Source organism: Microtus oregoni, unplaced genomic scaffold (genome assembly GCF_018167655.1).
Source record: "Microtus oregoni isolate MIOR12 unplaced genomic scaffold, Mior012 000018F_ref0000195, whole genome shotgun sequence".
Classification (NCBI taxonomy): Eukaryota; Metazoa; Chordata; class Mammalia; order Rodentia; family Cricetidae; genus Microtus; species Microtus oregoni.
Genome location: NW_024543077.1, coordinates 32,759,482 through 32,831,570, shown reverse-complemented (window position 1 = coordinate 32,831,570; position 72,089 = coordinate 32,759,482).

Genomic DNA, 72,089 nt, shown 5'->3' with positions numbered 1-72,089 from the left:
GTAAACAGAACAGAACGCTGGGAGGAAGAGGAAGTGAGCTCAGACTCCACAGCTCTCCTCTCTGGAGCAGACTCCTCAAAGAGAGAGACGCCATGCTCCCAGCTCCCAGGCAGACGCATGCGATGAAGCTCCGACCCAGGATGGACATAGGCTAGAATCTTCCCGGTAAGACCGGTGCTCACAGATTATTAGAGATGGGATGATCGGGATATCAGAATTAGCCAGTAAGGGCTAGAACTAAAGGGCCAAGCAGTGTTTAAATGAATACAGTTTGTGTGTTGTTATTTCGTAGCATAAGCTAGCCATGTGGGCAGCCAGAGTGCTGGGGACGCAGCCCCGCCACTCTTATTACTACACAGTGGGAGCAGGAGTGCTGGGGCTCGCTGGCTGCCACCTAGCTCCAGGTTCAATGGCAGACCTTGTCTTGAGAGAATAGGGTGGAGAGTGATAAAGCAGGATGCCCAGTGTGGTCTCCCCAACTCCTGAAAGCGTATAGCCTTGGTGTGTATGCGTGCGTGCGTGAGTGCGTGCGAGCGAGCGAGCGAGAATGTGTGTGTGCGCGTGTGCATATGGATGCCAGAGTTTGATCTTGTGTCTTCCTCTATCACTCTTCCATCTTTTTGAGATAGGATCTGTCACTGAATCGAGAACCCACCGGCTAGCAGAGTTGGCCAGTGAGAGCTTCCCGTCTGTTTCTCCGGCACCGGGATTTGCAGGTGTACAATGACAAGCCTGGCTTTTTTTTTTTTTAATGTGGGGGCTGGGGAGCCATCTCTGCTTCTTGTGCTTTCTTGGCAAGTATTTGGCTGGCTGAACAATCGCTGTAGCCCCTAAGAGCTGTTAAGAGCCATGTCTAAGGTCTAGTTCTCCTGTTCAATGGCTGATCAGTGGAAGGGCCCATATGACAAGGGAATCTATGGTATAGCGTGTTTTGGTCCATGCCTAGTTATGAAATTAGAAGCAGAATTTTAGCACCTGATCAACTGCCCTAAAATTCTTTCACTGTGAAGACGAGAACGAGGAACACCTTCACAGGCGCCTGAGTTCCAATAGCCCTGAGATTGGAGGAATGGCCATCTCAGGTCAGTTTGCCTCTGAGGCAGTTTCCAGACCATTCTGCACTCTGTGGTGTTTTATTTGCTGTAACATAATTGTTTGCAGGAAAGCAGCAAAGGGAAAAGAATTATTCTCCATTTAGGATTCAGGAAACAGATTCACGGCACGCGGTAGGAAGTCATTCGATAACAAATAACTGAACAAGTTTTGCTAACCCGAAGGTGGAGCTACCTTCTACCCTACACCCCCGCCACAGAGCAACAGTAACTGCTCTGTGAAGTCAGAAATGTGTTTGACCCTGAGTCGTGAGGACAGTCTAGGAGTCTGGCAAGAGAGAGAGAGTCGTATTGCCAAGGCCTGGGAGAGCCGTGCTGGCTCTGCTTCCTCGGGATGGATTTAAGTAAATTCACAGAAGAGTGCGGAGCAGATCCGTGAGACTGAGCCTTCTTATCCCGCCAACCATTTCTTTCCCCCACAAGAGAGAGAAGGGAGTAGATGAGCTGAGAAACAATGTCTAAGGAAGCCCCTGTGGCTGTGGCTTAGATGCCAAATTGGATTGAGGCAACAAATACATAGGACAGAGGAAAGGAGGTGTCTAGATTCCTCGAGGAGTAGGCCCAAGATGAATACGAAAACGTCTGTTTCAGTGAGAGGACTAGAGATAGTTGGAACAGGTTAGTTCCAAGTAAAGTGTTAGTGAAAACACAGCAAGCTAAAACTTGCTTGATCGGTGTGTTAATGTCTAAAATTACTGTATTCTTTGATGGCAAAATGATGCTTTTAAACAAGAAGCTAACCTCTCTTCATTTGGAAAAATTCTGTAAGTCCAATATACATAAAGCCTTCCTTGCGATTATAGCTCACATCATAGCCTTGTTTACCCAAGGAATCCATAAACTCAAAGGGCACACAGGTCAGGCAGGTGAACTGCAGAAGGCAGGGCATAGAGACACAGGCATATTTTACACAAATGATGGGACGCCAAAGAGTTCCTGGCTAATCAAATGAGGCCGAGAACCGGCTATCAACTGACGACTCTTTCTGATCATGTGACACATTGCCCCCTGGTGGAGATTTCCTCCATCCTGGCTTTGGTTTTTAAGGGACAAGGTGACAGCAAATTTCTCTGTGGTGACTTTCCGCCAGGAAGACTGTCCCGCTGGGTGGGAGAATTGCCCACTTCCAATATCCGTGCCAAGGCTGTCTTGGTTTGGCAACGAAGACCAAAGCGAAATTCAACACTGACATATTCTCTTCAGAGTATTCAAACACAGAAAGTAAACATTCAGTGCGTACATATTTTAATACTAATTGGTACAACGCAGACTTATTATAAAGAATTAATTATCGAATAATCAGGGTGTATGTTGGGCACAGTTAAAGCAAAGATTTCCAAAAGAGTCTTGGAACATTGTGCTTGCAGGATTGAGGGTCTGGACCAGGATTTAGGCAGGCAGCTGTCCAAATTCCTAACTGGTACTAAAAAAGACCTCCAATTCCATTTTCTCATCTGTAAAATATAGAGATAATAATACTACCTGTCCTGCAGGGCTAGAAGGGCACCTTGCCTCCCATATCTCTAGGGCTTGGGAGGTTTCTTGGTTTTGGTTTTGTTTTTTTGAGACAGGGTTTCTCTGTGTAGTCCTGGCCGCCCTGGAATTCACTTTTGTAGACCATGCTGGCCTTGAACTTGGAGACCTGCCTTCCTCTTCCTGGGATTAAAGGCAGGCGCCACCACCTCCTGGAAGGAAAGGGTTTCCGACCTCTGAATTCAGGAAGGTCTGAGTTTGTCTGACGTCAGGACAGGCAGGTAGGACCGGCTTATCTGGGGAGCACACCCATGGCCCCGAATGGGTGTGGTTCCTCTGTGACTTCCTCATTCTCTACTCCAGGGTTGATTTCTGTTTGACTTTGCCTTCCCAGGTCTGGAGCCAAGCACGTGAGAGTACACGACTTTGGGGGGCGGGGGGGGGGTTTCCCCATATTTAGAGCGTACGAAAGCTGTGTCCGGTTTACCCATATTTAGAGCGTATGAAAGCCGTGTCTGCTTAAAGAAGCCTGGATACTGAACGTTGCTAGAAAATCGCTAGAGTCCGGCAGAAAGAACTGCTGTCAAGGGGAACCTTCTAGAGGGTGGAGTGCGGTTTTTTTTTTTTTTTTTTTAAATCCTTCCCTCAGTCATTACTTTCCTACCAGACTTTCCCCGCCCTACTCTCCTCCAAGTCCCTCCCCTTGCCCCTCCCCTCCCCTCTAGGTCCACGGGAAAGTGTCTTTCTAGGCTCACATTGCTCCTTTTCTTTTTCCAATTTGGAAAGAGAAGTAGCAGAAGTTTCCAGAGTTCCAAACAGAATTTAAACACTAATTAGAGAGTTATTGGGCCTATGAGTTTGTGTACATAAATATATAACCGATACATCACCCAATTAAAGGTATCGGTGCCTGGAGAGAGGGAAGCTCTTCCAGGGGACCTGGGTTCAAGTCTCAGCACCCACATAACAACTCATAACCATCTGTAACTCCAGTTCCAGAGAATCTGACACCCTCACACAGACAGACATGCAGGCAAAACACCGATGTACATAAGTAAATTATAAAAATACATAAAGACATCTACTTTTTTGTCTTCCATGTTTAGACTTGAGAACGGAATGAAGAAGAATGGGGCACTGATAAAGAGTAAGAGCTATTCAGTAAACATTAGAGAGAAGAAGCGTTTTGTTTCAAAGAGAAGATGCAGGTTGCAGATTAGTATCAGATATGAAGTGAGATGATAAGCAGCTCTGAATACTCTGCCAATAAATATAATAGCTCGTATATCTTCAAATCATTTAGCCAAAAGGCCTGTGTAGTCGTTATTCTAATACTTTGGACAGAAGTAATGGATTCTTTGTTCCTGAACCATCTCAAGTCCTACTCAGGGTGAAAATTGCTCACACTGCCTTTTCTGGTTGCTGGTTTGTTTTGGGGGCAGAGTCTAGCTTGGAACTGCTATAGCTGAGGATGACCTTGAACTCTTGGCCCTTCTGCCTCTGCCTCTACAGTCTAGAATGCTAGGATTAAAGCCCTGTACCCCGGTGTGTGGTGTTAGGGGGTTGGAATCCAGAGCGTCACCCATGCTAGTCAAGCATTGTCAGCCCTTCACATTCCTTTAGAGTTGGGCTTCTTGGGGCGGGGGGGGGGGGGGGGGGGGGCTAGGCTACGCGCAGCGTCTCCAGGGAGCAGCATTAAGTAGAAGCTTGTCAAGGAGGTAGAGGCTGTAGATGGAACTTGACTATGTGGTCAATCAATCATGACATTTAAAGGGATATGTAAATATTTAGTGCCATAGCAATGTCCTAAAATCGTTGTAATAAAACATTCCCTCCACCCTCAAACAGTACCGCAAGCAACACAGCCTGGCACGTATCTGTAGGGCCCTGGTCTCCCTTATTCCTGTGGTGCATTTATGGGGCAACTAACTAAGCTTCCTGTGTGTTTCTGTGCTATGCCTGCCCCACCTGGTGGTTAGCTGCAGGGCATTTACTCCATTGTTAATATGGTAATTTCCCACCTGCCTGGGTGGAGATCCTTGTGCTGCAGTCAGGTAGATAAGGACTCCCCCCAACACTGAATAAAGTGGCATTCGGCTGATCTCCTTTCGAATGACCCTGGTCTCTCTGTGTCTTCTTTTCAATCTCCAGGCCCTTGTCCGACTCGCGTTCCGTACAGTGGCGCGCGAACTGTACCGAGGGTGTAACACCAAATCGGGTGTTACACGTATCCATCACATAAATGTGCCATTTTGATAAAATGGGGAAACGAGAAAAATGCATGATCTTACAGAGAAACTCCGAGGTTTTCTGGCTACTATGTATGCTCCAAAGTAAATGGCGTTAAACCACTGTTGAGAACAGAGAGGTTCGGCCTCCTGATTTAGTTTAGTCACGAGCAGACGCTTCAGTATCTTTGGGGAATTTTTTGAGACTCTCCATCTTCTCAAATTTTTTGAAGGGGGAGATAGTTCAGAAATGAGTTTGTACAAGGCTGGCTGCCGTTCAGCTCCTGCAGAAACAGGCTGTGTACCTGACTCACACCTGAAGGGCATTTCTGCCTGTCAGAGGAATGCCTACCAGCCATCCGAACCCACTAACCGCTGCTTGACGATGGGAAAATAACACACGGAGATCCTCAACCGACGACTTTAGATCTCAAATCACGGCATATTTGCACTGCCAATGGTGTGTTCACGTGCGTGGTGGAGAGAAATACATGGGAAAAGACAAGTGCACGTTTTTATAGAACAAATAGAAAATGTTAGTACACTTCCAAGACCCTTCTAAGTCCTTCTATGTGAAGAAAAATACATATAAAACTTTTCTCTGTAGCTTTGGTGCCTGTCCCGGACCTAGCTCTTGTAGACCAGGCTGGCCTCGAACTCCCAGAGATCCGCCTGCCTCTGCCTCCCGAGTGCTGGGATTAAAGGTGTGTGCCACCACCGCCCGGCACATATAAAACTTAAAACCTTAACTCAGTGGTGAATCTGCACGGAACTATTGGCTGCAGGTTTATTTCTGCTATTTCTGCCGTGAAATGCAACCCTAAAGTTGGATTTCCAAAGTCCTTCACTGACAGGAAGAACGGCCCAATTGAGATACAGTACCTTAGCTCAGTTGTACAAAAACTTCCAATCACACAGTACTGTAAAAAGCCTTAGTTGCTGTGCAAGCGTGGACCTTCCAAGGCCCTTCTGACACCATTCCCCTGACTCAGGATTGTTTGTCCTAAGAGCATCTGCTGTCTCGTCCTTGAACATCCCTTCACCCACCGCTGTTCTGCCCACTCACCCAGCTGGTGCCACCTTCCTGAAGTCTCTCCTTATTGACTTGGCATTCCACTAACCGGGGTGTGTCGCGTTCCCTGTCACTTTGGAGAGCCCAAGCGTCTGCTCTGAATCATTTACCAGTGTGTTTCATAAGATTGCCTCGCCTCCGCAGCCAATCCTGGGGTCCCCTGCTGGGTAAGTCTCTTTATCCACTCGCAATGGAATGTTACAGTCAATGTTCTGGCCCACAGCCCAGGATGGAAAGGTTTCAGCTACCTGAAGAGACCGAATCTGCAAACTTCTGAGGCGATACCACCAGATACTAGAATCCTTACTCTTAGTGCCCTGACTAACATCAAGGACATAAAGGAGCAGGTGTGCGTTTATTATATGATTAAAAAACAACCACAGTCAATAATATCTCCTCCCCTTTTAAGTCAAGAGAGGCCCTTTAAGTGAACTTTCATTGTGAAGAGTAGAAAGAAAACTCAGGTTTTCATGGAGAAGCCAAGGGAGGATCAGATGCCTCCAGTACCTTTCAATTGGCCATGGAAGAAGAAAACAGGTTGTTTTCCTGATCCCAAGCCACATGTTGGTTCTTGTTCGATGCATTAGTAACCCACACGGGTGCCCATTTATCTTGATCTCTGGCGTTTTTACAGCTGTTCTTTATCCATGAAATACAGTCCGTGGTGAGTTTTGTTTAACCCCTTCCAGAGTATTTCCAGTGCGGGCTGGAGAGATGGTTCAGCAATGAGGAGCACTTGGTGCTCTTGCAGAGGACCTGGGCTACATTCCCAGCACCAACATGGTTGCTTACACTCATTTCTAACTCCAGCTCCAGGGGATACCCTCTTCTGACCTCCCCAGGCCCTGCACACGTAGGGTGCTGTTACATACATGCAGATAAAATATTCATCACATAAAATAAATAAACCTTTCCCCCAAACATTAGGTGTTACAATTTCATTAGAATACCATTTTTTTTCTTAATGAAATAGGATTTAGCTATCAATGTTTTCTACCACTATGCTGAGTGTGCACACGATTTCAATAGCGTTATGCTCTATGGTAGATCCCCACAGAGCTTAGAAGTGAGCCCGGGCACCTCCTCCCTCCTCTTTTTAAAAATAAAAACAAAGAGCAGGGCGGTGGTGGCACACGCCTTAATCCCAGCACTCGGGAGGCAGAGGCAGGTGGATCTCTGTGAGTTCGAGACCAGCCTGGTCTACAAGAGCTAGTTCCAGGACAGGCTCCAAAACCACAGAGAAACCCTGTCTCGAAAAACCAAAAAAATAAATAAATAAAAAATAAAAATAAAAAAATAAAAACAAATAAGAACCAGGACAGTCAGCTCAGAAGGAGGAGCCAGAGAGGCAGACATCTCTGAGAAGCCCATGGAGAGGCAAGCTCAAGGAAGGATGATCGAGTCCGAGTTCCATGGGCAGCCACAGAAAGGCCACAGTGACCCTGATGACATCTTTGGATGGAATAGTAATAAGAAGCACAGCTGTGCAGAGGGCCGGGGTGCTAAGGACAGCAGCAGAAACACGGGTGCACAACATTTTCCCAAGAAGTTTGGCTGTAGACTCTAGAGGATATACTGAAAGCGTTTGTTTCTCAATCAAGGCAACTTGAATATACCTGGAGGCTAAGGATGAAAGTTGCTGGCTGCATTTATAGTATAAGAGACCATGCCCACGCAGGCTGGTATCTTAAAGGCTATTGACTGAAGGAGAGAGAGGAGCCCCCACAGCACACTGAGTTTCTTTACATAGTTCAGGATCACCCGTATAGAGAGTGGTATCACCCACAGTGGGGTGAGATCTCTTATATCAATTAAAAATCAAGACAATCCCTTGTAGACATCCCCACTGATCAGTGTGACATAGGAATTTCCTCAACTGTGATGTTCTTTCAAGACAGTTCAAGGGTATATCAAGTGAAAGCTCACCAGGACAGTTGGTGAGCAGTTTAGGCTCTGGTTAGCCATAATGGAGTTTGGCAAAGTCCTGAAGTCTTTCCCTTCAGAGGAGTCCCATGCTTTACAGAGTGTTGGGGACCCTTCCCCAACCTCCTCGGTTATGGATGACCCTGGGTAGTGCCTCAGAAATCAGGAACAGGGGATGCAGAGTAGGAGATACAACTGCATACTTTATTTGCAAAGCCAGTGTTCTTTTTTATAATACTCAAATCACGATTCAAACTAGGTTCCCATAATACATGAAAATAGTTTCGTAGACTAGTCACTTGGTTGTGACTAATTTTGAGGGCTTCGTGCCCTAGCTAATCTAAACAAAAAGCTCAGTGTTATGGAGATAACTCTTGCTGTAATATAATATGTAAAAACACCTCATCAGAAGACAAACCACAACCTAATCAGAGCCTTTGAACTACAGTGCACATCTGTGTTCTCAAGGACTGACCATTGGCAAGGCACTCTACTGATGGGAGAGGTTTGCCTCCTCCCGACTTGGTTTGCCAAGCAAGACTATACCTCAAGTCTCCCTTGCACAGAGTTTCTATGCAGTTCAAAACCAGCCCTCTCCAACAGAGCATCTGCCTTAATCCACCTGCGTTGCTCAATAGACGTCAAGAAGAAGCTCAGACAGTGAGTGTTCGGATCAAATGCACTGATAGACTTCACAGCGGTGCCCAGAGTCAGAGACCTGAGAGCTACAGACAGAAAATAGCGGAGATAGCGAGGAAGAGCGACAATTTCCTGTGAATGGAAAGGATCAGATTATATATACAGCAGGAGAGACAGCAATCTTTTTTTGAAACGAATTGCACCCTCTTTCCCTGTCATTGACCTGGCAGCAGTTCACTGACAGGGTACTGCTGATTGAAGGTGAAACAGCATGGGGCCTCCCACGTGATGTGGGCATGCACCAGGCTGCACACGCTGCAGAGTCCTCCCACGTGATATGGACATGCACCAGGATGCACAGACTGCAGGGTCCCCCCACGTGATGTGGACATGCACCAGGCTGCACACGCTGCAGAGTCCTCCCATGTGATGCGGGCATGCACCAGGCTGCACACGCTGCAGAGTCCTCCCACGTGATGCGGGCATGCACCAGGCTGCACACGCTGCAGAGTCCTCCCACGTGATGTGGGCATGCACCAGGCTGCACACGCTGCAGAGTCCTCCCACGTGATGTGGGCATGCACCAGGCTGCACACGCTGCAGAGTCCTCCCACGTGATGTGGGCATGCACCAGGCTGCACAGACTGCAGGGTCCTCCCACGTGATGTGGGCATGCACCAGGCTGCACACGCTGCAGAGTCCTCCCACGTGATGTGGACATGCACCAACCTGCAATGCTGCAGAGTCCTCCCATGTGGTGTGGGCTTGCACCAGGCTTCAGAGTCCTCCCATGTGATATGGACATGCACCAGGCTGCAGGGTCCTCCCATGTGATATGGACATGCACCAGGCTGCAGGGTCCTCCCACGTGATATGGACATGCACCAGGCTGCACACGCTGCAGGGTCCTCCCACGTGGTGTGGACATGCACCAGGCTGCAATGCTGCAAAGTCCTTCCATGTGGTGTGGGCATGCACCAGGCTGCAGAATCCTCCCATGTGATGTGGACATGCACCAGGCTGCACAGGCTGCAGAGTCCCCTAGGGACAGGGGGAGCTGAGTCCAATCAGAGAGGATTTTCCACACACCCAGGTCTGCTTTATCTTCCAGTGTCCCAGGGTCGGCGCTCTCCTGGACACACTGATGCCTGTGAAGAAGGAAAACGGCCATCTGAAGTGAGAAGATGCTGTTTGCCCAAATAGGGAGTTTAGGGCTTTTTTTTCCGGAGGAAGTCACATCTATTTTGAGAAATCATCACTACATTATTATCTTATGGAAAACTACCCTGAGCCAAATTTGGAATTAAGGTTTTGAGGGGTGAATGATAAAGCAGTGAAAAATCTGCTTTCATGGAGGATGGAAACCCATGTCTATAGATTGTACCTTCCGGGAGGCTGGCTCTTCTCCAAAGGCGGGGTTAAACTTCAGCCTGTCTGAAAATTAGCATTACATGGTGATTTGGTGTTGGGTCCCATGAGTCCTCATAAAGGGGCAGCTCGGATGGCTGCAACTTTTGCAGGAAAAATTTGGAAGGAAGAGAGACTGTAAAACAACGATTCTCAACCTGTGGGTCAAGACCCCCTTGGCAAACCTCTATCTCCAAAAAAGATTTACATTGTAATTCGTAACAGTAGCAAAATCACAGTTACGAAGTAGCAACGAAATAATGTTATGGCTGGGGGTGACCACAACACAAAGAGCTGTATTAAACTGTTGGAGTATTAGGAGTATTGGAGTATTAGATTGAGAACCACTGCTCTAAAGGCTAGCAGACTGGGTTTTTTTCTTGGACTAGATATTCCTGCTATTGTCCTAAAGTAAATAATTGAGCTCTGGAAATAAATTTATCAAACCTCAGTTGATGTGGGTGTCAGTCTGCCATCTGTCTGTCTGTGTGCCCATCCATGTGTGTGTACGCATAGAGGTTAGAGGTCAAGTTTGGGTACCTTCCTTCATTTCTCTGCCTTAATTCTTGAGATGGGTCTGTCAGGGATCCTTGTGCACTGACTTGGATACAATGGCTAGCCAGGAATCTGCAGGTCTCCCTACCCCACCATGCTGGGGGTTATAGACCTTAAGTGCCATGCTCAGCTTTTATGTGGATGTCGGTTATCCAAACTCAAGTCCAGCAGAAGAATGCCAATGTAAATGCACAGCAAGCATTTTACTAACTGGGCCATTGGGTTATTACTGTCATTCTTAATATTTTAAAGAGCAAACCATTCCATTCACTGCCTCAGTAGTTATCAAAGTCCCACAGTACCAAGCGCTGGTTCCTTAATTCAGAATGTGTTAGTGGCAAACAGAAAGGTCCCCGATCTTCTAAGCTCATATCTTATTTCACGATGTTATAGTACTGAGAAAATTCTTCCTTGGGTAGGAAATAGGACAAGGACAGAGGTTCTTCTATTTTATTTATTTATTAAGTATACAGTGGTCTGCCTGGCCTGTAGGCCAGAAGAGGGCACCAGATCTCATTACAGGTGGCTGTGAGCCACCATGTGGTTGCTGGGAATTGAACTCAGGACCTTTGGAAGAGCAGGCAGTGCTCTTAAACACTGAGCCATCTCTCCAGAGCCCGAGGTTCTTCTATCTTGACTACGATACGGCATAGCATGGATAGTAAAAACCCAGAGACAGATATTGGGACTCAACCTGAAGATCAGAAAAGCGAAGCAGCCAAGTCACTAGAGAGCTCTTACCTCGATGAAATCTCCAGACTGAAAGAGTGAGTTCCTGTCTCGTCACACCTTATATTCCTCTTGAGGTCTGGGATTAAAGCCGAGCACCGCCAGCACCTGGGACTTTATGGCTAACTAGTGTGGCTGCTGGTACGTCTGGTATAAGTTCATGAAACATCAGACAAGATCCCTTTGTTACTCGCTAAACAACCAGAGAGACCTGCTAAAGACTGGAGCATGAAGTCAGGAGCCAGGGGTGGAATCTAAGGAAGGGTCCGGGACCTCTATAATGAAGTGTTTCAAGATGAAGTTTTAGAGGTGACAGTGGTAACATTCTACCCTAAGAAGCGCATAGCAGCCCTCAGCAGTGCGTGGTCGTCACATGGGAGATGGGGCAGGCAGAGAGGCAGTTCAGGAGGAAAGAATTCCTATCTGGGAATCATCAAGGGTTCTTAGGAAACAGCTTGGTAAAAGCTAGGACCAAAGAGAGGCTTGGGACAACTATTGCAAAACAAAAAGGACCAAGCGTGACCAGGCTGGAAAAAGCTGGAACTTCCAGGTTGTTCTGCCTGAGTGATTCAAAGAACACCTCACACAATGTTTGTGCGTCAGTTCTGAGGAAGGGCAGTGAGTCTCCCAAGATAGAGACAAAGTTTCTAACACGGCCTACGGCTCAAGAGCTCAGTGTCTGGGCTAGTACTAAAGAGAACGCTGAACAAGCTGAGACTCTCACTTTGATCCACAGTACAGGTGAGGGAAAAGAGAGCAGAGGCAATGTACCTGTACTTCATGACACTTGGGATGCAGAGGCAAGGCGATCCCTGGGGTCTTATTTGCTAACGGAGCTGAATTGGTGAAGTCCGGGTTCAACGGGATCCAGGCTCAAACAATCAATGTAGAAAAGAGATTGGGAAAGACAATAGTGTTGAACTCTGGCTTACATATGAACACATATGAATACACACATGAACACACACGCGTGCTCTCTCTCTCACACACACACACACACACACACACAGAGAGAGAGAGAGAGAGAGAGAGATATCTGTGTCTAGGCTGGGTATGGAACTCAGTGGTGCAAATGGTTTTCTTAAAATACACAAATTCCTGGATTCTGTCTCCAAATTCACACACACACACACACACACACACACACTTCAGTGTCTAATTGCACTTAGACATTCTTATTACTAATAGATATGCATCAACTACTGTTTCTATTAATTATCTCTATTTTGAAAAGTTACAGTGAAATTTCCCAACACCTCTGATCACTTCGAGTGTGAGAAGGGGACAGACTATCTCACAGAAATAGTTGGTGAACTCAATTTCCCTGAGCAAATCATGAGCTTCAAATAAATGTCCAGGTACGACAAGGTGAGTCCACAGTCTCCACCCCTCACCTGTTACCCCTCATCTGTTCCTTCCCCCTTCCCACATAAAGCTTTCAAGAAAACGAATGTGTCATTGCGGAAACAATTGGGAGAGGACAAAGCCAGGATCGTAGGGATGTTAGCTATGAATAAGAATTTTCTGTTTATCTCTTTGGAAGACCCCCCCCTGGAGGCTGTGTGGGTCAGCAAGCCTTGCCAATCTGCTCTTGGGCATACAACCGTAGAAAGGCTTAGCAGGTGATCTGTAACGCTCTAGCTTCGCGTACAGTGACGTCCAGATTCTGGTGGCAGAACTGGACCTCTGTTCCCACCGCTGTTTCTCTCAGCTAAACGCTTGCGTCCGGGTGTCAGTCTCTCATCAGGTTCGCATGCGATTCCAAAATTAGATCAGCTGAGCAGTAAGCACCCCAGTGCACACTAGAATGTGTTAGGGAAACCAGACCAAAGTCTGCAAACAAGCGTCTACCCCTCAAGCTAATTCCCCACTGTTGATCGAGGTCTGAAAAGAAGGAAGCAATGAAGAGGAACCACAATCCTCCTTCCTCTCTGCGGCTGATTGCACAGAACAAGTGGGATACCACAAAGACGTGGGGTCTCTTTTCTCACCCCAAAGATACGTAGGCTGCTTTTGTAATTTGCTTCGTTTGGGAAGGGGAAAGATGTGACAGCTTGTGAGCCTTGCGGGGACCACACAGCGGCTTCTCAGCACGGCCCGATCGCCGAGAGAGACCACGTGGAGCAGAAAGTTATACTGGTTATAACCTACCAGCCCCGGCTGCTCTGCCAGCTGCCCACAGAGGCGTGAATAAGCGCAAGCGCAAAGCTGTGGAGCCCAGTCTCTGCCGGCCGGAACCGCCAAGCTGAGCCCAGGCTGAATTACTGAACTATGGTTTGCTTTAGGTCACCAGGTTTTGGAGTAGTTTATTAAACAGCAGAAGCTAAGTCACAGTTGCGCGCATCTCCGTGAGTCACACAGCCCAGAAAGTGGCCTAAAGGAAGTACTTTCCTCAAAGAAAGTTAAAGTTTTATAGACTCGCTGAAGTCGGTGCTGCCGAAAGCGCCGATCCACAAGGGGCGAGGGCTGATGGTGGAGTGCAAAGTTACACATCCAGTCTTTCTCCAGAGGGTCTTCCTGCGGAGAAGAGCGTCGGCTGAAGTAGACAGAGTGCGCGCTGACACGGCTGGCTTATTATATTCTGGTGCAGGGTCCTAATGTTGATGCTAGTCGGCAGGAAGTAGTTCATAGGCCAGCTGCAGTTTATGGATAATGATGGAAAATGTATTTTCTGTGAAGGGCTCAATAGTAATAATTTTTATGCCTCTAGGGCCACATAGGCTATGTTAATTTTATTATATGTGGAAGCACCCATACCCTGGACGACGTACACTGAACAAGCACGGCTGTGTTCCAATAAAGTTATTTTATTTTATTTTTATTTTTGGTTTTTTCGAGACAGGGTTTCTCTGTGGCTTTGGAGCCTATCCTGGAACTAGCTCTGTAGACCAGGCTGGTCTTGAACTCACAGAGATCCGCCTGCCTCTGCCTCTCGAGTGCTGGGATTAAAGGCGTGCGCCACCATCGCCCGGCCAATAAAGTTATTTTAAAGACAATAAAACTATTTTAAAGACAAGCTGTATTCGGAGTGTGAACTTTATTATACTTACTTCATCTGCATCAGAGATCATGATCAGTGTTCTCTCTCTCTCTCTCTCTCTCTGATTCTCTATCCTGCTCCCTCTCTCTCTCTTTGTGGGTGTGGTTACAAAGTCATAAGAATAGGCAAGAACAAAAAGAAAACTAAAGTCAGCCCTCCTCACAAAGAGAGAAAACAAAGACTTAAAATTTAAGGCATTCTGACACGCAGTCAGAGGGGTTAGGTGGGAGATGCAACTGCTTGGAGCTTGGACAGTTAGCTTTAAATAAGGGAAACCCAGCAAGCACTCAGTCAGATCCCTTGGCCAAATCCTGGGAAAACACACTCAAAAGAGGCTTCCATCGCCTGTGCTGACATTTCAAGGACACAGACTTCTTGGTGGTAAGGAGCCTGAGGTAGCTTGTACCTCATTTTTTTCTCTCCCATCCCTTCTTTCCTCTATTTCATTTTTCTCCCCACTTCCCTTGGTTTTCTTTCTCTTATCACAGAGGCAAGCGGCTCCAGGAACCACGGGAAGCCACCAGCATTGCATTGTCGCAGAGGTTCAGAAGAGCGTCGGTTAATAATTTATCACAGCCTCCCTTCTTCCCTCCCCGCGTGCTGTGAACACAATGGATGACTGTGTCATTAGAACACGACACGGTGATCTGTCTTAGACTCACCCTGGGTTGGGCGGGGTGTGCCCTGGTGAGGAAATGCCAAGAAAGGGCACATAAAAGATACACCAGCCACCATCATTCAGCTCTCCAAAAACGTACCAGGCAGACTTACTGGGCACATTTCCAAATTCTCATTATTATTATTTTTTCAGGTCTTAAAAGAAAAGCAAGATGATTAGATTCTTTGACAAATGACTCCCGCTTAGATTGCAAATGCTGGTATTACAATCATTAAAGTAAAAACAAAATCTCAAGTGTTGTGCGCTCTGCATATTCCACTGATATGTATGTATGTCCACACATCTATATACATATACCGTGCAATCTGTTTAGAATCTCGATCTTTTTAAAGATGAAAGCATCCATTTTAAATGGAAATCTTAGTAGGAATAAGGTTTTCAAGTGGTTTCTTTTATTATTTAATATTCGCTCTGCGTTCTGATTAAGCCATTGAAACTCTCTGGCAGAAATTCCATGTGGGAAGGGATGACGCACCGGGAACCAGCTCTATTGTCAGCTCAAACTGGTCAGACACATTTCCTAGAGACAAAACATGGTGCCATGGTCACCAGGGGAGGACTAGGAGGGAATAAGTACCAGGAAACGGCATGTCAGGGTGCCCTGCTGCGCAACCGCAGATAGGGGTAAGAGCCGAATAAACAAGTGGGAGGTAGGGGAGATTGGGAATGAGAAAAAGACAGAAGATGCTGTCTGGAGCTGTAAGAGAAGGGAGGCTATAAAAGAGCTGGTGGTAAAGTCTGTCTGCTTTTCAAGTTTTCCTGGGGATGATCTCAGCTAAGAGCTAAACATCGCCTCTGCTGGCGCTGGCGTAGGCGCCCCGGCAGCATCCTGCTTAAACCAGGAGGCGGAGGAGGCATCACGCAGGCTGGCGAATACCCCTTAGAACAAATTTCTAGGCTATTCTTTGTCTGCCTAGAGCAGCACCCCGCCTTGTCCCCTCTTCCCTTCTTCTTGCTCACGGACTGAGAACTTGGAGCATCTTGTAAGAGTGACTCCAATTCCTCTCTCAAAAGGGCGCTGAAACACACAAGGGTTTCAACATCAGGGCTAGCCATGTTGTTCACTGCTTCTCTGGTGGTCTCAAAGGATGTCCTTAGCCGGGCGGTAGTGGCGCACGCCTTTAATCCCAGCACTGGGGAGGCAGAGGCAGGCGGATCTCTGTGAGTTCGAGACCAGCCTGGTCTACAAGAGCTAGTCCCAGGACAGGCTCCAAAACCACAGAGAAACCCTGTCTCGAAAAACCAAAAAAAAAAAAAAAAAAAAAAAAAAAATATGAAATTCTCAGTTTAGGTCAGAGTCCAGAACTCATTTCAGTGATATCTCCTGTACTGACTGTCATAAACATTTCCTTTAAATCACCCGGATGAAATTCATTCCCTTGGACAGAAAGATGGGGAATACAAAGCTTAGGCATAAATACGAAATACAATATTTCATATAAAGAAGGATGGGTTTTTATCGCTACACCATTTTTTATTAATTTTTTTTTCATGTATATTACACACCAACCAGTTTCCCCCCTCTTTCATTCCCTCCCCCTACCTCCCACATCACCCTCCACCCATCCAATCCTCCTCTAATCAGAAAAGGGCAGGCCTCCCGCGGGAGTAAAGCATGGCTCCTCCTCCTGCATCAAGTCTGGACCAGGCATCCCATCATGGGAAATAGGCTCCAAAAAGCCAGCTCGTTTGCCAGGGACAGGTTCTGATCCCGCTGCTAGGGACCCCACAAACAGACAAAGCTACACAACTGTCATCTACATGTAGAGGGCCTAGATCGGTCCCGTGCAGACTCCCTGTCTGTCCAGAGTCCATGAGCTCCCATTAGGTCAGGTCAGCTGTCTCTGTGGGTTTCCCATCAGGATCTTGACACTCCTGGCTTCTTGACACCCTCCTCCTTCTCAGCAACTGGACTCCCAGAGCTGGCCTGGTGCTTGGCTGTGGATCTCTGCATCTGATTCCATCAGTTACTGGAAGAGGGCTCTCGGTGGACAATTAGGGGCTCATCCTTGTGGATTCCTGGGAGCTTCCCTGGTACCCAAAATGGCTCCCTCTATCTAGGTATCTCTCTCATTTCTCTCCCTTTCCGTCCTTCCCCCACCCTGACCAACCCAATCCTTCATGTTTCCACCCTCCCAACACGCCACCCCCACTTTACCCAGAAGATCTCATCGATTTCTCCTTTCCAGGGAAAACAATTTTTTTTTTTGTTTGTCTTTCTCATGATTTCCTTAAGGAAAAATTTCATTTACTCTTTAGGGTCTCTATCATCTTCATAAAGATGTTTTTAAGGTTCTTTTCTTGTGTTTTGGCTGTCTTGGAATGCTCAGGTCTTGCAGTTGTAGGATCACCAAGTTCTGGGAGTGCCATATTGCTCTTTCGGTTGTTAAATGTATTCTTACACTGGCGTCTATTCATCTGTTCTTCCAACTGGTATGGTTTGCACCTGTGTCTAGGTAGTCTGCTTGTGGGCTGATGGGGACCGCACCAGAGCAGTGGCATTCCACCAGAGTTGGGGGCAGGGCCCAGTTGTCTCATTGATGCCGAAATGGGGGGGAGGGGCATGGGATGTGCCCTTCAATTTAGGGGCTGATCTTCCAGGCAATCCAGCTCGGAGGCCAGTCATTCACCTGGTTTTCCACTGATGTGGTTTATGTCCGTGCCCCGGGTAGTCTGCTGGGGTTGTAGGGGAGGACTGGTCATGGGGAGGATGTTCAGGTGTCTGGGTTGGGAGACAGAGTGGGTCTTGGAGGGATAGAGTTCAGTGGGTGTCGGGAGGGGGGTGCAGCCTGGAGACAGGGCTCTCACCTGTCTGTCCGCTGGTGGGGACTGCCTCCCACTAGGCCAGCTTTATCCTGGATGGTGTCCTATGACTATAAGCACTCAATAGAAATGCGTAGTCCCAGTCATCCATTCATGAATTCACTTTCTCAACAAATATCTGTTAAGCAACTGCGAGAGGAGGTAATTTTTCAGTTTCTTTTTGTTTTTTAAATTTATTTATTTATTAAAGATTTCTGCCTCCTCCCCGCCACCGCCTCCCATTTCCCTCCCCCTCCCCCGATCAAGTCCCCCTCCCTCATAATCAGCTCGAAGAGCAATCAGGGTTCCCTGACCTGTGGGAAGTCCAAGGACCGCCCACCTCCATCCAGGTCTAGTAAGGTGGGCATCCAAACTTCCTAGGCTCCCCCAAAGCCAGTACGTGCAGTAGGATCAAAACCCAGTGCCATTGTTCTTGAGTTCTCAGTAGTCCTCATTGTCCACTATGTTCAGCAAGTCCGGTTTTATCCCATGCTTTTTCAGACCCAGGCCAACTCTTGGGAATATACCCAAGAGAGGCCCTATCATACAACAAAAGTATATGCTCAACTATGTTTATAGCAGCATTGTTTGTAATAGCCAGAACCTGGAAACAACCTAGATGCCCTTCAACGGAAGAATGGAGAAGAAAGTATGGAATATATACATATTAGAGTATTACTCAGCAGTAAAAAACAAGGACTTCTTGAATTTTGCATACAAATGGATGGAAATAGAAAACACTATCCTGAGTGAGGTAAGCCAGACCCAAAAAGAGGAACATGGGATGTTCTCACTCATATTTGGTTTCTAGCCATAAATCCTTCAGTTTCTGATAGTACAGAGATATGGTACCATCCTTTTTCCTGGAGGATTCTCTGTATCATTTAGATCTAGAACATCTCCTAAAGGTCCATGTAAGAAAGGCTTGGCCCACAGCCTGCGTGTGGACCAAGTGGAGCCTATAAGAGGTAGGGCATGCTGGGATCAAGTCAGGTCATTTGAAGGGTGCCCTTGAAGGGAATATTGAGATTGGATCCTAGCCTGTCTTTCTCTTTGCTTCCCAGTTGTTGTGAAGTAAATATGTCCTTTCTGCCTCAAGCTTCAACTATGGTGTACAATGCTACATCTAGCCCAAAGCAACAGGCCCAAGTGATCATGAACTGAAACCTCTAAAATGGTAAGCCTAAAGAAACGTTTTCTGTTTAAAGAAGATTATCTTGGGCATTTTGACACCGAGACAGAGCGCTGACCAACATAGGTGGTCGACATTCAGTAGAAGGGCCAGATAAACGTAAGTTGCAATGTAGACCCATAGTGGAAGGAGCCAAGGATTTCTGGTCTTCACACACACACACACACACACACACACACACACACACACACACACTGCTTCCCATAGGAAGAGATTTTGAATCGATCTTTGACAAATAGCGTCACTCTCCATGAGAAAACGGACGGCACTCAAGTTTACCTCGAGTGTGAAACTCGTGTGGGGAATTTGCAGATTTTAGCTTCAGGGGCAGGAAAGCTAAACATTGGAATGGCTAAGTATGAGAGATGCCAGGAGAGCGTGAAAGGCAGGGCCTACTATGGAAGAAGGTGACGAGGGTGTTAGATGACAGATGTCTAGGCAGGAAGTAGCCCTAGGTGCTGCTCTGCAGTCCTGGATCAGTGTGGGTGTCACATCCCCAACGGTGTCCCCCCACCCAGCGTCTGCAGGGACCTTCTAGAAGTGGGTACTCTTTGTCTAATGGAGCAGTAGCCTCTTCTGGTCTGGACTCCTTGGAGTTTTAGAAAGAACCCTTTCTCTTGACCTGGAAATTGCCTAAAATTCTACCCATTAACTTTTTTTCCCCCAGTCAGATGTTAAGAGTTCTTCATTCTACTTGCAGCTCTCTCTCAATGAGCTGTTCTTAGCGAACAGCAGGCCTCATCCATTAATCTTAATTCCCTTCATGAGAAAGAAGAAGAGGCATTTTTCTTCTTACATCTAGGACAAAGTCTCCTAGACTTTTAGAAGCAGCTTATTTTGTCTCTCCTCTTCCATTAAACCATTCCCAAGGCTTCAGAAAAATTCTGCCAAGAGTTCCAGTCATCCTGTTTCCCCCTCCCCAGGGGCAGGATTTGTTACGTGTTCGGTGCCACGACCTTGCTACTCTGTGGCTAAGGTTGTTATCGCCTCAGCGTCTTGAGAAGCCACAACAAAATAACACCAAAGACAACACATGTCGGACAACGACCAGGAGTCCCTCAAAACTCTTTCACCGAAGAATTGCTGCCTTCTTTCTGGGGGACACCAGCGGTCCTGGCACAAAATGAAAGGTTTAGTGTCCTTAAGGGTGGTTCACCAGGTCAGTGTCTTCTAATAGGATCCAAGACGAATCCTACCAGAGTCTGGGCAAAAAATGTCCAATCACAGCCCAATGTTCAAGAAATGGTGCTGGGACAACTGGATAACCCACATGCAGAAGAGAGAGCCTAGACCTCTTCCTCATTCTGTTTATTTATTAAAAACAGACAAGCAAAAAAAAAAAAAAAAACTACTCAAAGTAAATCCTAAACCCTTAGATTCTTAAAAGAAGGCAAAGGTATAAATCTCTTTTTGACTTTGGTTTAGGCGGTAGTTTTTATAAATAACACACCCAGGAAAGGAAAACCAAAGATAAATTAGAGGTCATAAAATTAAAACATTCTCGAAATGAAAGGCCACTATCAATAAAGTAAAACAAGACAACTTAAAGTAGGCAAAGGACTATGAGTACATATTTCTCCAACGTAGAAACGGCCAATAGGAACACAGAAGAAGATCAGATGCTAATGTTCATTAATTATTAGGGGTGTGTGAATCTAAATCACAATGAGAAGCAGTTTTATATTCCCTGTTATGAATTTTTTACATGTTTTCACTTTTTCTTTTCTTTTCTTTTTTCTTTTTTTTTTGTTTTGTTTTTCGAGACAGGGTTTCTCTGTGGCTTTGGAGCCTGTCCTGGAACTAGCTCTGTAGACCAGGCTGGTCTCAAACTCACAGAGATCCGCCTGCCTCTACCTCCCGAGTGCTGGGATTAAAGGCGTGCGCCACCATCGCCTGGCATGTTTTCACTTTTTCATTGTTTTTACTGAGCTAGATATTTTTCTGCGCTCCCCTTCCTACCTCTCCCCTCCCCTCCCCTTCTACCCTCTCCTATGGTCATCAGGCTCCCGATTTACAAAGGAGATCTTGTCTTTTTCTACTTGCCATGTAGATTAGATCCATGTATGCATCTCTTAGGGTCCTCTTTGTTTTCTAGGTTCTCTGGCATTGTGATTTGATGGAGGGAGGTCATTGGCTAATAAAGGAACTGCCTTGGCCCATTTTATTGGTTGGAAGATAGGTGGGAGGAGTAGGCAGAACAGGACGCTGGGAGGAAGAGGAAGTGAGGTCTGTCTCGACAGCTCTCCTCTCGGGAGCAGACGCCTGAGAGAGAAGCCATGCTCCCGCTCCCGGGCAGACACACACCATGAAGCAAGCCGCCAGGTTAGACATGCTGAACCTTTCCCGGTAAGACCCGTGCTCACAGATTATTAGAGATGGGTTGATCGGGATAACAGAATTAGCCAGTAAGGGCTAGGGCTAAAGGGCCAAGCAGTGTTTAAATGAATACAGTTTGTGTGTTGTTATTTTGGGCATAAGCTAGCCGTGCAGGCTGCCGGGGTGCTGGGGATGCAGCCCTGCCGCCGCCCCTATTTACAACAGTGATTTGTCGGCTGGTTTTTTGTTTTGTTTTTGATTTTTTTTTTTTGCTTAATGTCTTAAAGCCACATATGAGTGAGTACATATGATATTTGTCTTTCTGGGTCTGGGTTACCTCACTCAATATGATGTTTTCTAGATCCATCCATTTGCTCACAAATATCAAGATGTCATTATTTTTTCCACTGTGCAATACTCCATTGTATGAATGAATCACATTTTCCTTATCCATTCTTAAGTCGAGGGGCATTTAGGTTGTTTCCAGGTTCTGGCTATGACAAACAAAGCTGCTATGAACACAGTTGAGCACATGTCCTTGTGGTACGATTGATCATCCTTTGGGCATATGCCGAAAAGTGGTATAGCTGGGCCTTGAGGTAGATTGTTTCCTAATTTTCTGAGAAATTGCCATACTGATTTCCAATGTGGCTGTACAAGTTTACACTCCCACCAGCAATGCAGGAGTGCTCCCTTTACCCTGCATCCTCTCCAGCATAAGTTGTCATCAGTGTTTTTGATCTTGGCCATTCTTACAGGTGCAAGATGGAAACTCAGAGTTGTTTTGATTTGCACGTCTCTGATGGCTAAGGATGTTGAACATTTCCTTACATGTCTTTCAGCCATTTTAGATTCCTCTGTTGAAAGTTCTCTGTTCAGGTCTGCACCCCATTCTTTTTATTAGATTATTTGTTCTTTTGATGACCAATTTCTTGAGTGCTTTGTATGTTTTGGAGATCGGCCCTCTGCCCGATGTGAGGTTGGCGAAGATCTTTTCCCATTCTGTAGACTGCCATTTTGTCTTGTTGACTGTGTCCTTTGCTTTACAGAAGCTTTTCATTTTTAGGAGGTCCCATTTGTTAATTGTTTCTCTCAGTGTCTGTGCTGCTGGGGTTATATTTAGGACGTGGTCTCCTGTGCCAGTGCATTCAAGTGGGTCTGCTACCTTGAAGGTCATTGATTCATGTCTCACCAGAGGTCTCTGGCTTGGGCCGGCTCCCTCAGAGGCTGCTCCCTTGTACCTGCTCCTGTGGAGGTCATTGCCTCAGGCCTGCTCAGTGGAGGTTGCTGTCTTGGCTGAGGTAGCTGACTCAAGTCTGCTCTGGTGGAGGTTGCTGACTCAGGCCTGTTTCCACAGATGTTCCTGCCTTGTGTCTGGGCCCACAGAGGTTTCTTGCTCCCTTGTTCCTGTTCCTGTGGAGATTGCTGCCTTGAGTCATGAATTTTCTTTAATGAAAAACCAGTTATGATGAGAATACAAAAAACTGTAATACTACATATTGCTGTTGGGAATGTAATGTAGTGAAAAATGGTTCATCTTTTTCTCCCAAGTTCCTTCTCATCCTTCATTCCCCTGCCCCTTGGTATCCTATTCTGCCCATCTTTTAGTATTTTAGGTGTTTTCATTTGGCTTCCGTTGCTGTGAAGAGACACCATGATCTAGCAGCTCTTATAAAAGAACCATTTGATTGGGATCGCTTACAATTTTAGATTATCACGGCAGGAAGAACGGCAGCATGCTAGCAGACACGGTGCTAGAGAGGAAGCTGAAGGTTCTACATCTGGATCCACAGGCAGCAGGAAGAGAGGGACCCTGGGCATAGCTTGGTCTTTATAAAACCTCAAAGTAACACTTCCTCCAACAAGGCCACACCTCCTTCTCACGCAGCACCATTCCCTGATGACTAAGCGTTCACGTAGGTGAGTCTTTGAGGACCTGGGTCTGAGCCTCAACTTCCTTGACAAGTTTTTAATCCCTCAGGGAGAATGCAGATGCCACCGCAGCCAACTGACTGTCTCTGGCGCTGTCCCCAGAGGTACCTTTTTTTAAGACTAGGAGGGCATCACCATTTGTAATGTCACAGACGTTAAGAAATAGTGTATCAGCTCCTGGTTCCATCAGAATCTTAAACTTTCTAAGGGCAAGAGATTAGGGTGACTGAAGCAAGTGTATCTTTCCCGCTTTTGGTCTCTTCCCAAACAAGGAGGTCTATGCGCCTACTGGCAGAATGAGCGTGATGTCACCGTCTGGTGCCTGTGGACTGCTCTCATCAGGTCAGAGGTGAAGATCTACCGGTTAGTTTTGAATGTTCACATTCTGCTCTTAGGTGTGTTATAGCCAGAGAATCTGGGAAGGCTGGTGAACTTTGATATTTTTACGTTCTAAATGGCAATACATTTTATTAATTACAAGACAAAGAAAATTGTCGTATTGTGCCTTTGTTGACTAGTATATACATTGCAATCTCTTTATTTAATTATTTATGTAGTTATTTCCCAGGTCTTGCCAGCTTGAGGGCTGTTCAAATGGGGCTGAATTACCCATGATCAATGGCTGTGGGACAGTGGTCTTTTATCCTGCCACTTGTATTATTTTTAACAAAACGCTGATTGGCCAGTAGCCAGGCAGGAAGTATAGGTGGGGCAACCAGGCAGGAAGTAGAGGCAGGGCAATGAGAACAGGTGAATTCTGGGAAGAAGAAAGAGTCAATCCGAGGCTGGCACCCAGACACAGAGGAAGCAAGATGAGAATGCCTCGCTGAAAAAGGTACCAAGCCACGTGGCTAACACAGACAAGAATAATGGGCTAATATAAGTTATAAGAGTTAATAAGAAGCCTGAGCTAATGGTCCAACCAGTTTATAATTAATGTGGACCTCTGTGTGTTTCCTTTGGGACTAAACGGCTGTGGGACCTGGTGGTATAGAAACCTCTGTCAACAGTCAATGCATCATTCGCCATTAAAAAATAGAGACAAGGCAGCAGCCAAAATATCTGTTGATTAATGGATAAGGAAGTTGTGGTCTATATACAAATGATGAAATACCCTTCCCCTCTGCCAAAACATAAGATTCTGCTGTTGCCACAGCACACACAAGTCCGGAAGATTCCAGCTTAAGCAAAGTAAGCTAGACACGCAAGAAAGAGTCTCATGCTTTCACTGATATGAGGAATCTTAAAAAACCAGCATGCAGAGACAGAGAACAAAACAGTGGTTACCGGGGTAGAGAGGTATCGTGGGGAGGGAATGGAAGGCTTCAGGGCCGAGGGTGTAAAGTAGCCCACAAAGAGGACGGGCAAATCTAGAGAGCGCATGCACAGTTTGCGGATCATAATACAAGGACCGTCCTTGGGTCTCATGTTAAGTGAAAAGATTTTTTACCTTCTCTTGACAAACCAAAGCAAAGCAAAAAGGAATGGTGGCCAGGCGAGAGGATATTTCTGCTAATTGTTTTATTGCAATGGCATGCTCACTCTCCATATGTAACCCACTGCACCGGGGTGCATCACTTAAGTCTTCATGCTGTGTACGATTTGCATGTGGTTTGACCTCGCCTGACTCAAGTGCTTGGAACCTGGCCCCTCAGTGCGAGCCTGTGGAGGTAACAGAGCCCTTGAGAGCTGGTGAGTCCGTGAGGGTCCCAGGTGTGGGATAGATTAATACGGTGCGTTACAGTGCGTCACAGTGCGTCACGGTGCCATCACGGTGCGTCACGGGCTTGGCTCTGAAGAGAGATGGGTCTGTAAAGAGCGAGAGAGTAGGCTTCTCGGTCCCTTTCTTGCTTGTCTGCCCACCCTTCCCTTCTTCCACGTCTGTGACTGCTGTGATCCAGTCACGGGAAGAGAAGTCACAGGTAAGGAGGAAAGGGTGTGCACCGGCGTGGAGAACACTGAGTTCTGGAGAGATCTCTGTCGCAGTCTGTTAGGGCTCTGTCGTTCCGCTTTGCTGCTTTGGGAAGCGTCTATGCGCGTTATCAAAACAAGTAATTTCTATGTTAAGGCACATGTGGGTGAGCAGTTCCTTAGTTCCTAGAATCTCCAAGGAGGACAAACATTCTTCAGTTGGGGTGACCCCTAGTGAGTGCTTCGCCTACACCTAGCCTCCTCATCCTGCGTGTGAAGGAGATTCCCCAAGTAACCTCCCTCCCAGTGGTTCTCGACCTTCCTAACACTGTGACCCTTGTATAGTTCCTCATGTTGTGGTGATCCTTATCCGCAAAATTATTTTTTCTACCACTTCATAACTGTAACTTTGTTCCTGCTATGAATCGTAATGTAAACGTTTGTGTTTTCGGATGGTCGTAGGCCACACCTGTGACCCCAAAGGGGGTCAAGACCCACCGGTTGGGGACCACTTCTCTAAAGCCTCCTATTGTGTGTGCATACGTGCACGTGGATTCATAGGTGTGCAAGTGCACAGGCATGTGTGCAGGGCAGAAGAGAACCTCAGACATTATTTCTAGGCATACATGAGACCACACCTAACTTGCACTGGGGGCTGAACGACCTCCATAATACTTGTGCAGCAAGTGCTCTTGTCCAGGGAACCCTTTCTCCAGCCTTAACTCCTGACTTTTCTTACAGGGGTTCTGGGAATCGAACTCAGGTCCTTGCGCTTGCAAGTCAAACCCCCGTGGCTGAATTATCCCCCAGCCCACCTTGTCCCTTTTTTGCAGCCAATGTTTTTTTGTGGCCTGCTTATGACTCTGAGAAATGAATCATTTGGGGGACAATTGGGGCTTTCCAATCAGTTACGGAGTGTAGGGCCCATGCTAGAAACAGGTTCTACTCCCCAAATCCCACCTGAATATGTTGGCTTCAGAACTGGTGATTCTAGAGTTGTAAGCCAATCAACACCGTCAGGTGCAAAGTCGCCACCCCCAGAAGCCAGAGGCCTTTCCTTGTTCTGCACCTAGCGAGGTAAGGTAGAGACTTCTGTCAACATTTGCTATCTTCCTCCAATTCGTCTCTTAACTGAAACCTCTGTCCTGGGTTCCCTCATTTACAAGTTAGTCTGGTGTCTATTCATCTCTTTCCATGACAGGCACACAGAGTACCGCGGAGAAACGAAGAGCCGGTTCTTCCACATAAACCTCATGAGTGTTACTAATGGATTTCGCGGTTCACCTTCAGATGGGCGCTGCCTGAGATCAGGTATGTGAAGCAGTATATAGGTTGACAGATCTGGTCTGTCAGCGCTGCAGCCCTTCCCTCTGGACAGAAACTGGAGCCTGAAGGTTCCCAGCACTTTAAACAGGACCCCAGAAGAAGCCTTAAGAGAAGTATGGAAAGACGCTCATGATCCTGTTCTATGGGAACAGCTTCCTAGCTTTGGGTTCACAGGCCAGAAAGGTCCAAGTCAGACCCCAGCGGCTTCATCTGCCATCCCTCCGTGTCTAAGAGCAAGGATTCAAGTTTCTATAATTCTGACCAGGGGCATACATGGTGTTTACGCTGCCCAGGCTGTGCAGGAACAGCCTATCTGCATACACACCCTACCATACTGTGCTCACACAGGCATCCCCGAGCTGCCACAAAATCCAGAATTCCAACCCAATCTGGCTTCCCAGATGGACGAGTTACCCTTCCTCTTCATACAGCAAAAAGGCAAGCGCCCTTCCCTGGAAGCAGTGGCGGGAGGAAGATGCTCTTCCCTCCATCTCTGTAGAAGCAGCGGCCGGGTATGGGGGGGCATTCCTATAATCTCAGCCCTGGGGGAGGAAAAGGGGACCTGGAGTCCAGTGCCAGTCATGACTACAGAACCAGAGGCTTGAGGCCAGTCCAGGAGACAGGACACATCATCATCATGATCATCGTCATCATCACCACCACCAACAAAAGTATTTTCTCTAAGAGTGAATGCCAGTCATCATAAATGAAAGAGTAATTGTATCTTAGCTATGCAAGTATGTCATTAGCAATTACTTTCCCTTGGCCAACTGAGACATGTGACTGGGTCTCTAGGCAGACATTTTTCACCTCTCTACAAACCGAGACAAGTCAGTCCTTGACTTCCCCTCCATCAGCAAACAGAACAGGAAAATCATCTCTGTAGGTGCCCTTCCGACCTCAGAAATGCCACTGCGTGACAGAAACAGAGGGGGTGAGAGGTCGGCTACGCCTACCTGAAGCTTGGGGATGGTTTAATAGATCGGAATGCCATTCCATACCAAATAGTGCCCTGGAGGAGGCCAGCATTTGCCTGTTAAACTGTGTGCACGGATCTGTACCTGTTCTAGGATGGTAAAGCGCCCAAGGATAGGATCGGAGAAACAGTGAGATGGTCCTTTCACCCAAGACTGTTTTTCTTTCCATCTCTTCAACTTCCTGATGTTTCCCCCTTAGGGAGTCTTGCCTGTGAGTTAATGCCGTGCATCTAGTGTCCAGAAGATTCACAACACAACCAGACAGTGTCCGTCATTGCCCTTGGCTGAGTGTTGGCATAGTTAAGATCTTCGCTGTTCTCTGATAACTCTTTGAGATAAAGGCACTTGGAGATTAACAGTTGTTTAGACACTGTCCAGAAACGCGAGCCCGGGAGGGGAACCACAGAGGCCACAGGGGAAAGAGGGAGAGAGAGTTACATGTGATTGCATTCGCTTTTTAGGACCTGCCATAATAAAATACCACAAACAGGGAGCTTCAAACAAAAGCCAAGCGCTTAGCATCTGCACTAGGAAACAGAGGTGGGAATAGCTTAGGAATCAGCCAGACAGCTTGGAGAAGAAAGCATCTTCAGGGCGTCCTTCCTGCAAGCACTGGCCATTTCAGGGGTGCTTTGTGTTTCTCAGGGTTCATTTCACCATAGTTAGCTTCCCAGATACAGCCGCAGTCCAAATGGGCCAGTCTGCTTCAACTTGGTGTCATCCATACGGTACCGCTTTTATGGGCATGCAGAGAACAAGAGCCATAGGGTCACCGAGGCTTCCACCCAAGTTTCAAAGGAAAACTTCGGAGGACAGGCAACACGCATATTAGGGGCCGGAAGTCCTGTAGTCCGAACCTGATGGAAAATGTCTGAAATGGAGACAGAAACGCAGCGGGACTCCACAATATTAGATACTCCAGGAATGTGGAATGTCGGCTGAAGAATCTGAAGGCACAAAACGCAACGAGCCTAAGAGAGAGGCCTTCAGGACCGTGTGGTAGCTTGAATGTAATCGGTCCCCATAATCTCATAGGGAGCGGAGCTATTAGGAGGTGTGGCTTTGTTGGAGTGGGAGTGGCCTTGTTGGATGAAGTGCGTCACTGTGGGGCTGGGCTTTGAAAGTCCTAAACTCAAGATACGCCCAGTATCTCAGTCGACTTCCTGTTGCCTGTAGGATGTAGGACTCTCAGCTGCTCTCAAGCACCCGGTCCACCTGCATGCAGCCAGGAACATCATGACGATGACATGGACGAAGCCTCTGAAACTGTCAGCTGCCACCTCAGTTAAATGGTTTCCTGTGTAAGAGTTGCTGTGGCGACGGTCTCTTCACAGCAATAAAAGCCCTAACGAAGACAGACAGAAATAGAAATAGCTAAAAGGGTCAGGCTACCCAAGACATCAAATGATACCAGCAGCACCCCAGATGCCAGACATGGAGCCGTAGGATTTGAAGTTCACCCTCTGTGGTTTTGATCTGGTTTTGTTTCACTTTTCTCTGTTTCTCCTTTTGGAATGGGAATGTCTACCCTGTACCACGCTATGTTGGAAGTCGAGAAATTCTTTTTGATTTTTTTTTTTTTTTTTGGTTTTTCGAGACAGGGTTTCTCTGTGGTTTTGGAGCCTGTCCTGGAACTAGCTCTTGTAGACCAGGCTGGTCTCGAACTCACAGAGATCCGCCTGCCTCTGCCTCCCGAGTGCTGGGATTAAAGGCGTGTGCCACCACCACCCGGCTTCTTGTTGACTTTTTAAAAAGACATTTCTAAAAATTGTTTGCATGGATGCTTGATGCCATGGGAAGCCAGAAGAGGACATCAGATACCCTGGAACTGGAGTTACAGATGATTGTGACCATGGGAATGCTGTAAATCAAGCCTGGGGCTTCCCGAAGAGCAGTTAGTACTCTTAACTACTTGAGCCTTCTCTCCGGCCCCAGATTTATTTATTTCTATTTTTATGTGTAAAATTTGCCTGTACGGGGGGTATATAAAACCAGAAGAGGGCATCATATCCCCTGGAGCTGGAGTGACAGTTAGTTGTAGGATCCCAAATGAGTGACGGGAACTGAACTTGGGGCCTCTGGGAAAGCAGCAAGTGCTCTCAATGGCTACGTTAGTCTCTCCAGCTCCACACCCCTCTAGTTTTCATTTTTGATTTTTAACAGAACCTCTAGGTAGGAGTTGACCCTGAGTCTCAGGGAAGACTTTGAAATTGGGATTTGAAAAATGACTGTCAGGACTGTTGAGGATGGACTAAATGCATTTTGCAGTACCAAGTGGACATGGATGTTAGGGACCAGGGGAAGAATTTTGTGTTTTGTTTTTTTTTTATATGAGGTGTCCTCTCAAAACACTGGGTTGCTAGCTAGTGATACCTACTAAGATATAATTGGATCACAAGGACACCGGTTTAAGGGTTCAGCACATGGGTGAGTTCATAGTGAACGGGTTATTAGGACATGAGGCCCACTTCCAGGATGTAGGTGACTGGAGCATGGCCGTGAAGGGTGATCTTTGTCCCTGGTGCCTTCCTGTGCTGCCCCTCTGTTCCTCCTGTCTCTCATAAACTAAGCCACTTTGATATACCATGCTCTTCACACCATGATACTCTGATCTCACCACGTGCCTTCCCAGAGACACGCAGCCATGGACCAAAACTGTGTCGCCGTCTTTCTTTCCTCCTGTATGTCATTCTTTCAAGTATTTATCACCGTGACAGGCAGCTCACAGACCTCACCTTTGCTGCTTTGTCAGGGGAACCACAACAGAGACTCCTTTCCACATTCCTTTCTCTCCTTCTGCCCTTCCACTAACCCCAGGACTTACCAAAGTGTCCCTGTAGTTATATGGAGAGGGACACCGTGTCCGCTGCAGTCATCAGCAGGGGATGGAAGACTCTTTGAAGACATTCACAGGACAGTAAGGGAAAACCTGTGAAGAAGTCAGTCAAGAGGGAGAGGGGGGTAGTAAAACGCCAACAGGGGCATAGAGCTTTAAGGAAAAGAGTCACAAAATGAGAATGGTGACTTCAGACTCATTGTGGACACATATTGGTCATCCTAGGACAGGCTAAGGTGGAAGCTTGGTGGGACAGTAAAAGAGAGACATGCACGTTCAGAAACCTGACGCCCAGCTTCTTTAACTGTGGGCCTGACCCCACGTGGACTGCATTAACCAAACGGGGAGTTGCAGGAAACTCAACAGCACAAGTTCTCTGAATACTCCGTAAACCAAAATCAATCCAAAATCCCATGCATGCTGGGTATGGCAGTGTATACCTGTAATCCCAACAACTGGAAAGTGGAGGCAGGAGGATTGGGGGGCCAATGTCATCCTTGCCTATATAGAAAGTTTGAGGCCACCCTGGGTTACATGAGACCCTGACTCTAAAGAAAGAGAGAGAGAGAGAGAGAGAGAGAAGAAGGAGGAGGAGGAGGAGGAGGAGGAGGAGGAGGAGGAGGAGGAGGAAAAAGAAGGAAGAAGGAAAAAGGAGGAGGAGGAGGAAGAGGCGAAGAAGAAGGAGAAGGAGAAGAAGAAGAAAAACTACTCAAACGAGGAACTGCGGGTGTCTGGTAGCGCTTGTCCAGGTTGCAAGGCTTGTCTTGATGTAGCCCCAGTTTCTATATTTGATTGCACTGTGCGTGCTGACATCAATGAACTCTGCCTCACACAGCTTGGCTCATTTAGAACCTGTTGTATACTATAGATTACAATGTTTTTGTTGTGTATACAAAAGCTTTCTGTTTTTGTATACCATTGCGGATTAATTATAAAACACAAATGCTTTTAGTATTTTCTGGCTGCTAATCTTTAGCTTGTAGCAAATTAGCGTATATTCAGATGGTATTGTGTTAGGATGTTTGATTTTTAAAAATCTGTACTTGAGTTCTTGACTTGAGTTTTATAAAACGTTATGAACTGAATTTTGGTTGGGGATTAGAACAGAATTTCCAACAGCATTCATTACTGAATTTGAATATCGAAATATTGATCAACCCCGAACAACACTGAAGATACTCTGACTCTTGTAGGTTATCAACTATTAAGACGAGTACGCCCGTCTCGCCAATGTGTAAATTTTATCTTTAACAAATGGTGAAATTATATATGTTCCAGTGAATTGTTTTAAGGTGAGTTCAAGTTCAGTAGATGTTTAATTCGTGCCCTAGCTTTATATATGTATATAACCAATGATGTGGGAGTGTCATATATTAATCTGTTGATTTTATTGGTTAAGCAATAAAGAAACTGCTTGGCCCTCATAGGTTAACACATAGGTGGGAGGAGTAGACAGAACAGAATGCTGGGAGAAAGAAGCTGAGTCAGGCAGTCGCCATGATTCTCCCATTCCAGGCAGACGCAGGTTAAGATCATTCCTAGTAAGCCAGCTCGTGGGCTACATACATTATTAGAAATGGGCTAGTCCAGGTGCGAGAGTTAGTCGAGAAAAGGCTAGATATAATGGGCCAAGCAGTGTTTAAGAGAACACAGTTTCCGTGTAATTATTTCGGGTAAAGCTAGCTGGGTGGCGGGACGCAGCCCAGCCCCGCTGCTCCTACTACAACAAACCAAGACTGTGTTTTTTTTTTAAAAAAAAAAACTGAGCCAAAACTGAGTGTAAAAGCTCTGATTAGGAAGCCCTGCCGTAGAGCAGAGAGGACAGAGTCAAGCAAGGGGGGTATTTCTAAGACATAAGTGAGAAAAAGAGAAGGAAAGGGAGAAGGAATGGAAGGAAAGAGGAAGGGGGAAGAGACGATCATAACATCGGCAGACATGGAAGACTGGCCCTGTCAGTTAAATGGCCCTGAGGAGGAAAATCTCCGGATTGTCTGTCAGAAGGCGTTTCCGTCGCTGTGTTTGTACAGGCTGGGAGGCACTGTTTCCACTGGTTACAGCCTAGCAAGGTTTCCACGCCCCGTTGCTTTGTGGAATGAAAGAGGATTATTAGTGCAAACTCACGAACTCTTCTGTTTTTTATTTCCAGGGGAAGGCGAGCAACCGTGTGAGTAGCTGCCTGTTAGAATATTTGAAAGGGGCTAGGACGTCAAGCAGGAGCTGAGAGACAGACTGAGGCAGGGAACAAATCCCCTAAAGTTTGCCTGACAATCTAGGCTTCTCTTGTGACACAGAGGAATGGTGGGGCTTGAGGGGCCATCACCATATGGCTGGCATTCATATTCCTCTCTGTACCTGACCCTCCCCCGGAAAGTTTCCATAGAAAACTCTGAGTCTATGTAGACGGTTGTAGTCTAGCCCTTCAGTGTCCTGGGGCTGACTTTGTTCCTGTGGAAAGCAGCCAGCTCTCACGGCTGGATCATTAAATTAGGATTCTTTTCTTAGTATGCCTGTCCCTTAATGCTTGACCTTGACTCCGGACGGGCTGTCCACCTGTCTAGAGAAATAACCTTAGGGATAGCAGCCTGCTGCCACCATTCAAAGCAAGCAATGTTAATCAGCCTTCTCTGGTTTCTTCATACCCAAAGAAGCTGTTAGGAGAATTATAACGATGATATCTGCAGAGGACTTTGAGATCGTTCAATAAAATATATTTCCATGCCTGAGGAGCTCTGGTAGACAGACATTGAGACTCTATGTATCAATCTTTGTATCTCTATTTGGATGTTAAAAAAAAACAAAACCCTGGCTTATGTCAACAGCTATATAGGCATCGACTCCAATGCCTAGAACTAAATATTTAGCTCAGTCCCATCCTTCAACGTCTGGAGACATGGGGGCGTTCTCATCACGGTGAAGGCCTTGAGCTGTGTTTGAGTTTCTGTATGCTGTACACGGGCAGCAGCCCCGCCCACCAAGGCCAGAAGAGGGTGTATAGCTGATCTGAGTGACGGATATGAGTCACCTTTCAGTGGGATGACAGTCACCCAGTATGAGTTTGGTATTTCTGGGCTACTCCAAGTACTACAAGGTCTCCACATTCCATGGTGTAGTCTTAGATATGGTTTGGGTTCTAACAGCTTGTTCTTTTTTTTTTTTTTTTTTGGTTTTTCGAGACAGGGTTTCTCTGTAGCTTTTGGAGCCTGTCCTGGAACTAGCTCTTGTAGACCAGACTGGCCTCAAACTCACAGAAATCCACCTGCCTCTGCCTCCCGAGTGTTGGGATTAAAGGCGTGCGCCACCAGCGCCCGGCTAACAGCTTGTTCTTAACACCAGTATTCAACTAAGAAAATGTCATCCCAATGATAGAAATATGATAATCACGTGGAAATTTCTCAAGCTTTTAAGGAAAATGTGAGTGAAGTACTCTAATGGGGGCGTGCATGGCTGTCAAAATATGTTCAAGGCACCATGGCGGGGCGTTCGCGGACGCTGAAGGAGGAAAGATCATTTGCACTGTGTTTCTTGCTACGTTTTTAAACACGAGGTGGTTATGTAAGAGGGACTTCTAATTGAGGGAAGGATAAAAATGGTTGGCTATTTCAAACGAGGTTCAGCAAGAAACCAGTAGTAGTTTCAGTAGAGGTGACGGGGATTGAAGCCGCGGAAGAGAAAAGCAGGCAAAGAATCAGGAAGCAGTAAAAATAATGATCGAGGTGAGACAGCCACAGATCAAAAACCTGGAATCTGATGAAAACCACGCCAGGGAGCTTAGAAGAGAGGCCTGGGAAACAGGAAGTGATGCGGCGGGGAAGATAATTTTAGCCTACTTACAGAAGGTAGCAGCTGTGGGTGTGAAGAGAGAGAGCAGATTAATTTTAAATGTGTCCCAGCAGCAAGAGAGAGAGTTTTATTTTCCCTTGAAGAGCGAGGGAGGAATGAGGTGGCAAAACCAGCTGAGCACTGCATGGTCCCATCGAGCAGGGGCCCAGTCGGAGAGCGATGTTCACTTTAGGACTCTGGTCTCACAGGATGAATCAGGTCGTTTAAGACACCCGGGCAAGGAACAAAATGCTAACAGTGCCCCTGTTGATGGAGTTGGGGTGACTTGGTCTCTGCAGGTCCAGCGTAAGGAAGATAAAACCAAAAACCTGCCAGTATACGTTCAGAAGACAGCAGGCAAGCCACGTTAGAGGGGGTGCATTTTGCTTACCAGTTCAGCCTGTTAGCAAAAGAGTTAACGGTAAAGCCATACCCTGCCAACGTGAAGTAGGCAACGCTCGGTGACTGGGCTTGCTAGAAGCAGACACTGTTTTGTACAAATTTCTTCCCAACTCGAGGAGCGCATAACTTGATGCGAACTTGAGTCTTCACACGTTTGATGGACGCTGCGTCCTCTCTCTTTTACTTGAGGACCACTCACTAGTTAACATTCCCTTCCGAGATGGAAAATAACCAGACGTGCTTGTTGTGACCACCAATTTATCACAATACATTGACGGGCATGTTCAACACTGTCTAAGGTTTTCGGCTTTTTCTTTGCTTATTATTTATGTTGGGACTTCCAGCAAGAGTCTCTGGAGGTCTTTCTTCTTGTTAACTGTTCTATGATATAAGTTAAGATCCAAAGCACCAGAGCCATGGCTCAGAGGTTAAGGACATTTACTGCTCTTGAAGAGGACCCGCTTTTACCAGTACCCAACAGTTCGCAACTAGCTATAACTCATTTCCAGGGGAATCTGACACCATCTGCTGGATTCTGTGGGCCCCAACACCGACACACTCATGTCCCTACATATACCCAATTAAAAGTCAGTTAACGCCTAAGCAGAGACTGAGTGAGTATTTAAGCTGAGGAGCATGCGGAGGGTTTAATAACGAATTTATAAAATAAATGCTTTACCAGTGTGAACCATGCTTAAAAGAAACCATCAAAACACAGTACAGTCCCATCTCTTAGAAATATATATAATAGCCGGGCGGTGGTGGCGCACGCCTTTAATCCCAGCACTCGGGAGGCAGAGGCAGGCGGATCTCTGTGAGTTTGAGGCCAGCCTGGTCTACAAGAGCTAGTTCCAGGACAGGAACCAAAAAGCTACAGAGAAACCCTGTCTCGAAAATCCAAAAAAAAAAAAAAAAAGAAATATATATTATACATATTTTATATTTTTATAACATAAGATTATAAATATAAAATTAGGTACAAGGGCCTGTGCCTCGGGCCAGTGTGATCAAGGTGCTTGCTGCCAGGCCTGAGAACTCAAGTTCAATCTCAGGACCCACAAGGTAGAAGGAGAGAACCCAAACCTGGAGATTGTTCTCTGACCTCCCCAGACAGACTGTGGCATGTTCAACCCACCACTCACATGAACACACAAAATAGCGATAAAGGGTACCTCTTAAGGATAAGTTGAGGATCATAATGATAAAGATTCGTAATGATAAAAATTCATACAGATAAGATAGATTCATAATGAGTCACGGGGCCTTAGAATCCATGCGAACATCTCTTTGGGCAACTTATAGAAGTACTTCCGTAGGAAAGCACCCCGACTTCCTTGACCTCTTATGACAGAAGGACGATTGTGGGGGAAGCCCACGGAAGGTCCAACTTCTGCTGGTGTCTCACAGCGGCAGAAGTCAACCACGGGCTGGCCAGCGAGGGAGCCAGCTGGCATGCATCTATCTGAATCACTCTCCTGGGGCACAAGGCAGAGCTGAATGTCTACGGAGCAATGGAAGAAATCCCAGAGAGCAGAGCCTCCCTGGGGCATCATTTGCGCTTAGGTAATACCAGGGCGAGAAGGATGTTTTACAACAGCTCTGGGATGTGACCGTCTGCTAGCTAGCCTGGGCCAGTGTTGTCTAGGATTACTACCTTCTCTAGAACTTTCTCTGCAGCTTGGTATTGTTCTAGTCCCCAGCCAACAGCCTGTTCTAGCAATAGACACGGTGAAAGTATAGTGAACCCGTAGAAGCGGGGGACATACGAGAGGGTTCTCTTCTTTCCTTACCAGGGAGCCAGGGAAGAGGACTGCGCATGCTCCTTGTGAAGCAGGCAGCGTACTAAGGTAGGGCTTCCAGTCAATCCCTTGTTCGGTGAGCATCAATGGAGCTACGGAATGTTTTGAACGGGCAGGGTAAGAAGGCTGCACGCTTCGCAAGCATTTCTGGGAAACTCCCTAAAGACGTGTCAGAAAAAGGCTCCAGATGTCCAAGGCTCAGGAACACCTTGGATCTATTTCTTAGACTTCATAAATATTTCCTTTGAGCCTAATTTTATATTTATAGTTTTACATTCTTTTTCTAAAACTGATCAGCCCAACGATACAAGGTCTAGGCCCCACAAAACCATACTTGGCCATGTCTGGACGGAATATTAATTATATTCAAATTAGGCCAGGAGTCAATGGGAAGACGTGAAGAATTAACCAAAGCGTGTTGGAGGTTTATGTGTGAGAGAGGCCCTTGTACACATGGTAACAAGAACGGCAGCTTGTTCACAGCAATCTGTAAGGTGAAACCCAGCCCCGCCTGTGGCTGCCTTCTGCCGGTTGCTTCATTTCTCTCGGTCACATCAGTGATCCTTGACCAGACACATCCACTTTTATCTACCTCAGACTTTGGCCACCTTTGCCCCTCCCCTTCCCCCTGCCTTGGACCCCTGGGCTACTGGAAACAACCACCCTGAACTCGATTACCAAAGACTTCATGGAAAATTCCGAGGGTATTCTGAACTCTGTCTTGGTAACCTTCCCCTTGATGCTCCCAGCTCTCTGTTCAACTGTGACTGTAAGAACGTCTTCAGAACGGAGCCAGGTAGGCAAAGTTGTGGAGGCCCGCGTAAGTGGGTCCTTTCCACCTTGGCTGAAGGTCAGAGAGGTCAGACCTGTTCTTGCTCCTTTCAGGGTTACAGGACAGGATGCTTGACCTAAGGTGTGGCTACAGGCAGGCTTGCCCAGACAAAAGGTTGTTTTGAGATGTGAGGGGGAAATTCCTTGTTTGTTGTTTGTACCGTGGTAAGGACGTCTTTCGCCTTCCTGCCTTTTTTTTTTTTTTGTATCGCTGTATAGAAGAACTTTGCGTAATAAACTGGAAGCCTCCGGACTCTATCCGTTGTCCCTTGTCTATTTCCTTCTTAATCCTCACCTCTCCCTCCAAGTATGGATGAGTAAGACAGGCAGGACCCCGAGAAATGTCACCTCAACATGGGGCCCGAAAACGTGGTTCTCCCAAACAAGTCTTACCTGGGGTCTGTAGACCATGTCACTCATCAGCTGTGACCTAACCCATACTCTACAGACCTCAAGGGCGCGTCACGCGGGGTCCTGTTACTCTCTTAGCCAGAACAATGGAGGGCGTGATAAAACGAAACCCACGGCCATGAAAAGGTGGCAAATTTATCCTCTGGCGGCCCAGGCAGGACACAGATGGCAAGGACTGTGTCTCGTCTGTCTGCAGCTGGGAAACAAAGGAGAAGACGCCAATCCTGAGGATGCTGAGGGTTGTAGGGTCACCTTGAGTTAGAGTGTGACCGCGACGCGTCTTCTGTCCCCAGCGGCTCGGATGTGACCTGATCATTTATTCCCCACCCCACGTGCCTCGCAATGTGGATGCAATAACCTTGTGACTCCAGCACCTCGGACGTGGCCTGTTCATCTACCTCCCACCACCCACCCCTACGCCGTGCTCCTCCCTGTGTGGATAAACCAGCCTTGTGACTCCAGCACCTCGGAGTTGACCTGTTCATCTACTCCCCAACCCCACCCCTACCCCGTGCTCCTCCCTGTGTTGATAAACCAACCCTGTGACTCCAGCACCTGGGAGTTGACCTGTTCCTTGACCCCACCCCTACCCCGCGCTCCTCCCTGTGTGGACACACTCAGTTTCAATTTCTCTCTCCGCAAGGTTCTGTTTGCTCACCCTAGCCGGCTTCGAACTTTACTTTCCACAGTGACTCAAGCGAAGCTGAGTCATGAGGACTGAAGAACGCAGTGCTCTATGAACTAGGTACGGCAGGTAGGAAAGAGGAAGTCATCTACAGGAGTGGACAGGCAGGAGAGAGATGCTAAATAACAGAAAGGCAATGAGCGTTTCTTCTCCAGGTAACCGGTGCTATTTACTAGGGATCAACCTTCAGACCTACACATAGGGCAGGGAGACAGCTCAGATAGCCAAGCGCTTACTGTGTAAGACCCAAGTTCAATCCCTCGCCCTCTCCCGCCTGTGAAAGGCTGGGTGTGGTGGCAAATGTCTATAATCCCAGCACAGGAGAGGCAGAGTCAGGGAGATCCCTGGGGTTCACAGGCCTGCTCCCCTAACCTTGGAGAGTCCCAGGACACCTTACCCTCTCCCCCAAAAGCATAGCTCCTGAGAAACAACTGCAAAGGTTGACCTCTGACCTCCACAGTGCCACGCAAACACACGTAGAGACAGACCAACACACGGACCTCCAATCGCTGGTACAAAAGCCCCTCTTCAATAGCACCATGGAGGCTTAAATACACTGCAGTCAGTGGCCAACAGGTGAAAATCCAATCCTCTGATCCTCTAGGCAAAGCACAGCTTCTAGTAACTTCCATTAGAAGGTTCTAGACAGGGAAGAGCGGCTGAAGGCCAGGACTTAATTAGTCCCAACACACAGAAAGGCACACACGCAACCAGGAGCTGGTGTGTATATACACATGAGTGTTCTCTCTCTCTCTCTCTCTCTCTCTCTCCTCTCTCTCTCTCCTCTCTGTCTCTCTCTGTCTCTGTCTCTCTCTGTCTCTGTCTCTCTCTGTCTCTGTCTCTCTCTGACCTGCATGTTATTGTCGTAGGAGATCTTAAGAACAGCATTAAATATGGCCTGTGTCCTCAGGGTCCAATCAGGAGACCCAGTGTGAAGAGAGCAATGAGGCAGGATGCTATCTGACAGGATTCTGCCATCCGGCGAACTACCGGGGAGTCTGGACATGAAGCTGCTCCAAGAGCCTCAGAGAGTCCTGAACCCAGCCCAACAGTCTCTGGATGCCATGGTAGGGATGATAGAGCAACAGAGATGTAAGGACAAAGAGCTCTGGATGCACTGAAGGACCAGCGAGTCCTTCTAGAGCCAGTGCTCTCTGTCTGCGGACTGACTGATGAGACAGCCTCACAGAGGCGCTCAGGCAACACATGGAAGGGGCTTTCTGTCCTGTAGAGCAGGGGATGGACGCGTCGGGGCAGGAAAGACGGAAGTCAACCTATAAGATATTATATTAAAGTTTCGAATGTGTCCTTAGAATGTTCTTTCTTGAATAAACCAGGAAGTGTCACCACGCCCTAATAGAACGGCTTGGTGACGTCGCTGAGGTGGCCTTGTGTTCTGTCGCATCCTGAGGCACATAAGCTGGAAACGAGCCTTCCCTGTTGTGAAGTCGTCTTTGACGGCCAACATGGCTTGAGCTTTGCCTTCTTCCTTTTCGTTGGTTTCCATCCGTGACTCGATGTGCGCCATTAACTAGGTATAACGTTTTATGAACTAAAAGTTGGATAGAGAGGTGACCGATCCTCCTCAGATAAAAATCACTTGCGTCCTCCACTAGATGGCATTGGAAGAACACGGTGCACCCCTGGTTCTCCTCGCTGAGGAAGATGTTTCTATTGCTGAGACCGCATCACCCTGCCCTACACATTGTGTCTCTGCTTTATACTTGTTCTTGAGCAGAATTTGGTTTTGAAGTAGATGAGGACCTGTGTTTAAGATTCATAGCAAGAGAAAAGGATGGACGTTTCTCAGAACGTTTTAAGCAAATCAAAATCATTTCCAATCAACCCTTTTCACTTGCTACCTGTTCTAGAACAGCATTAATGTTTGCATGCATTCCCAGGATGCTCACTGACGCTAGTCCTGGTGACAGTTCCACCAATAGGGTATTGGCTTGAAACATAAACCTGTTGATAACACTGTGCTTTTGATTCTGAAAGAGAAGGTGACGCCATCCATCTCTTACAGACGTCACTGAGTTAGCAAAGCAAAGACCCCACCACGTATTGATGAAATGCAAGGAGGACCCGTTATATGGTCTGTGTCAATCAGTCCACATTACTGTATGAGTATGCAGTGTGTTCAAACGGAAGAAGGAAGAATCTCTATGGTATTCCCTAGCACTTGCCGTGAGCAGGACTTATTAATCCCTTTATTAATTTCTCACTACATCGAGCCTCATCTGAGCTCCAGCACAGCTCTATTGTAAGAATGTGGATGGAGTGTGATTTTGATAAGCTATCACATAGGACTGACCCAGCCTCTGAAAGTGTGCTGGTTGAACGCCGCTGTGCACCTCGGGACTGAAACTCCCCCAGGTTTCAGCAGACGGGTACGGGGTACCTGGAGTGATGGCTTGGTCATGAACATGCAAGGAAATGTATCTTTCAATTAGACTTCTGTCTTTGATGTATTGGGTATTGTGAGGATTTTGCTGAGCCCATTATCATTAGTGTTTACTGATTTTTTCCGTGTATGTGTGTGTGTGTGTGTGCATGTGTGTGTGTGTGTGTGTGTGTGCGCAGTTCTTCTTGATGCTCCTCGGCTGGCTCCAACAGTCAAACACTATTAAGGTCGAAGAAATTGAATACTTCAACTTTCAATAATTGTCTTCTATTGCATAGCATCTTATGTCATCGCAGTCTGCAGCAGTAAAATGCCCAGGGCACCCTTAACTTGAAACACAGTGCCCCATCTCCATCAATCATAAATGATATTCCATGAGCATTTCTATCCATCAACTATTGGCTATTCTACTTGATTCAATTCTATTCTTCCCAATGAGCCATTTTCCCCTACAGTTTAACCATTGTCTTTGATTGGAATGCTTGTTTTAAGTCCTGGTCACTGATGTGGATCGCTGAATCCCGAGTCTGGATTGATTGGTTGGGAGGCTAGACCAGACAACAGGGGAACCTGTTCCCACATACTTGTGAAACCAGCGGACAATGCACAGATCACAAGAAAAATGGAGTAGGGAAGGGACTCAAGATATGTGTTTCTTAGCATAACTGGTGTCCAGTGGCATCAGAGTTTGGGGGGGGGGGCATCAGAGTTCAATGTGATCTCCGTTCCTGTTTTATCACGAGTAAGGATTAGTACAGTTAGTTATTCAGGTAGGATACTTTACTTCATGCCCAATATTTAATGCCTATAAAATTATATGACTCTTCTGGTGCCCTCTTCTTAATTCACAGGGGCACAGAGCTCTCAAAAGACAAAAACGCAGAGAAGCATTAACGCAAAGTCCGTGCATGTCCTTATAAATTGTTCTTCAAAGGAGAATCATTATGACAAGTTATATCAGAAGATCAAAAAAGGATGTTCCTGCTGTTTGCAAGCAAATGCATGGACATACACAGATCACACATACAAAGACACACACACACACACACACACACACACACAAATCTGGAGTGTCTTACAATGAGCCAAGCGCTGGGAATTTAAATGTTGTTCTAAATTATGGGTGGAACTTATGATGTTGGTCCGTTACACAGAGGAAGAACCTGAAGTTTGGGTAGCTCCCCAGGACTTTAGAATCTCTGAGTCAAGGAGACTTTATTTTTACAAATATTACTGAGTCTTAGACACATGGAGGTTTGAGAACCACAAGGGTCAGCATAATTTTAGGGCACAGAACACTATTCTTTCCTTAATATCTCTCTGCTCATAATATTTTTCTGCTCAAGGGTCACTGAGATAGCTGAGGGGGTAAAGGCGCTTGCTCTTCAGTGTTGAGCTAAAGTCTAAAGACTGGAACCCATGAGGAAGGCAGAAGAGAAATAGCTCCACAAATTTCCTTGTCTTCTGATTTCTACACATGCGCCATGGTAGGCGTGAGCATACGCAGCAACAATAAAATAAAAATTCAAAACATTTTCGAATCAAGAGTTGTTCAAATCTCAAGACAAGGAAAGCTATAAGGCTAGGAAAACCTTGAACGCCTCGGAATTTTTGATGTTCCTTCTTGACAAACCTGCTCAGGATGTTCTAACAGCCAGTGAAAAAATTTCCAGAAAACTCTTTTGTGCGGTAACAGCTTGACTTTCCTCTTTGCAATGCCAGGGACACCCAGCAGGCTGCACCCTGGATCAGGGTTTCTGTTCTTTTGCTTTTCGAGAAAAATAAGATCCTTTATTTAATAACATGATTTGTTTTTTTTTATTCTCTGTGTCTTTCCCATCATGCCTCTTGATACAACCCATCTTCTACCCCAGCTCAAAATAAAACAAAAGTAAAATTTAAGAGAAAAAGAGGGGGAAAAAAAAGAAAGAAGGAAGAAAAGGAAGAAAGGGACTGTCTAGTCATGGGAGCGGCAGAGCGACGCAGTGAGACACGCAGTAAACCTCTTTATATTTTACACGCAGAAATCTCTCAAAAGAACCACTGGTCTGGCTCAAAGCTTCTGGGATCTGGGGCACCATCAACACTAGGCCGTCTCTGGGACTTCCCATTCCCTGGACATCCGGTTGCTGCCCTGTGTTGTGGAGATCCAGGAGCCCTGGGTCGACAAGACTGACCCCCCAACCTCCACCCATGATCCAGCAGATCATAGATGGGTTGGATGTTGAGATGGACCAACACAGAACTCTGGTTCTGAGACTGGGTAGTTGCGGGGTTGGTCATGCAGCCCGCTCCCCTGGGTCTTTGCCACCAGGGTTAGTTCTCCAGCATTGCTTTTGCTAGTTAACCCCTTGTGGCATGAACTGGGGGTGGGGCCAGTTCCCCAGCTTTTCCACCTCCAAACCGACTCAGGGTTGGTCCTCCCACACCGACACCTTCCAGGCAGTTTCCCCATGCTCACAACATTGGGGCCGCCTTACCCACGTCTGCGCCTGCGTCAACAGGGCTGCTGCTCCTGTTCTGCCCAGACAAGGTACACGGCATGCTCTCCCAAGCGTTGCAGCTGGTGGGGGTCGGGAACAGCGCTCCACTCTTAGGACCTCAGAGCCAGCTCTGACACCTGCCTCAGGCCTTGATGGGCCGGGGTGGGTGGAGGGTAAAGGGTAGGGGGTTGGGGATGCAGGCCTATGGTGAGGGCATCTTTCCCCCACTCCTGTGAATCAGGTTTTTAAACTGAAACCCCAAGCCACTAAACAGTAATTTTCCAAATGCTTCAATTGTTGTTTTTACATTGTTTAAACAATAGATTTCCAAACATATACAACAGAAAGCCAAAAGAAACGCGGGTTAAGTATATACAGTGTAATGTTTTTATGAATAAGTTTAAGTTTTAAAATAATACAGACAAGATTAAATATGTTTCTTCTCTATAATCTAACCATAGATTTTGATAAGATTTTATGGTCGTAAATAAGAAGAAGAAATGACAATAACTAATAATTTAAAGAAAGATATGTTTTAACACGTTGGTTTTGGGCCCTTAACATTCACGTTTTCTTTCTTTTTAAGACCATTTTATTTTATGTGTATAGGTGTTTCCTACATGTATGTCTGCGCCATGTATGTTCCGTGCCTGCAGTGGACAGAGAGGGCATTAAGTCCCCAGGAACTGGAGTTACTGTCAGCTGTCATGTGGGGGCTGGGAATGGAGCCCGGATCTTCCGATAGAGCAGCCAGTGGTCTTAGCCACCCAGCCATCCCCCCAAACCCCTTAGTTATCACATTTATTCTTGACTTTTTGAGGCACAGTCTCATTGTGCAGCCCTGGCTGACCTTGAATTTGTAATGTTGCCCAGACAGGCCTGAAAATTATGGTGATCTTCCTACGTCTGCCTCTCAGTTTCTGGACTTAAGGCTTGGGCCACCACGCCCAGTTTTTCTTTAAAATATACTTTTAGATTAAAATATTATCCCATTAAAGTTGTGAAAGTTACTGAAGACTCCACAGTGAAGGACAGAAATGTGGTCTGTTCATCACAATGTCTTTAAATACGGCCCAGGAACAGCTATTTTAGAAGCAACGTGCCGCTATCTCGGTAGAGACCTCCAATTGCCACGCATCGCGCCCCGGTGTTTGCGCTCTATGCGCTAGCACCCAGTTCGCGAGCATCCAGCAAGGGGCTGGAGGTTAAAATACACAGACACACACAGAGAGACAGAGACACGGGTCATCCTTGAATTCCCCAAGAACGCCCCCTTTATTGTGTTCAGGGGCAGATTATATAGAGATAGCCACGCCCCAGCCAAACCCACCAGAAACCACTCTCCTGCCATCAGGAACTCCTGAAGGTCTCGTGCTCAGAGCAGCTGTAGGCACTCAGATCAGGGAAAAACAAGAAATTCAGGATCTGGGGTCTCACTGCTCCCAACAGCAATGAAGTGTGGTCCCCAGCCAGCAGCATCCTCATCACCAGGGATATTGTTAGGTAAATTCTGAGGCTCCTCCTAGACTAGTAGACCAGTAAAATCAGAAACCCCTGAGAACCGAGCATAGCAGTTTATTTTAACAAATCCTCAGGCTGAATCAGGCAGAGACAGTAGTTTTAGGCTACTGACTGTGAACAGTTATTAACAGTGCAATCGTCCTATTTAGGGCTAAGGTCTCAACCTACACTCTTTCTTTCTATCTCCCTTTTACTGCCTGAGGATCATGCATGTATATAATGTCTTGTTTATAAAGTTCACCTTCCATTTCCCTCCTATAATTCCTCCCCTGTCGCCACTTAGTATTGCCGGTCTGTGAATGGATGGAGCGCCATCTATTGGAGCATGCGCAGCCTTGCACGCTCAGCATCCTTCAAGGAAACCAACTCCCCACACCCGGCAGCCACGCAACTGCCAAGAACTCCTCAGCTAGGAGCAGGGCACCCTTCTCCACGCCTGGGGTTTTGTCTGGCTTGATCATGGAAGGGTCTTGTGCAAGCTGTCACATGCCATACCGTCTTCCACTTCATGCATGCAACTGTGTACAGAAAACACTACTTCCCTAGAGTTATTTCCGCTTCGGGCTCTTAGACTCTTTTCATCCCCTGCTTCTTGATGCTGCCTGAGCCGTGGGAGGAGGGAGTGCCATGATGTCTTCTTAACACTTTGAACATCTATACATCGTCATTCATTGCAGAGAAGTGGGAGAATCTCAGAAGAGAGGGCAGAAAGAATGGAAGAGCCAGAAGGTAGGGGGTGATGTGTGGTCCTCTGGAAAAAGCCAGCCAGCGAAGCTACGGTCTTACAACAGCTGTGACTGCTTGAAGTTGACCTACAGAAGCCTGGGCCATGACCAGACAGTCATAGACTGAGGAGGTTGTCACATCTCTCTAGTTCTTCATTAATACTTAAAAAAAAAATTGAGATAGGGTCTCACTATATAGATCAGGCTGGCCTTGAACTCACAGAGATTCCCCTGCCTCTGCCTCCTGAGTGCTGGCATTAAAGGTGTTTGCCACGGCGTTAGCTCATTAATGATTTTTAAATTAATATTAGATGGTTTTAAAACAGCATATATCCAGCTTATTGATCAGACTGAACTCCAGTTCAATAGGAACGACTTTCTATTGTTTTAAAATAAATACAGATACAGTATACAAGGTCCTCAAAGAACATTACACTATTTGAAAGAGTCTGACCCAAATACATATTGTTGTAGTAAGAGGTTGTTTGTTATTCCTGGCTGCCCAGACTCGAGATAACCACACACAAACTGTATTAATTAAATCATTGCTTGGCCTATTAGCTATAGCTTCTCATTGGCTAGCCCTTACATCTTAATTTAACCCATTTCTATTAATCTGTGTATCGCCACGTGGCTGTGGCTTACCGGCAAGTTTCCGGCTCATATGTTCCTGGTGGCGGCTACAGGGCGTCTCACTGACTCTGTCTGCTCTCTCTCTATATATATCTCTTCCAGCCTAGCTATATTCTGTTAAGCCCATTGGCCGAAAGCAGCTTTGTTATTCATTAACCAATAAAAGCAACACATATACAAAAGGATTTCCCACACCAAACTGTATTATTCCCTTTATGCGAAACACGAACAATAGGCAAAGACAGAGGGTAGGACTCAAAGCAGTGATTCTTTTGCAGGTGGCCGGGGAGAGAGTTTTCTATAGGCACTGCTGGGCAAATATGGGATTTTCTTTGGGGTGATAAGAGTGTTCCAGAATGAGATCATGGTGATGCTTGGGTCCTGCCGATTTCTACTCTATTGTCTAGATCAAACGGTGATTTTGATGTTGTGCATATAAAACAGAGTAAGGATGCATAGAAGAAGATTATAGCATCCTCAGTGGATAGAGATCGGTAGTTCTCAGGTATAGAAAGCAATATGCCACATAGGCTAGAGGTAAGGTGGACCCTGTACTCTTGCGAGAAGTGACCCTAAATTTGCCAAACAGTGTTACAGTTTTAAAAGTCGAATTTCACTTCAGCTACATGCTTTGGCTTGCTAATAAAAGAAAATGAAACAAAGACAAAGGCCAAGGTCACGTATACTCAGGTAAGTCCCGCATGACATATGATTGCAGGTGACATGCCAACCTCAGCAGGTCGGCTCTGGCCCGAGACAGCAGGGTGTGACGGGTTCCTTGCACAGCAAGACATTTGAGATGAATGGCTTCCCTCTGCCCTGAGCCCCTCACTACCAAGTCCCGCAGCAGACACAACTGTTTCCATACCATGTTAATCTAATGACCTTCAGTGTCTATATGAGTACACGGAAAATCTATCCTCACTTTATTCCCACAGAAAACTTAGAGATGGTTATGGCTGTGGCCTCAATTCCTCCCTGGGCTATTTTCCCACCCGCTGTCTACGAATCAAATCACCTCTCGAAAAAATTCACCGGATGCACCAGGTTCAGGCGAAAAATGGAGCGAGGAGAGGCTTCCCCTGAAGAACCGGAGAAGGTCGTGAACTGCTTTGCAATGAGGCAAATGGTGCAAGCCTTGCCTTCTGAAGGGCAGCTCTTTGCGCAGGCGCATTTGCGAAATTCTGTTACCCATGCGGTCCATTTCAGTGCTCCCGGCATCCACGCATCTGATGGCGGAAAACCTGGCGGGAGCTATATTTACTCCCTTACCTTCAGTCTTGAACCAAAACGCCAGGGCCTCCTGCAGCCTGGACTGGTGAAATCAGCCAGGGGACCCTGCATTTAGCTCACTAAGGAATTTATGACGGTCAGAATTCAGGAAATGGGATTTATAAAGAAGTGGAGATAGGTGCTTCCGAACATTAATTTCAGAAGCACCCATGAACACTGTTTCCACGGTGGTCATTTCACTCTGCGACTACACACGGCGAGCATCCGTAAAGCAGACCTCCGTGCCGCTCCTGGGACAAGACACCAGCTGAAGATCTGATATCACGCTAAAGAAATTAATAAAAATTTTAAACGTGCCAAATGGGGGAGATGTTTGCCCTATATTAGTGACGATCATTTTGACGGGAAACCCACTTTAATGAGTGCCTGACAAAGAAACCTTTTAAAGGAATGATTATCTTTGACGTGAATCTATTCAGTTACTGTTTATACAAAGAAACCTCAGCTCGCTGGTAGAAAATGGCACAATATTGCTGTGCGTGTGCAAAACACGACATAAAGGAAATGTAAAGGCGGCCCGAAGAGTTAATCACCAATTCTGCTAGCTGGGTTGGTGCTTCAGGGACGATTCATTCCGAGAGATGCTTATGCCGATGGTATTGTGGACGCCATCTGTACGTATGAATTATACGAAGGGTCTTATTAATTCTATGCATAGAATTACAGAAACTGCCCCGGATTGGAAAGCTTTGTGCTTGCATTTTGCTTTTGGATAAAAGGCAAGGCAATTATAATTTATGACCCAGGGGCTACATTTTATGTCTCAAACCTAAAGCAGGGGGCAAGAGGAAAGTACTTGCATTGGAGTGTAACAAGCCTTTAAAAAAATGAAGTTCCCACTCAGGAGCGTGGCTTCTTTTGTCTTTGGATAGCATGTTAAAGCAACGGCAAACACCTCTGCCACTATTCAGGGGTCTAGTGTTGAGAGAAGGGGAATGAAAGGCACAAATCATTATAAATACAGGTTAATTATGGATCATTAGCTCCAAGAAAACCAAGCCAGACTGTGAATCTGCGAGTCTCTCCAGTGAAACAAAGGGAAATGGGCAGGCAACCTACTCCTGGGTCCTCAGTCCCACTGGGCGCGGCTTAAAGTAGCCGAGCAAGAGGACATTCTGTCCAATGTGGCTACGGTAATAAGAGAGAGTCTGAGATGCCTCTGGTCAGTTTCGCAGGTAGTGAACATGAATCCACAGGCAAAGACTCCTCTGGCGGCAGGGGTATGGATGAAGTACTTCTGGTCAATGGTGGGAGCCTAGGGATGTTGTCTCTAAAATAATACAATTCTGCTCTGTCTCCAGCAGGTGGGGGCTGCCTTTTCTGTTTAATGGAAACCAAATGCCTTTGGTGCTGAACCTCACTGTTTCTACAAGTTCCCCTTGGTCACTGGGAAAAAAACTAAACGAGGAATCGTGATCCTTTGTGGCCTCCAGTTAACCGTAAAACGGGGTGGGAGAGAAGCTGGGGTGCTCACACAAGAACTGGGCAGTGGACAACACTGAATGGCATGGAAATCACTTTAAAAATAACGCAATCCAACCCCGCATTTTTCCATTTTCACTTCCCACCAGCAGGTACCATTCAGTCTCAGGGCACAGACAGGCCACAGCCATAGTTTAAAGAACATATTTCAAACTCTGAGTAACTTAGTTAAAACACACACACGCACATATGTATACACAGGTACATGCGTGCACACATATGCACGGAAGCCTGCGCGCACGCGCGTACACACACACACACACACACACGAGAGTCAGGGTTGCTAAGAGTGAGGTCAGTGCCAAGTTATTCCCAGACGATAGCATGGTAGTAAGAAAAGAAAAAGGAAAAAAGAAACAAAACAGAAAACAAAACAAAAACCAAAACAGACAGACCTAGCTCCTAACAGAAGATATTCTAAACCAGGACAAGAGAAATTAAAAAAAAAAAAGAAAAAACGTGTGTGTGTGTGTGTGTGTGTTGCCTACATGTGTCTGTGCACAAAGCATGGCCCCTGTGCCCATAGAGGCTAGAAGAGAGCAGCAGCAGACCCCCTAGAACTGGAGGTACAGATTGGGTGCTGGGAATCGAACTGGGGTCCTTTGAAAAAGCAGCCTGTGTGTTTAAGCACTGAGCCATCTCCCCAGCTTCTATTGCCTGGAATCTTATCTTTGTTGAGAGTCCAATCGTGTAATTGTAGTTGAGAACTTAATTATATGGAGGAGGAGAGGGTTTATTTGGCCTACAAGTTAGTCCATCATCAAGAGAAGCCAAGGCAGCCATTCCAGGCAGGAACCTGGAGGCAGGAACTGAGGCTGAATCCATAGAGGGATGCTGCTTACTGGTTTGCTTACCCTGGTTGCCTAAGCTACGTTTCTTACACAATTCAGGTCCACACAGTTCAGGCCCACTGTCTAGGATGGAACTTTCCACAGTGGAATGGGCCCTCCCACCCACAGGGGCTGGGCCCTCTCACCCACCCACAGCGGCTAGGCCCTCCCACCCATGGGGGCTGGGCCCTCCCACATCAATCAGCAATCAAGAAAATACCCGCAGGCGTGGAAACAATCCCTCAACTGAGATTTCCTCTTCCCAGTTTGTGTCAAGTTGATAAAACCCAACTCAGACAGTGGTGAGAACTGGGTAGTAGCGGGATGGACAGAAGGGCCGTCTCTCCAGACTGGGATAGGTTAGGTGAGAGGGAAGCTAGGGAAGCCTGTGCCGGGAGCGATGGAAGCCTGGGAAGCAGTCAGACAAGACAGGGAGGGCCACAGATGGTGCGCACCTCAAAAGGCCCAGAGGAAGGCCACTCAAAGAAGAGGTGACGTTTTGGTTGAGTAGTTTTAACGCGCGCACCTATTTCATGGAACCCCCACCCCCACTCCCCAAATGATTAAACTTTCAAATTTGATAATTACTAAGTATTTTGTAAAATGGATACTCTCCGTTTCTATCCTATTCTCTGTCAAAATGGAGCTGGCAGCAGGGAGGCAATGGTTAGACTTAGGTTAGTGAATTGTATGCCGCATAAAAAATACTTACGGATTACATCAAAATGGAAATAAAGCATCTTATCTCCTAAAGCTCGCTCCAAAGGCTTCTTTCTTTCTACACATCTGATACTGTTTGCTGTAGAGTAAATATTCCATCAATACTGACGGGGAAATGAGTGAACGAGCGTATGAATGCCTTTGGGGAATCTGTGAAGGAATTTAGCAAAATCCACCAAATAAAATGTCTCACTTCTGATCACACAAATATCCATGTCATGATTCCAACTGCGGTCAGAGGCAATCTCGAGATATTATCTCATTCAGTTATTACCATACCTTCCCGAGCCTATCACTCCATCTGATTGTATTTAGAATACTAAGTTCCTCTGACAATGACGTTGGATACTTGTCCATTAATTTGAAAACAGGGATGATGAAAGAGGAACATGGGATGTACTCACTCATATTTGGTTTCTAGCCATAAATAAAGGACATTGAGCCTATAATTCATGTTCCTAGAGAAGCTAAATAAGGTGAATCCAAAGACAAACACATAGGCATCCTCAGGAATATTAACCTTCATCAGGCGATGAAAGGAGACAGAGACAGAGACCCACACGGGAGCACCGGACAGAAATCTCAAGGTCCAAATCAGAAGCAGAAGGAGACGGAGCACGAGCAAGGAACTCAGGACCACGAGGGGTGCACCCACACACTAAGACAATGGGGATGTTCTATTGGGATCTCACCAAGGCCAGCTGTCCTAGGTCTGAAAAAGCATGGGATAAATCCGGACTAGCTGAACATAGCGGACAATGAGGAATACTGAGAATTCAAGAACAATTGCAGTGGGTTTTTGATCCTACTGCACGTACTGGCTTTGTGGGAGCCTAGGCAGTTTGAATGCTCACCTTATGAGACCTGGATAGAGGTGGGCAGTCCTTGGGCTTCCCACAGGTCAGGGAACCCTGATTGCTCTTCGAGCAGATGAGGGGGGGGAGACTTGATCGGGGGAGGGGGAGGGAAATGGGAAGCGGTTGTGGGGACGAGGCAGAAATCCTTAATAAATAAATAAATTAAAAAAAAAAAGAAAACAGGGATGATGATATAAACTAAGTTTATGGACAGAAGCTATAATCCTCATCTCAAAAGGATAAAGGTTGCATTTTCATGGTTTATAGCTAAGCTACAGAGAGGTCCCTGCTCCCACCAAGGTGGGTGGCAAGAGATGTAAGTATTGACGATGCTAGTGTACCATTGGGGAATATTGCTCATCCATTGTGTTCTCTATGTTCTTTTGTAGGGAAATCTGAAAATGTTTGGCAGAATCCTTGATATTACCAATGAGCTACAAATCAACATTTTTGGAACAAGGGTTATTGTGATTTTGAGGCGTGAGCTCTCATTAGTTATTCTTCACTCGGTGGTAGGAGCTGTATAATCTTATAATGGTAACCTACCAATACAGCGCTACACTCTTCTAATGAGACATATTACAAACAATTTGAAATATATAATTAATGGGCAATTAAGAAGAAAGCCTGCTAGACAACCACGGCTCTGTTGTACGGAGGAAAGCAGATAAATTCTGAGTTACAAATTAAGCCTTCTTCTTGGGGATACAGGGAACCAGAACACAGGTTCTAAATACCAGAGTGAAATATCGTGAAGGCAAGAAATACAGACATCTTCTTGGCCCTAGGAAAACTTTGGTTTAAAATACTCTTACCTCTTTAAAGATGGTTATGTTTTCCTTTATTTTCCATTTAATTTATGTATATGGTTGTTATGCCTGTCTGTATGTCCCGTGCAGTGCCCATTGAGGCCAGAAAGGGGCATTGGATCTCCTGGAACTGGAGTTACCACGTGGGTGCTAGGAATTGAACCTGGGTCCTCTGGAAGATCAGCCAGTGCCTTAACTTCTGAACCATCTCTCTAGTCTGTGTGTCTTCATCTTTGTCTCTGCCTGTCTCTTCCTTAACCTTTTCTTCTCTCTTAAGAATGTTGTGATAGGGAAGCAGGAAAGTCCATTTCTTACCCATAGAGTAGAATCCATGCTCAGCAGAGATTTGCCCTTTGACCTCCAGAAGCACTATAATGTATAGATGTAGACGCTGTCTCGGCCTGCTGAGTTCCAGTTGCCTGGCCCGAGGTGAGCCACTTCTCCAAATTCCCTTTCTTTAGTCGGAAACAAGAGTAGCAACAGGGCCCATCCCTAGAACGTAAGAATAAGACGAGATAGGTACTTTTATGGAACTATGTATGTTCCAGAAATGAGATGATTTTGCAGATTCAGAGTGTTGGTTGTCTTCAACAAAACCACAGTCCAAGTTCATACTCAAGAGAGCTCTGGACCTCTCAGATTTCAGACTAGTCCCTGGCTTCTCTAGCCAGAGCTGCCGAAAACAGGGCTGTCTCAACCTGTCTTTCTTGCAGGCTGCAGGTTTTGGAGAATAGTGTCGTATATTTTATATAATTAAGTTCTCAACTGCAATTACATGGTTGGACTCTCAGCAAAGATAAGATTCCAGGCAATAGAAGCCGGGGAGATGGCTCAGTGCTTAAACACACAGGCTGCTTTTTCAAAGGACCCCAGTTCGATTCCCAGCACCCAATCTGTACCTCCAGTTCTAGGGGGTCTGCTGATGCCCTCTTCTAGCCTCTATGGGCACAGGGGCCGTGCTTGGTGCACAGACACATGTAGGCAATACACACACACACACATGCACACACACATTTTTTTTAAATTCCAATTAATAATTTATTCTCAAAGTTGAAGTGCTTTTGAGCCGAGTAGTAGAACATAAAGCCCAGTAACTCGTTCACAGGTGTGGAAGGGAGAAGGCTGGCTGCCTTTCTAGGTGTATGTTAGTGGTGGGTGAGCAGGTCCCACACAAAGGTGCAAGGGCCTGAGGATGAAAGCTCCCCAGGGCGGGAGCAGGCTTTGCCTTTGTTAGGCGGCAGGAAGAAAGCGATAGATAGCATCGTGGGGACTCTTGGTGGCCGTCTGGTGACTGAGGTCTGTGTCGTCTCAGAACTGAAACACTGGGCTCATCCACCCCTTGTCCCTTCCGCTTTATCCAAGTGATGCTTATGATAAGATTACAAGAAGCCTAAAACTTGGCTATAAATCCAATTTTTGTTAGTAAATCTTGCCTTTCAAATCCAACACAGATACCCTTTCCTCCCTCCCTCCCCCTTCCCGCCCCCTCCATCCCTTCCTCCTTTCCTCCTTCAGTCATAGGCCCTGACCTAAACTATAATTGAGCTTCTTTTATAAATCACTTTAATAGCATCAAATTGCATGGAAACAAAATTAGAAAACGCGTCACGTGGTATGTTTATTATAATGCATAACTATACTCATTTTAGGAGTGGGCGGTATTTTACATGGCTCTTTTTTTGTATTACTTGAGAATAATGATTGCTTAAGGTCTTTGTTGATTTTCGAAGTATTCTGGGGAGGAATTTTAAGGCTAAGAATAAGTCATTTAAAAATCTGGTTTCCGTTCAATTTACCTAGCCTAACCGGATGACGTGGAGCATAGGCGAATGAGCGACCCGGCGTGGGTCCTGGTCTCTAGCAAAGCTTGAGCTAGCGTGGCTACAGTCAAGAGTGTTCATTCGGTGAAGAAATATGCCCACAGGCTGGAAATCTGCTCCAGCTGTCATCAGACCTCTTCAAGTTCGCTTTTGGAAAGACAGTTTTAATTAAACAAAGCACACGTTAGTGATTTTGTGTGCACACGGGTGTGTGCACATGGGTGTGGTTGGCATGGCATGCTACGTGGAAGTCAGGGGACAAACTGGGGAGCAGGTTCCCTTCTTCCACTAACTGAGGCCTGGGGCTGGAGCTCACATCGTCGGGCTTGGCAGCAAATACTTTTCCCTGCTGGGCTGTCTCAAGGCCTTGAAAAAAATATACATCGTAGAAATCTCCTGCATATTAGACATATATAATATACATATATTATATATGTATATACATATATTATATAATTTATATATTATATATGGAGTTCTTATTGCAAGCAATACAAAACAATAAATATGACAACTAAATCAAAATGGCAGCGGTGCCTCGTGTATCTAGCATTATGAAGAAAGAGAATATTTGTGTTTAGATCTTCTGATGATGAAAATCTTTTATTCTCCATCAAACTATCCAAGCATAGCCAGTCTTAGCTGTGTTCACTAAAACAGAGAGTCTGTTTCCACTGCCTTCCATACTGTGCTCTGTGAGCCTTCTTAACAGTCCTGGGACACTGCTGGATCATCACACGGTGGACCACAGTGCCCAGCCAGAATGATGCTCAACAGAGGGCTCACCCTCCTGTGCAGTGGTATTTCCACTGTATTTTAATAAATGAAGCTTTCCTGGGGATCAAAAAGTACAACAGCCACACTGATCAGCCTTTACAGCCAGACAGGGGTAACACACACCTTCAATCCCAATAGTCGCACTAGTTGCCATAGAAACCGGATGGTGTATGCCCTTAATTCCAGCCCTGGAGAGGATTATAAAACGGGAGGAGACAGCTCTCAGACACAGTCTCATTCTGAGATTCCTGGAAGCAGGATCGCCGTTTCGGACTGAGGTCGAGGTAAGAGCCAATGGCTGGCGCCTTGTTTTTCGAATCTTCAGGTTGAGCCCCAATCTCAGTCTCTGAGTTTTTAAAAATTAATTTTGCTTCACTCCAGTACTGCCCAAACCAGGTGTGGTGGCAGCATGCCTATAATCCCAGCACTCCGGAGGTGGAGGCAGGAGGATTAGAAATTCAAGGTCATCATCAGCCATACAAGTTCAAGGCTATGCAAGACTGTCTCCAAAGCAAACTAACTTGCTAGTGAAGTCTGAAGGCAAAGCCCTGATCTGCAGGGCTGGAGATAAACACGGCCCAGGCACCAAGCTCAATCCCACGGAACCAATCAAGAATCCATAGTCAACCCTAGAGAATAAATCTGAATCCCAAGTCATTTGAGCGGAGCCTGACAACTGTCTCGTGAGTAAGGCAACTGAGGCAAGCACACCAGAGCTGCGGCAGCCACTCTGGCTTGCTGCTTCCGGCAGCTCAGGAGCTGTGTTTCCGCCGATGCACACGTGGAGGGCCAACCCGGCAACCGTGTCGCTTTATGAGAAATGGAGCCTCCGGAGGTAACTGAGATTAAATTGTGAGATCATAAGAGGGGGCGCGAACCCAACAACGCTGACGCCGTGTGCAGAGCAGACAGCCGGGACACACGTCGAGCAGAGGAAGGCCATCTTCAAACTAGAGAGAGCCCTTCAGAGACAGCATGATCTCCCTTCACCCCGAGCTTCTGGCTTCCCAAATGGAGGCACTGGCTAAGCTCTCGTTATTCTGGTCCTTACTGACTAACAGAGCGGATGTAAGGCTGCCGGAGGATGCTGCGTGAGCCCTTCCGCTCCGCCGCCACTTCCCCCCATGCTCTCTCTGCCCATCCAGATGCGGTGGGCGTCCTTCTAAGGAGCTCCGTGCTTCTTGGCTGCGTTTGGAGATGAGCAGAAGTTCATCCCTCCGGTCCAGTTCAAGTTCAGTTGGTGTTTCCTTAACCACCCACCCGACTAGAACTAACCACTCCATCCCTGTTTCCCTGCGTTGGTTTTGCCGTGTTCATTTCATCTCCCAGCCCATCCCAGCCCTTCCCCATCTCGTGTCCCGTACTTGATACTGAATAGGCGCTCAGTTTATTTTTGTTGATTGAATGGAGCTAGAAATCCATACAGTTTAAGAACTGGAAGAAAAAGCCGGGCGGTGGTGGCACATGCCTTTAATCCCAGCACTCGGGAGGCAGAGACAGGCGGATCTCTGTGAGTTCAAGGCCAGCCTGGTCTACAAGAGACAGGCTCCAAAGCCACAGAGAAACCCTGTCTCGAAAAACCAAAAAAAAAAAAAAAAACCAAAAAAAAAAAAAACAAAAACAAAAACAAAAACTGAAAGAAACTTTTCTTTAGCGTGTTTTCTGTTCCTGTAACCGGATACCATAGACTAAGTTTTCAAGGGCATTTTTATTCATTATCTGAGAATGTCAGAGATACACACCATGTACTGTGATCATATCCGCCCCTATGCTCGCTGAGCAGGGATACGCACAGCTCTCACTGGTCAGAGCTTCAAGCCTCCCTCCATCGTCTTCTCGCTAGGAGCCTTTGGTCAGCACTTAGGCCTAAGGAAGCAGAGTGTGGAGGTCAATCAGGACTTAGCCCCAACACTTCAAAACCATTGCTGAAAACAGGGAGTGTGCCCAAGCTGGCTATGGCACTGTCACTCCTACCTGCGAACTCCCTAAGGTGACTCCTTTTCGTCTTTGCGCGCTTGAGTGAAAAGGATGGGTTTCCAGTTCTCAGAGCCTGCTCTTCTCCGAACCCAAGCGCCAATGGACAGCTAGCAAACATGGATGCTAGTAAGTTAGAAGCACAAGCTGTCTTTGACGACGGGAAGAGAATTCCCTAAGAATTGTGGGTTTCCAGGGTTTCAAGCAAACATAGGACAGAGAATGGGGGCGGGGAGCTTTGGCAGTGTAAGAGTGTCCCTCTAAAAAGGGCACCGCAGTGACAAAGGAAACACAACGGACGGGATGGGCGGGCGGAGGCAGATGATTCAGCCTGAGGGGGCTGGGGTGAGCGCGGAGGCGGGGCTGTCTGGGCGTGAAGCAAGCGGGCGGTTATGACTCGCATTGAATGGAGATAATTAGAAGCAAGTTACCAGTAACTGCCAGCCAAGGGGAGAGAACGTGCTCAGAAAAAGCATTTCTTTATTTTAGGACTGAATTCAAACACCTACCCATTTGGATTTGAGAACTCCGTTAAAAAAAAAAAAAGAAGTAGTTCTGAAAACAGAGTGTCCATGGATGTGAGATCTGACACGCTGCTTTCCTTCTGATGGGATGGGAGAAAACAGCCTTGCAACAGGAGAGCCATGCTGGGCCATACTTTCGAGTAAATAAGTGTTTATTTTAAAATATCAGCCGTTGCCTACAGTACAAAGCAGTGCCATTAAAAGTCACACCGGTTATCAGATTTCAAGGGGGTTATCAGGCACCTGTGTAAATTTCTCCGGCGTTCAGGAGAGCTAGGACTGAACAGGCAAAGCTTCGGGACCCTTGAAATAGCTTCTCAGAGTGAGGAACGTTATAATTAAGCTACATCAAGTGTCACGGCAGAGAAGCATCTAAATTATGGGTCTGAGTGGGGGCGAGAGATGCTGTTTGATTGCCTGACAATCAACAGCAGAAGATGCTCACGTGTGCGTAACCCAGACTTACTGTAATTATATCAGATGCAGAAGAAGTGGGCGGGATGGGAGCCGCTTTGGATCCAGTAATTGCTTGTTTATCCTTCACAAACAATCATCTTGAAGCCAGTCACAAATACTCCAGGAATTCATATTTACAGGGTGGCTTTATAAGAAAAGCATGAGGAAGTCCTTTCGGTGTGCCTCAGAATTAGCTTGTGAAACCCTCATCAAGGATACCTAAGACAACAGTCACTGAGGAACTGGCACATTTACCTGCGCATGAAGTACTGCGCTTGAAACACAATGACAGAAAATATGTCCCTGGGTCCTGGGCCCATCCCCCATCCCCGGCCCCCTTCCCCCGCCGAAGTCCTCTTGTTCCCGGATTTTTGTTTGCTTGGTTTTCGAGATAGGGTTTCTCTGTGTTACTTTGGAGCCAGTTCTGAAACTAGCTCTTATAGACCAGGCTGGTCTTGAACTCACAGAGATCCGCCTGCTGCTGCCTCCCCAGTGCTGGGATTAAAGGCGTGCGCTACCACTGCCCGGCTTGTTCCTGTGCTTTAATATCCCACTTCCATCCAGCTCTGTTTGCTTGGAAAGCCCCTTTCTTCCTTTAGGCAGAAGGGTACAAAGGGAATGCCATTATAATAAAGGGAAGAGGGCAAATAACATTAAGAATGCCTGATAAAACCTCTTAGAATCATATTACTTTATATTTACCTAAAATATATATATGCATATTATATGTGCGCACACACATACAAACACAAACATATGAAATTCTGCCACTTGGACTTGCAATACACCCCTAAGAGCCACATACTGTCTAACAAAAACTCAGTACCTGGTATGAGAAACTTCGATTCTATTTGATCAGAGTAGTCCGAGTGACTTCCAAACCAGTATAAGCTGTTGCTGTGGCCCTTGGTGGCCTCTTCCAGGTTTGTGGATAAGTCCCCGTTGCTGAAGAGGCCAGACAGCTCAAACACAGGGTTTACAACACTTGAGCTGGATCTGACCTGAAAGCATTCTTCCCGTGGCTTAGCTGTCAAAGGACCAGAAGGTACTGCAAGTGCTGTCAAGGGAGGAAAACAGTCTGTTGTGCTATCCACTTGTGATGCTTATGAGTTACAACAACCGCCATTGCTGCACAGTATCCCTAAAGGCGCAACAGTGGCTCACACATCTGGCCAGTAAGCAACAGCTGTCTAATTTGACGTAAGGCCCAGCTCAACAGGAAGGGCACCATGCCTGGTCCTAGGAACTCATGGCTAGTGAGGTCGTGCATCTTAGGGAGAGCCTATAACTGCTGCTTTACTAAGCCGGCATAACTCCTAACTGCATTCTAAATGCTTAGACTTGTGTGCACAGGGAAGTGTAACTCTTACCCTGAACCGAAGAAGCATCTCTGCTACAAATAGAGACCATTACAGAAAGCCATTACGGCTCATCACGCAAATTCCCAGCTGAGAGCCCTTTTTTAACCCCTGCCGCTTCTGCCCGTCCCACAGGAGTGCCCCAAAAGCAAGGGCCAAGAGCACACAGCAAAGGGAAGCTTCATGGGCTGCTGGAAGGGAGGGGTGTCATGGAATTGGTAGACAGAAGTCCTAGGAGCTTAGGAAGGCATCTCGTTATAATGGCTCAGGACTGAGTCAAGTCCCCAGACACAGCTTTATTGGTGTTTGTCTTTTCAACATGAATGGCCAGGGAAAGGCAGCATTGTCCCCTCTCCAGGGTGTCCCAGGTTCCATTACCATCCCTGGCTAGCTTCACATAGTTCTAGAATCTGCCTGTTTGCTTTACAGGATGACACCCAAGGGGAAATAACTGTTTAAGATAACAGAAAGGCTGCATAGTCTTAACACCCACCATTGTGGGTGAAATTCTACAGTGTTAGGCAGAACATTAAGCCCCCTTTCAGCTCTCACATTCTATAATTTAATCCGAGGCTGTTCATTTTTTTGTGGTGATAAGGATCGAACTCAGAACCTTGCCCATGCTATATAAGTTATCTACCCTGAGAACATCTGAAACCCTTGTTTTTGTTTTTTTTTAAATATTTATTTATTATGTATACAATATTCTGTCTGCATGTAGGCCAGAAGAGGGCACCAGGCCTCATTACAGATGGTTGTGAGCCACCATGTGGTTGCCGGGAATTGAACTCAGGACCTTCGGAAGAGCAGGCAATGCTCTTAACCTCTGAGCCATCTCTCCAGCCCGAAACCCTTGTTTTTTGAAGCAAGGTCTTGTTATATAGGCCAGGCCAGCCTTGAACTTTTGAATTCTTTATCTCAGCTTCTCAAGTTTGTGAGTACGGTGTGCATATACCCACCACACGCTGTCTTTTAAATTATTGCTTTCATGTTCCTTCAGACAACAATACAGGCCTAGAAATAATCTTTATTTATTCAAGTGAACTTTGTATTTCTAGATGCTGATCTACAGGACAGTATTCATATATACGACTACGAGTATATCAATACTACTTTCATTATTTATGCTGTGCAAGTTGTCTGAGCTAACCCATCAAAATAGATCCCTGAAGAAATTGCTCGTTACTCTTCAGGTTCAATTTGGGGACCGCTGCCACACTTCAGTGAATTTGTAAAGATGAGTTAGGACATCATTGCTTGTCTCTCAGCTTTAGATTAGCAGGAAAGATGGCTTTGTCAGCGGAGATTAAAAGGGAAGCTTTCGGAGACTGGCCTCACACTGTGCCACAGCCAAGAAGTCAGACACAAAGGGCGTTGTCGTCTTCTGTTCTGTTTGTGATGTTCCATAGCCAAGGGACAGAAATTAAAGCTGTAGCCACAAGGGACAAGACCAAAGAGGAAGGAGAGAGGCTTGGGGAGGCTCAAAGAACTTGTCTTCACCATAGGGATGATTTCACTTCCCACACAGCTGGTCAATCTTCACCAGAACCTTCATAGAGAAAGTGTGAATTCACTGTGTGTGTATGACATCTCAGCAAATCTGACATTTTAAAACCATGAACGTCCAAGTCCCTGGCCTTAGCAAGCTCGGTAACTGCTGTAGCTACAGTGGCTGTTTCAGCATCTAGAAACTTGGGAGACATTTCCCTCTGATGTGAGCAGAGTACTCTTGCCCCGAGGAACGTTTTCTTTTCTAGCCGTGTGCCTCAAACAGGACGGAGCGTGTCTGCAGAGGAAACCAGGTTGATCTCCTCTCTCCACTTTCTGCAGCACTGTTTTCCTCTCCATCCTAGATCTGAACTCACATCTCAGTACCTCAAAATGTGTGTTCTTTTAAAGGAGAGGAGTGTGCCAATGGTTGTCTCTCATTTCCAAGTGAATTCCTGGCCTATAAGGACCGTAATCTGGGCCAGTCCGAAAGCTTCCAAAATTCCATATCAGAGGCTGAAGGGCTCTCCTTCCTTTTCAACTCCATTTCTCTTTGCTTGGATTTGCTGTGTGTAGTGCATTCTTGAAGGACCTTGACCTAGATTCTCCCGCTGCACAGCGGCTCTCTGGATGTGGTTTGATCTGAGGGCTGCCGCTAAAGACAGTAACCTGGGGAGTGAGCCAGGACAGTGACTGGGGTGTGCCTTTGATTTTTCCCTAGTTGACAAGAACAAACGCTTACTCTGTCCCTTGATGGGGAGGGAGTCTAGGCAGCAGCCTCAGCAGGATGCTCCTAAAAACCTGGGGCAGACAGCAAGTTCCATAGTCACCCTACCCCAGCCCTGCTAAATCATCCAGCATAGTCCCAGGCCTCGCACCAAGTACGCTACGGCTGTTCATGATTTGATTGATGGATCCTTCTCTCTGTGCCTAGATCTCCTGTCTTTACTTACCCATGTAGTCTGTTCTCCTCCCCTGTAGCCCGGCTGCACCACCTAAATCTCCAATGCAGCCCCTTCCCTCTTCGTCCCACTCTTTGAGAGTGGGCTGTGCTAGGAGGTGTCCCCCTTTTCTGAGCCCCCTAACAACCATCCTGGCCTAACCTAATTCTGTATTTTAACTATGTCTTGATTTTTTTTTTCTGCCCCACCTCCCACAATTCCCTATCCCTCATGGCACTAGACTCTAAGCCTATAGAGGCCAAAGATTACATTTTTCTGGCAGATATTTCCCCCTATCTGAAACATCATATATTTCTTAGAAATAGTTGTCGATGTTTGAAGAACTTGCTCACTCTGATTTTGCAAGTCTGCTTGGTCTGTTGGGAATAATCTCAACCACAAGTACAAGCAAACCTTGCTAGGGTGGCTTGGCTTATCCTGGCAGGCTTTTGTTTGGTCGCTTGTTTGGTATGAAAATAGTAGCTGCTGAGAAGAAGGAAACAATGGTGGCTAGGAGATTTGAAACTCATTGGTATCGCCCCAGGAGCTCAAGGTGGCCATGAACATGCCCTGGCCAAGGTCAGGCAGAAAGGAGCTGGACCAGGGTCCCTACTGGGTAACAAATTCCCACAAGCAAAGACCCTGGGAAATGACAATGACGATTCCTGAGATCACGGTCTGATTTCTGGTTAACTGAGTGAGTCCTCTGCTTGGGAAGTCACCAGGCTGTCTCAGCTGGGTCATCTGAGGCCTGGGGTCTCTCTCAGGTTCACTGGTTATGACCGGCATGATTCAGTTCTTCGGTCTAGGCCCTCAGTTTGCAGAAGGCACTTGGAGTCTGTTAGCAGAGTGGTTTCTGGATTCCTCTCGGAGGCTAACAGGAAGCTGGCTTTCTTTCAGGAAGCTTGCCTGTGTCAGGCCCTTCTGATTGACAAGTCATGAGTGATAATCTTGTCTACGGTACTGAAGAGGGCACGGGGCACACACACTTGGGGTGGCTCTCGTAGGCCTCTGTGGGCCACAGAAGCAGCAGTAGCTGGTCTGTCTCAGCCATCTGGAAAGTAACCTACCTAGAATTCTCAGAGAGCTCTTTTTAGAAGAATTCCGTAAGAGTTTTAGCCTCATTGGCTGAGGCTATGTCACGTGACCACCACCAGTGCAAGGAAGGCTGGTAAAGAAGATATTTATAGTTCCTGTCTTCTCCGGAGAAGATGAGGAGAGGAGCCAGGAATGAGGCTGGATTAATGTATCACAGATCATGCCAGAGATCCAAATTTTCTACATCTGTTACTTCTAGAACGGGATTCTCAACCTTCCTAAGGCTGCGGCCCTTTAATACCATTCCTCATGTTGTGATGACCCCCCAACGATAAAATTATTTTCATTGCTACTTCATAACGGTAATTCTGCTACTGTTAGGAATTGTAGTGTAAGTGTCTGTGTTTTCCGATGGTCTTAGATGTGAAAAGGTCGTTTGACCCCCAAAGGGGGTGAAGTCCGCATGTTGAGAACGGCTGTTCTAGTGTGTTAGATGAGGAAGAACATGCAAATACCACTTCATACCATACTTCTGTTTTCCAGAGAATTAGTTGAAGTCTAGAGAGCCCACAGGAAGTTCTCAAAGCCGTATATTATTTATTCTTTCAGCATCGAACAGAAATTAGTAATCTCTTATGGAGGCATGATAGAATGTATTAATCCCAGTGTTAGAGAGGGGGTACAGGTGGATTGTGGGGGCTTACTGGGCAGCCAGACTGGCCTGCTTGGTGAATTCTAGCCCGGTGAGAGACCCCGTGCCGCCCCCCCCCCCAAAAGAAAGATGGGGCTAGAGAGATGGCTCCTACTTATCAGCCCTTGCTACTGGTCCCCAGGAGTTGAGCTCATTCCCCGGCACCTATGCTAGGCAGGTCAAAGCCACCCATAACTCCAGCACCAGGGGATCCAATGTCTTCTTCTGGCCTATGAGGGCACTGCACTCATGAACATACATCCCCCCCCCCCCCATCAGTATACACATAATTAAAAATAAAATAAAATCACCACTGAAAGGAGAAAGGTGGCTGGTACCTGGAGAATAACATTCAAGGTTGCCATAGAGACAAGCACAGCCCACATAGGCACTTTATGAGCGAGCTTGTGCACACACACACACACACACACACACACACACACACACACACACGCTTAGCAAGCCCAGTATGCCCTATTTCCCTAGAAGTTTATCAAACGTCCAGGTTAAAAGGTAGCGCACACAGATTACTGACGGGCTCTCTCTCCTGGGGTTGATCGCTAATCATTTTTTTCTAGCACAGAACTCTGTAGGGTCGAATCGTAACTCATGCTGTGTCCTGTGTGGGCGAAAGAACTGCCCAGTAAAGCCGTGAGTTCGAAACACACAAGAAGGCAGCAGAACGCCAGGCAGAGCTGGAACTCGAGGTGGGCCTCAGGGGACAAATGGAAAGCAGCCTAGGGAGATAGGGGATTCCAGATAAGGAGGGGAGAGAGGCACAAAGGTAAACAGAAGAGGCTCCGTTTGATTCGGCTATCCGGAATCCAGCCCCTCACCCCTTTCATTGTCCCGTAGCCACGCTGTGTAGCCCTGGCTGGCCCTGGAACTCACAATGTAGACCAGGCTGGCCTGGACCTCCCAGGGTTCTACCTGCCTCTGCCTCCTGAGTGCTGGGATTAAAGGTGTGCGCTACCACACCAGGTCTGAGAAATCTCTCAAGGGATAGGAAACAGAGGCACTGGTTTGCACAGAAGGGGGACATTTGTGATAAAGGGTGCCAGTGAATGGAAGGGAAATCACGTGCATTGATGGGCCATGATTTTCTCCTACTCTGTAGTTCAGCTGCGGCGAGCTGCCTCAATTCCCGCATACACTAGGACATGCCTGGTCCCATGACCTGCACACACGAGGCATCCAGGACACATTTGGGGTTGAATTTGTGAGCAAGCTAGTACAGGAGAGAAAGGGAAGAATGGCACCAAGGAGGTACCATCGGAGGCTGAGTGGGAGGTGTCGAGGAGGAAGAGGAGATTCAGACCAGAAAAGGAGATGCAGAGTCCAGTTCCAGACGTACTAAGTTCCAGACGACTCCCGGATCTAGGGATAAAATCAATGGGTCATCTGAACGAGGCACGTGAGGCGGGCCTGGAAGAGGAACACCGTCAATATACCAACCGTGACATTTTGGTCAGTGGGGGACTGCTTGCGTGATACTGCCATCCGAAGATTAGAATTGAAGCTGAAAAGTTCCCTTTGTCAGTGACACTGGTAACTGTTGAATTGGCAGTGCCATTCATTACATTTTTGGGGACACTAGTGTAAACAAACTCACTTTGCCGTGAGCCACCTAACAGTGGGGCCCGTGTAACCACACACAGCACGCGGCACTCAGTAAAGACGACCGGGGCTGTTACTGGCTTAGGCTGTTACTGGCTTAGGCGTTTACTGTACCACACTTGTTTATTTATTTTAGCATTATCTTAGCACATAACTCCCACTATAAAAAGGCATTGAATGTAAGACACGGTGTTGTCTTATGCCATCAGCCGTATGGTGCCCTGTTTACCGAGTCTCCCAACTGCGTGGAGGCCATGTGGCGTGACCGACCTACGCCATCCAGGTTTGTTTAAGTATATGCCAGTGTGTTTGCTTAATGACACAATAAACCAAGTGATGGCGTTATCTAGAAAGTATCCCCATCTCTGCGTGCTGCATGGCCATATGTTCAGTTTGCAGCCACGAGCTCAGGAAGAACAGGCAGCAGAGAGCTTTGGGGACACCTTCATTTCAGAGGAAGGAGAGGAAGCCTCGAACGTGGACATGCGTATCTGTGCAGGTGATGCTAAAGTCCGTGGCTCTAGCAAGACAAGGGATGCAAGTCTCTGAGAGATCATGTCGCTGGTGTTTTTAGGTCAAAAACCATAATTCTGGATGTCTCAGTAGAGTTGGCCTGTCACTCCCCAATATGACAATTAGGGAGATAATGATGAAAAAACAGAGCAAGGGGATGTAATTGTCACATCCAGAGGAGGAGGGGCAGATCCAGGGATCCAGTTCGTCTTCCAGGTACTACCCGAGCTGTGGGTTCACACAGAAGGAGAACTAGAGCGAAGGGCAAGAAGCCAAAAGCCCTGGAAGAGGTGTGGTCCGGTTGATCATTGTCTCAGCTCTGGGTCAGACCTAATAAGTCTTCGCAACCGGAGGGACCAATCTGGTTCTTAGGAGAAGATCACTTATACACCAGGGTGTGGCCTCGCTGTGGTAGATAATTGCCCTTATCAAGAGGCCGTCTGTTTTGCAAGGCTCTGCTGTTCCCGGAATCTGGCAGAAGACATTGGGTGCCTTTTGGGACGGGGACTGGACCTTATAAACCGATAGCAGTCAAGATGTCACAGTTCCCATATCCTTCGTGCCTTAGCCTCCCAGGATAAACACGCTAGGTTAAGGCTGGCCGACTTTCAGCCACTGCTCAAGTGCTTACATGTGCAGGAGACTCACGCAAAATGAAGGTAGAGACGCCAGACGCCAGCCTGCTTTCTGCGGGGAGTCGGTCTTTCTGGCGAAAGCTGTTTGGTAGCGCCTGTTCCCACGGTAGCCCGCAGCTCCTGAGCGCACAGTTTCAGGATGTGTGAAACAGACTGCGGGGGCTTCCAGGAGCGAGTCCAGAAAAGGAGCCGACAGCTGGTGTAAGGCTCCCTCAGAAACCAAACGACGAGAGGAGAACCAGAGGAGACCGAATCAAGGGCAGGTGGCTTGCTTTGTTTAAATGTTGGACCCAGGGTGACGGTTTCCGTTTGGGAGAATAGGTGAAGAGAGAGAGGAAGAATGAGAACCAATAAGAATATTCTGCATAAGGGGAAGTGCTAGGGTCTTGAATATTCTAGAAAGTGGATTTCTAGAAGACCGTCTAGCCTCTGAAAAGGAAAAGGAGAGAGGAGAGGGGAAGTCTTTAGGGGCTGCTCTGCCTTGTCTCCTCACTGCTCACTTGGTTTAGGGGAACCAAAGGGAGCCAGCTCTCTCTCTACAGCGGGAAGCCATTTGCCCAGGGCTAGCACAGGTCTCTTCGTTCTAGGCGGATCTGTGGGTCCCTCTTCCTTGTGTGCTCCTCTCAGCCAGCGGGGGCCAACAGTACCAGGCACGGCTTTCTGAACGGCCTAAAGGCCATATATGACCAAAAGTTGCACCAAGAAGAATCACTTGAATGGGTCTTGAAGGAGGATCTGTCTGTCTCCCCCTCCATTGCTCCCCCATCTCTATGTTTGTATAAAAATAGAACCCTCAATACATTTTCCCTAAAATCTTTTAACGCAGTTTAATGGGTCTTTCCTTTTCCCCTTTCTACTTAACTTCTGAGTTCAACGATAGTCATTTTATTTCTCCTCAGTTTGTGGCCGTTCTAACAGTTAGTTTCTGAATTTGAGGATTTTTTTTTTAATTGCTAACCACATTTGTATTCTTTCAGGGTTTTTTTTTGGGGGGGGGGGCTCCTTTTCACACGAGGTCTGAGAGGTCTGATTTCCAGGTCTCCCAGCAGCGCTAGAGGTTTGGGGAGCTTTCAGAATTCCTAGCTCAAGAGCGCCCTCTTTCGTCGGTGTAGAAAAGAACGATTTATTTCAAAGGGGATTTTATCTTTGGTTTTCTTCTGATTTTGAGGGACTTTTCCTCAATCACTGCAATGACTCCAAAGGTCTTCTGAGTTCCTCTCCACTCTTTTCATGGGATGCCTTGCTCTTCTATGATGGCCCTTCGTAAAGGGCCAGTGATAAGAACCCCTTCACGTTACCAAACTTCCTCTCCCAGGTATGGTCTTAGGTCGTCTTGATTTTCCACAGTTACCCAGGCACTGCCATCGGGAGAGTGGGAGGCAGCTTGCTGGGGTCCCCCGTCTATTTTCCTGTTTACAGTGAGTTTGACTTTGGAAGCTCTGTCTTATGGTTACAGGGACTCTGGGGGAATTTCTACGGTTTCATTTGGTTTTCTTATTCTTTATTGTTTGAAAGGATATATGTTGGGAAACTCATATTGTACCGATGTCAGTACACAGCTGCTCTGCCTCCAGCGTTGCGCCGGGGACCCCGTCAGAAGAAACGTCAGACAGTGAGGGACGAAAGGCATTTTCAACTGTCAGCTCTATTTTGAAGCTCTTTACTAGAACCCATCCCCCTTATCCAAAACATTAGCTTCCTTGACTAGAGCGAGATTCAGAAGCTCTGTCTTTAGAGGACAGTGGGAACTAAAGTCTTATTTTCCTAAGCATGTTACTCTCCCCCAAATGGGAGAGCCATCAGTGAAAAAAAGAGGAAAGAACTAGAACAGGCAAAAAGCAACTTCTGTGTACTTCCCAGTTGCAGGAACTAACAGTCCCAAGATACAGCACTGACTGGGAGACACACCCAGGCCGATAATCCCAGGCCTAACTTTGGAGCTACTCACGAGGTAAGAGAATGAGTGATCGGCTATAGGGAAAGGGGACAGAGGCAAGCCAGCGTTAACCCTGACCCAATATGACTAGCCCGTGTCTTGGGATAGAATCTAATAGAACAAACACTCTTCAGAAGCAGTGCATTAAGGAATCCCTTCGTTTGGAAAATTTCCAAAAAGAGACTCAGTCATCTTACCAACCACAACTGCACACCAAAATCACATGCATGAGTCTGGAGGCTTCTGCCTTTGTTCCTCACAGATATTTGCAGCTAGAGAAGCATTAACTTGGCTATGTGGCCCTTGAAATCCTACCATTTGCTGAAACATAAACACCATTTGGGGTCTTAAACACAAACCACGTTTGTTTTCTACTCTCAGGCCAAAGAGTTTACATCAAGGACTTAGATACATGGGTGCTGGAGTTAGCAGCACCACCTATAGCGGTGATTTATTTCTCAAGACAGAAACAGCTCTTGTCTAGGAACACGTGAAGGAATGGAAAGTTGGGGAACCATGCAGACCCCAACTGAAGAATGATATACACTCAGGAGCAAACGCATTATGGATCTTTCCCAGTTTAGCGACCTGCAGTGTGATTCTCTCAGTGCCGACCTAGGGGCCAGGTGCATATTCTGAGCACATGAAAGCCAGGGCAGGCTTAGCTACAGTGTTCTCTACGTTAGGTGTTCAATGAAGATCAGTGATAAGAAAATATAAGTCAAATAAACACTCGGACCAAGTTGCCTTGATCACGATGTTTCATCACAGCAATAGAAACCCTAACTAAGACAAATTGGTAGCGGAGTTGGGGAGGGTTGCCGCGACAGACCTGACCGTGTTTCAGGGAGGATTGTGGAAGGATTTTGAGCAAAAAAATAAATAAAAAATAAAAAAGCTACTGAGTGTTGAGAGTTCAGTGAGCTGCTCTGTGGTAGCTTGGGGGACAGGAACGCTGAAGGTGCACACAATGAAGACCTGGCTTGGGAGGCTTCAGAGGGAAGAGAAGAGTCTACCAGGCTGTCTGAGCTAAGAATCGGATTAGCCAAGGCTGAAGTATCTGGGCGATTCATTAATTAAACCACTGAAGCGAAAGCTTAGCTCTGCGGAGATCACGGATGCCAGTCAGCTGGGACTGAAGAATCAGCTGAGATTAGGGGGCCAGCATCCCTGAGGTGAAGTCTTCTGTGAAGTGTTTTCTCAGGGCCAGCACGCACACAGAAGCTGTGTTCCAGAAGTGGCCAAGGTCATGCCTCCTGTTGGCAGCCAGACTTGGTGGTGTAAGAGTCTTCCGGGCGGTACTGATTCTGAAGGCATGAAGAAGTCATGGAGGATGGCTGGTACTTTGCACTGTGTGGCAGCACTGGGGTCCCTGAAAAGAGCCCAGGAGAGGCTACTGGTGCCCAGCTGCAGTGGGAGACTCCAGCATTTTGGAAATGCTAGTATCATGGGTGACTACCAAGAACAGTCACAGAAGTAGACTGGATTTGTGGGAGTCTAGAAGCCAAACTGTGTATGCTCCAGAGAGTGGAGCTGGAGAAGCTGCCAAGTCCACTGGAGGAGCCCAGAAGATCCCTGAGTGATTCCCAGATGTCGGACAGATATGTTCTTTACAGCTGGAGTTTAGCTTTGCTTTGTTTAGATTGTGACTGTACCCTGCTTCTTCCCTCTTGAAGTGAGAAAGTATTTAACTTATTTTTTTTTTATTTTACAAAATCCCAGTTAAGAGACGGATGATTTTTTTTTTTTTTTGAGATTTTTGGTTTCAAAAGAGACTTTGGATTTTTAAACAGATTGAATTTTTAAAGTGTCTGAATTTGTAAAGACTTTGGGACTTTATAGGTTTGTAAGATGCCTTACATTGTGGTATTGATATTAACGTGTAATATGGGGGATGAACAAGAAAGGAAAAGCCGTGACTTAATGTGATGTTTGTACATCATGTTGCCAAGGGGTCAACTGTACTGTTATTTTATGTCTCCCTCCGAGAGGAGAGAATCTTAGTTAATAAAATAACTCCTAAGATCTGGCTGTACATAAACCTCTAGGGCATTGTCTTAATTCATGATCCATGTGGGAGGGCCCTGCCTATTGTGGGTGGTGCTGTCCCTGAGCTGGTGGTCCTGGGTTCTATGAGAAAGCAGACTGAACAAGCCATGGAGAGCAAGCCAGTGAGCAGCACCCCTCCGTGGCCTCTGCATCAGCGTCTGCCTCCAGGTCCTGCCCACTTGGGTTCCTGTCCTGACCTTCAATGATGATATGAAAATGGAAGTCAGATAAACCCTTTCCTCCCCAAGTTCCTTTGGCCATGGCGTTTTCTCTAGAAACCCTAACCGAGACAGGTATATTAAAATACGGTCTAGCCGGGCGGTGGTGGCGCACACCTTTAATCCCAGCACTCGGGAGGCAGAGGCAGGTGGATCTCTGTGAGTTCAAGACCAGCCTGGTTTACAAGAGCTAGTTCCAGGACAGGCTCCAAAATGACAGAGAAACCCTGTCTTGAAAAACAAAACAAAACAAAACAAAAAGTATAAAATACGGTCTTGACTTAAACTACTTTCTTTTTAAGCTGGAAGGAGGGGATCTTTGTCATGTAGGCGCATCTCCAACATGCTATGTAGTAGAAACTGGCCTTGGACTGTCTCTTAGTCCCCCTGCCTCTGCCCTGACAAGTGATGGAACTATAGATGTGTGCTACCATGTCTGGTTTGACTTGCAGGTTTTTCTATAGATCCTGCTTTTATTGGGCTCTTACTCCATTGTAAATCAAGGACCCTCTGCATATATGCAACAGACTCTTATTTAGTCATAAGGGGAAGTTTTGACATATGCTACAGTATAGACAAAACTGAAATGACATTAACACAAAAAGATAAATGTTGCATGATTCCCCTTCCATGAAATATCTAAGATAGGTCGATTCATAGTGACGTGCAGTAAGTTACAGGTTACCAGGGACCATGGCCCATGAAGCGGATCCCTGGAAACCTGTCTGGGAGCAAGGTGAGATTAAGAAAGTCAGACACACATAAAATCAGGCTGGGATCCGGTGAGCTGGGCATTTGGGTGGAGACTCCCCGGCGGCCAGATTCTTGGTGAGTCTATTATATATAGCACTGATGAAGAGACAGGTTAGCCAGTGTCAGAAGCGGGAGCAGTCTCAGGGTGTGTGATAAAGCAGTCATCTAGGATCAGGGGTCCATACTTTTTGCATGCACTGTTTTTAGCTAAAAGTTGGCTGTCAGCAGCAACAATAATAACAATAAGGCAGAATCAAAGACAAAAGTGCTATTGCTGATAAACGGGGAACTTTGGAGGCAGATGGCCATACTTTATAAAAAGCTATTGGCTGACACGCATACACATATAATTCAGGTACCCAAACAAAGACACACTGAGAGTTTTGTACATTTTGATAAATTCAGTCAAATAATTCATATATAGATTTATGAGTTAAGCTAGAATCAGGGTCAACCATCCAAAGGTTATAAAGCATGTAACAATATAGTTATATAGGTTAGCCAAAGAAACTGCCCATCTCTAGAAAAGCATGTTCTAAAACCTAAAAGGAAGCAAAGGCCTGAACACTCACGAGACATCCCATAGGTAACGTGATGTATAGTTTAACGGTGTCAGTGTTCAAAGGCGTGTAAATGGACCCACCGATGGGTGTGTGGGAGCCTCAGGTAGAGATTCATGTTGGTGAACGTGCTGGAGGCTGTGTTGTGTGGAGAAGCCGGCCCGGGAAGGCCAGTGGAAGGGTGAACGGTCTGAGCTGATGTTGAAGAACGCATTCCGCATTGCATTACAGCTTCTTTATCAGATCCAAACTTTTCCACTCTCTCCGAGGGGGCTGTCAGAGAGGAATGCGCGTGTACCCTGCGGTCCTTCATAGCTACGCTAGCCCCACCCCCTGATCCCAGGTAGTTCTCGGGCGATGGTGCGCTTCTCTTTCTAAATGCTTTCTTCTGGCTACTGTGAACCCAGCTCATGTGTGTCCTGCCTACAGCTGTGGGGAAGCACCGTGCTGGCAGCCAGCCTGGGGCTGGATAGCTCAGAATAGCCCAAGGTCCTTTGCCAAGGCTAGAGTGGTGGAAATGGCAGGCTGGGGATGGTTGAATCAGGAGCAAACGGCCCAGGCCACTCCAGGAAGGAAGCAGAGAAATAGCGCTGAGGTAGGAACTCAAGGCCATCTTAGGAGACTCTCAGCACTGACCCTGGCAGCCTTTGTGATGACAGAGGCAGTACCTCAGCAATGTGGTTGTTTATCAGAATACCCAGCCAGAGGCTGCCAGGAAATCGTGAGGGAGCCTGTGGCCTTGCAAAAGTCAGATCCCAGCCTCTCTCCTTCACCTGTAACCTCTAGGTACTGACTTTATTTCCCTCAGGGACTGATTTTCCTCCATCCCGATTCAAATCCCAACTGATGATGAGGGTTGATGTCCTATCTTCTGCTAGGAAAGAAAGC